The sequence below is a fragment of the Rhineura floridana genome, chromosome 11 (genome assembly GCF_030035675.1).
Source record: "Rhineura floridana isolate rRhiFlo1 chromosome 11, rRhiFlo1.hap2, whole genome shotgun sequence".
NCBI lineage: Eukaryota > Metazoa > Chordata > Lepidosauria > Squamata > Rhineuridae > Rhineura > Rhineura floridana.
This window is the reverse complement of record NC_084490.1, coordinates 30,730,581-30,802,669: the sequence shown is the minus strand read 5'-3', so window position 1 is coordinate 30,802,669 and position 72,089 is coordinate 30,730,581. Positions and strand designations below refer to the sequence as shown.

General features: G+C 41.2%; 5 protein-coding genes across 5 annotated transcripts; 2 read left to right on the top strand and 3 right to left on the bottom strand.

Annotated features, from left to right (window-relative positions):
* Positions 1-12,795: 12,795 nt before the first annotated feature.
* LOC133367729 (olfactory receptor 14A16-like) lies at positions 12,796-13,728 on the bottom strand. The gene has a single exon (XM_061591828.1). The coding sequence runs from the start codon at positions 13,726-13,728 to the stop codon at positions 12,796-12,798; it is 933 nt and encodes a 310-aa protein (XP_061447812.1).
* Positions 13,729-27,774: 14,046 nt separating this feature from the next.
* LOC133367728 (olfactory receptor 14A16-like) lies at positions 27,775-28,704 on the top strand. Its single transcript, XM_061591827.1, has one exon. The coding sequence runs from the start codon at positions 27,775-27,777 to the stop codon at positions 28,702-28,704; it is 930 nt and encodes a 309-aa protein (XP_061447811.1).
* An 11,077-nt stretch (positions 28,705-39,781) lies between these two features.
* LOC133367727 (olfactory receptor 14A16-like) lies at positions 39,782-45,601 on the top strand. The gene is made up of 3 exons (XM_061591825.1): positions 39,782-40,695; positions 41,070-41,167; positions 45,588-45,601. The coding sequence occupies exons 1-3, from the start codon at positions 39,782-39,784 to the stop codon at positions 45,599-45,601; spliced, it is 1,026 nt and encodes a 341-aa protein (XP_061447809.1).
* A 9,202-nt stretch (positions 45,602-54,803) lies between these two features.
* On the bottom strand, positions 54,804-55,751 carry LOC133367726 (olfactory receptor 14I1-like). Its single transcript, XM_061591824.1, has one exon. It carries the CDS (start codon positions 55,749-55,751, stop codon positions 54,804-54,806), a length of 948 nt encoding a protein of 315 aa, XP_061447808.1.
* A 14,504-nt stretch (positions 55,752-70,255) lies between these two features.
* Positions 70,256-71,203, bottom strand: LOC133367143 (olfactory receptor 14A16-like). The gene has a single exon (XM_061590974.1). It carries the CDS (start codon positions 71,201-71,203, stop codon positions 70,256-70,258), a length of 948 nt encoding a protein of 315 aa, XP_061446958.1.
* Positions 71,204-72,089: the final 886 nt, after the last annotated feature.

The following is a 72,089-nucleotide window of genomic DNA, read 5'->3' as shown; positions in this document are numbered from 1 at the left end:
CTAATATAGAACATGGTGGGAATATAAAAAAAACAGACTTCCCTACTCACGTACCAATTACTGAATGTCTGGATATGTACGGTGGTTTTAGACAAAAATGCTTTTAGGAGGGTGTTGGTGATCAATATCACGATCATCGGAACAAATCTAATAAACGTGGCTGCTGGAAATCGTCGGGTTAGTTATAGTCAGTCCTGAATAGTCACAGCTGGAGTGCTAATTAGGTGATTCGCTGCAGTCTTTCTTAAGGGATCGTATCTAAAGTACATACCATTACAGAAGGGGAAGAAAGTCCATGTCTTCATTTAACCCATTTGGAGAAAGAGTGTTTAATTTCAGGACCCATGCTATTTCTTTCTTTAAAAGTACACTTGGATTATGTCCATGTGTCTTTTCCAAAGCCCAAAATTCAAAATCCGTAAGGGTATGTCTGCAATCTACAAAATGATCTACTAAAGGTGCACCTCTCCTTTTACATCTGATGTTGCTCAAGTGTTCTCCAGTTCGTACTTTCAAGGATCTACTAGTTTGGCCGACGTATAACTTGGGACAGCTGCATTGTATAATATAAACTACATTGGATGTATTGCACGTGGAAAAATGTGCTAAGGAATACTGCTGCTGATCGTGGGGGTTGGTGAAGTGTACCCTTTTGGAGGTGTGTTTACAATAGACACAATGGCCACATGGATGATATCCAGTGGGTGCAGGTAAGCTCATACATAACCTAGGTTGGTGAGTGTTGTCTCTAAAAGTACTTCTTATTAGTACATCTTGGATGTTTTTAGTTCTTTTAAAGGAGACTGTGGGTTTTCCAAAGCAGCCAGGAATATGTTGTACCAAATACCTATATTTCTGAACACTATTCTGTAACTTGTTGGTGATGTTATTTAATGTCAAGTTACAGTGCATCCGTCCTGAAATTGATTGCTGTTTAGGGTGAAGAAGATGCGGGCGTCTTTGACATAAAGCTTTCCTATAGCTGTCCTCTACAATGTATTGTGGATTACCTCTCTCTATTAATTGGTGTTTAAGGGACCGAGAATGATATACAAAGTCTTCACGTGAACTACAATTTCGTTTGACTCGAAGAAATTGACTGTAGGGAAGATTTTGTCTAATTATTCTGGGGTGTGAGCTATCATATCTCAAATACGTATTCCTGTCTGTAGATTTTTTGTAAAGTGATGTATGCAGCTGGTTTCCACGATTAATAATTTGGAGATCCAGAAAATTGATACTGTTTCACAGAAGAACTGGTTGATGCTGTTGGTTGATATTGTTTCACAGAAGAACTGGTTGATGCTGTTGGAGCAGAAAGTGATGCCAAATGTGCAAGCAGTATTCAGTGTCGCATCAAAAAACCCAAAGATCCATGCACTGGTGGCCATTTTAATGCAGGCTCCCCTGTTCATTTCTCTCACATAGTTCAGTGGGTTGCAGATGGCAACATAACGGTCATAGGCCATCACTGTCAAGAGGAAGAATTCTGATGCCCCCATCCAAAAGAAGAAAAAGACTTGTGCCACACATCCATAATATGAAATTCTCCTAGTTTTTATCAGGGATTTTAGCCATGGCTTTGGGAACAGTGACTGAAGTGAAACCCAGATCAACAATGTTTAAATTGATCATGAAAAAATACATTGGGGTTTGCAGATGTTTGTTGAGGGCTACAAAAGTTATTACAAGAAGATTCCCAATCACAGCTGCTGAGTAGATGAGCAAAAAACCCAAAAAGTAAAAAATGTGCAGCTCCAAAACATTAGAGAATCCTAAGAGTTGGAACTCAGTCACAAAGCTTTGGTTGCTCATTTCCTTCTTGGAAAACTGTAGGCAACCTGCATTTAATGGAGGGGGAAAACTCTCATTGGTGCTCTTAATGAATGACATGATCAGAGCTTGGAAGTAACTCGTTATTTTTAACGAGTTACTTTTAATTCGTTACAATTTTAAATAACGAGTGGGTAATTCCATTACATTTGGCAAGTAACGTAACGAATAGTAATTTCCCTACTTTTCAGCTTCAACTTTAACGTTTCCACGTTAGGTTGGACATTACTTGGGGGCGGGAACAAGGGGAAGTCAGCTCCTGGCTGTAATTGGTTAACACAAGACATGTGCCTCACACTGATTGGACCTCTGCGCGGACTGTCTCTTCCCTCGTGATCTGTGTTAGGAGGCACGAGGGAAGAGGTTGAATAGGCAGGGGGAGCCTGCTAGCGTCTGACTCTGAGAGGAAAAAATGGACGCCGGAGGAAAAAGCCGGGGCAAGGACAACAACGGAGGAGAAGGCTGCAGCAGAATGGCGAAGAGCTGTGGAGGTGAGTGAAGATTATTTGTGTGTGTGTGTGTGTGTGTGTGTGCGCACCCCGGTGTGTGTGTTTTCGGCTGGAGTCTCTGGTTTTGGGGGGGGCTCCGGCTCTCTGGCTACCACCTCTTACTCTCTGGACTCTCCGCTTCAATTTTTTTAAAAAATTAAGTTTCTAGGTGGTCTAATTCCCGAGATATACACCAAAACGTAACCCCCCCTGCAAAACTTTTTTTTAAACAGACCATGCTCTAGCTACAACTCCCATCAGCCCAATCCAGTGGCCATGCTGGCTGGGGCTGATGGGAGTTGTAGTTTAAAGTAACTTTTCAAAGCTCTGGCTGCAACCCGGCCCTTTCATGATTGTGAGTAAAGTGCAGACTTGTGTTTGTGTTGTAAATCTCTCTTCCTCCAACCCTATTTTTAAAGAAATTAGGCAGCGTTTATCACAGTTTTTATTATGTAGGAAACTAATACTCATTTTTTAAAAAAATGAATGAAGTTTATTTATTTTTATTATTTTATTTATATCCCACCCTTCCTCCCAGTAGGAGCCCAGGGCAGCAAACAAAAGCACTAAAAACACTTTAAAAATCATAAAAACAGACTTTAAAATATATTAAAACAAAACATCTTTAAAAACATTTTTAAAAGCTTTAAAAACATTTTTTTAAAGAAAAAGTTTAAAAACATATTAAAAAGCAATTTCAACACAGATGCAGACTGGGATAAGCTCTCAACTTAAAGGACTTGTTAAAAGAACAAGTTCCTTATCACTTGAGGCTGCAGTTTTCCCTGGTTGAGTAAGCCCCATTGAATACATTGGGACTTGCTTCTGAGTAAACAAACATAGGATTGCACTATAAATATCTTTACAGGTTATATAAATAAACATATTTGATAGTCATGCTTATATAAATATTTTCATAGAATCATAGAATAGTAGAGTTGGAAGGGGCCTATAAGGCCATCAAGTCCAACCCCCTGCTCAATGCAGGAATCCAAATCAAAGCATTCCCGACAGATGGCTGTCCAGCTGCCTCTTGAATGCCTCCAGTGTCGGAGATCCCACTACCTCTCTAGTAATTAGTTCCATTGTTGTATGGCTCTAACAGTTAGGAAGCTTTTCCTGATGTCCAGTTGAAATCTGGCTTCGTGCAACTTGAGCCCATTATTCTGTGTCCTGCACTCTGGGATCATCGAGAAGAGATCCCGGCCCTCCTCTGTGTGGCAACCTTTCAAGTACTTGAAGAGTGCTATCATATCTCCCCTCAGTCTTCTCTCCTCCAGGTTAAATATGCCCAGTTCCTTCAGTCTCTCCTCATAGGGCGTTGTTTCCAGTCCCCTGATCATCCTTGTTGCCCTCTTTTGAACCTGTTCCAGTTTGTCTGCATCCTTCTTGAAGTGCAGAGACCAGAACTGGACACAGCACTCAAGATGAGGCCTAACCAGTGCTGAATAGAGGGGAACTAATACTTCACATGATTTGGAAACTATACTTCTTTTAATGCAGCCTGATATAGCATTTGCCTTTTTTGCAGCCACATCACACTGTTAGCTCATATTCAGCTTGTGATCAACAACAATTCCAAGATCCTTCTTGCATGTCGTACTGCTGAGCCAAGTATCCCCCATCTTATAACTGTGCATTTGGTTTCTTTTTCCTAAGTGTAGAACTTTTACTTCCACCCAGTTTTGTCATGCTGTGTCCCTATAAGTATCCAATTGCATACTATGGTTGTACAATACTTCCTTTACATTTTAAGTATGCCTTGGGGTAGTCATGGTTCTCCATTGTTTTCATCCTGAGGGGCAGATAGGCTGAGAAATGGTGAGTAGCCCATGGTCACCCACTACACTTTATAGCTTATTTTCATTTTGAAAAATTAATTAAAATAATTTACATGCAGGGAAAACTTATTAAGCGGATTCACACAATATGTGTAAAGCACATCCAACTCACATTTAAAGCGCATGACTTCCCCTAAAGAATTCTGGGAAGTGTCATTTCCCCCTCACAGTTATAGTTCTCACCACTCTTAACAAACTGCAGTTCCCATGATTCTGTGGTGGGATTCATGTGCTTCAAATGGGTGTTGAATGTGCTTTAAAGGAATGGTGTGGATCTGCCCTAGGTATGATGTTCATTCAAGAGTGAATTGAAAAGAACAATTTTAAAAGATACTTCTTACTCTTACTCATTTTTCAGACCTCTTTCTGAAGTAAAGGGTCAAATCTGTAAAAACAGCACATTAAAAGCAGCCATATTAAAAGATAAGGGCAGGGTATTCCAGGCAGGGGGTTGCCAACCCTGCTTGGATATGGATGTCTTTGCAGAAGAACCCTAGTCAAGGTTTACCAACAGCACAGTCCAGACTATATCTACTTAGAAGTCAGTCCTGTTGAGTTCTATGGGGCTTAATCCCTTAGTAAGTGTGTTTAGAATTGCAGCCTTCAGAAGCCTCCATCTTTACTCCCCAAAGCTCCCATCTAACATCTCCACAACACTAGGCTCTTTTGTCTCTGCTGTGGCCTTCTGGTGACTGCCCTAGCCTGAAGGTACTTAACCCTTCTTGCTGAAAGCAAGTAGGCTAGATTAAATGTTCCCTACCCAGGCTCATATATATAAAATATAAACAGCATTTTGTCAAAAGTATTTTTGTCTACATTTTATACCTCCTTGGTTTTCCAAGCTTGGCATGGAATGATTCTCATACAGAATTAATTTGAAATGCTGCATATTTATTATCATAATCATCATATTCAAAATAAAAAATATATGTACCGCCTTCAAGTTGATTCCAACTTATGGTGACCCTATGAATAGGGTTTTCATGAGGCTGAGAGGCAGTGACTGGCCCAAGGTCACTCAGTGAGCTTCATGGCTATGTGGGGATTTGAACCCCAGTCTCATTTTGTTCTCACAACAACCCTGTGAGATAGTAGGTTAGACTGGCCCAGGCAGGGTTATTTAGTGAGCAAAAATGATGCAAATAGGATCTCTTTTAATTGTGCTATCAACCTGCTTACTTCCACTCTGACTGGGGCATCTTGCAGCATGGGGAAGAGATGGGGGCACATCACAGCTGAAGTTCACCCACATAGGAGCATTATCTCTTGTTTATTACAGAGACGCCTGTTGCAGGTTTTGCTGCTGAGAGCAGCAGTCAGTTAGTGCGGCCACTTGCGTCACAGCTTGTTGATCCTGAGGAGGCAAAACTAGAAAGTGAGGTTCAGAAAGGAGGCCCTGTGCACGAGGAGGAGGAGGGCATGAAGCAGTGCCAGTTGCCCACAGCCACATCTGCAGAACAGCAAGTACCATGGTTTGGCTTTGAGAAAGCTTGTACATTTGTGAGCCAGAGTGGGAAAAATGTTGTTGTACGATACAATTACTGCCTTCCAAGGATCAAAAATCTGAGATCAGCTGTTTCCTCCTCATCCAATGTGAAGAAACATTTTGAGGTAAGCCTTTGTCATGCTGGTCCTCAAAGAGTGTCCATTGTCTATTTATGTTTAAATTGTGAAGTTCCTCTTCCATTTTTTCTTGGATTCATGCTTTGTTCTTCTTCCTCAGAGGGCACACCCTGAGAAGCTGAGAGCAATTGAAGAAGCAATAAAGGCAAGGAGACGTGGCGTTCCTGAACCAATGCATGACACCCCTCCTCCCAAAATGCTGAAGCAGCAGCAGACAACTCTTGAGAGGTGGGGATCTGGCAGGGATCTGCTTCTTCTGGCAGCCTGCATACACCCTCGCTTCAAACTAGATCGGCTGGAATCGTGTCAGGCCACCACCCATACCAACCAGTAAGAACATTAGGGAAGCCCTTTGGGTGGATTACTCCAAGGGAAATGTTGTCTCAAGGGAGGTATCAGAGGGCTTAAGGTGGTAGGCAGGGGCTGGGCCTTTTCTTCCTGGGGCTCCTCATCACAACCTTGGGTTGCTGCAGGTAATCCTTAAGGGTCTGCTGTGCTGCCCCATGAGTGTGGTGACTTGGTCACCTTCCTACCTTCCTTGTCATCATCCACAGGCTCAGGCTGGACCCTGAACCAGGGGACATGACAAGCATCAGGAAATGAAGAGCAGATGATGGTTTCCTAACATATATGTGTTAACATATGTGTTATCTCTTTCTTAGATACACAATGGAAGCCTTGCTGAAAGCCGAAATAAAGATGGGTGTACTTAATGAGGACAGTGATCAGTCTTCAGATAAAGACCAGGAAGGAGATGACTTAGAAGATGACTTCTTTAACTTTCTGCCCCAGGGCAAGAAGTCAGCAGTGGACACTGCTGAGGAGGAACTGGTGAGGTACCTGAGGTCTCCCAGCAGGGAAGTGTCATCACTCCATGGCTTTCCACGTGTGCTGCGGTGTTTTTTGCAGCACAACACAGGCATGCCTTCAAGCGCCGCAGTAGAACGCCTGTTCAGTACTGGTGGCAATGTAATGACTGTAAAAAGACATTCCTTGTCTGACATGCTCTTTGAGCATCTTGTTCTTTTGAGACATAACAGAAACATATTATAAAAACATTTCAAGTGTAAAATTTGATTTCAAGAGTTGGGGTATCTTCATTGCTGGGGGGATGTGAGATTCTGTTATGCCATTATGTTAATCTTATGGATAATTTTTTTTATTCTACTACCCCCTGTGTGTGTGTATTTATTTTTAATATTGTTTTAGGCTTCTTAGATGTGCAGCAGCCAAGGCCAGCACCTTGTAGGAGTTTTTTTAAAAAAGTAACTGAAATGTAATTGTAGTGATTACTTTTGAGAAAAAGCAAAGTAATCAGTTACTTTCAGAGCAATTGTAATTGTAACGGTAATTACTACTTTTTTGGGCCAAGTAATTGTAACTGTAATTTATTACTTTTTAAAAGTAATCTTCCAAGCTCTGGACATGATTCTGTAACAGGTTTGAACAACTTGGGTCTCAACATGCTTGTAACACAGCCCACCAATATGAACAGAAGAACATAAGAAGAGCCTGCAGGATCAGGCCAATGACCCATATAGTCCAGCATTCTGTTCTCACACTGGTCAACCAGTTGCCCATGGGAAACCCACCAGCAGGACCTGAGTGCAAAGAGCACTGTCCTCTCCTGCGGTTTCCAGCAACTGGTATTTGGAATTGTACCACCTCTACCTATGGAGGCAGACCATAACTATCATGGTTAGTAACCATTAATAGCCTTTTCTCTGTGAATTTGTCTAATCCTCTTTTAAATCCATCCAAGTTGGTGGCCATCACTGCCTTTTGTGGGAGCAAATTCCATAGTTTAACAATGCACTGTGTGAAGAAGTTCTTTCTTGTCTGTCCTGAATCTTCCAGCATTCAGCTTCATTGTATGTTCAGGGGTTCTAGTATTATGCGAGAGGAAGCTTTTTTCTGACCACTTTCTCCATGCCATACAAAATTTAATGCACTTCTATCACCTCTTACTCACCTTCTCTCAAAACTAAAAAGGCCCAAATGCTGCAACCTTTCCTCATAAGGGAGCTGCTTCATCCCCTTGATCATTTGGGTTGCCCTTTTCTGAACCTTTTCCAGCTTTACAATATCCTTTTTGAGGCAAGGTGATCAGAACCGTACACAGTATCTAAAAGTGGCCACAACATAGATTTATATAAAGGCATATCAGCAGTTTTATTTTCAGTACCTTTCCTAATGATCCCTAGCGTGAAATTTGCCTCTTTCACAGCTACCACACACTGGGTTGACATCTTTATTGAGCTGTCCACTACAAATCCAAGATCTCATTCCTGGTCCATCACTGCCAGTTTAGACTCCATGAGTGTATATGTGAAATTAAGATTTTTTGCTCTGATATACATAATTTTACACTTGTTTACATTGAATTGCATTTGCCATTTTACCGCCCCTTCACTCAGTTTGGATAAATCCTTTTGGAGCTCTTCACAATCCCTTATTGTTTTAACAACCCTGAACAATTTAGTTTCATCAGCAAACCAGGCCCCCTCACCGCTCACCCATGACTATAGATCAGTAATTCCCAACGTGGGCGGTAGCGCCCCCCTGGGGGGCATTGACATGACTACAAACTTTAGGGGGGCGTTGACATTTGGTGGTCTGATGCGACAGTTGAAGCATTTAATTTTAATTTTATTTAATACACAAATCATTAATTTTTAAACTGTTTTGTCCCCAGTTAGAATGTATTTAATAGTCTCAATTCATGAAAATAACACTATAAATAGTGTGTGCTCTTTAGTAAAGAAATTCTGAATAGCAGCCAGTGTCATATCAAGGAATGGGGATATTACCCACGCCCTGGCACTAGGTAATGTTCCAATGCTGTCTTGAGGGATGTTGGAACCAATCACGAGAGAGTGTTTGATAAGCTGGGTGTATTGGTGGAGGGCGCATTCTTCCAACGGATGAGTGCCGTGTGCAAACGGGTGCCGCAGACAGTCAGTTATTCGCTGGTTTACTTCAGGAATGTGACACACTCGCTACCCGTTGTTTCTATGATGTTTAAATGAACTTGTTTAACGAAACAATGCCAGTAAACTGGATGAGTTTGTTGTTAAGTAACACAGTGTATTCTATTGGTTCATACTGTGTGGACTTAATTAGTTTTTGCTTATGTTTTTAGGATTTGTGAAATAAGAAACAACTCCTATATCTGCAATCATTGAAAACACCTTTTATGCATTACTCATATTTTAAGGGAAGCATCGGAAGCATTGGCACATTGGGAGTTGCAGTCCAACAACATTTGTAAGGTCACAGGGTTCTCCATCCCTCACCTACATCACAAGCTGAAGAATTTACACTGAGCTAATGGCTCCTCAGATTAAAGGAATAAATTAATCCCATCTAGAATCTTCTGCATGTAAGGAGCTACTGTCCTTGTCCAAGTTAAATCCAACTTACCTTGATAGGTTGCCCATACAGTACATATTTGTTTTGCATGATTCATTAAGTCTTCATTTCCATCAAATTATACAACTGCTTGTTTTGTGATATTCGGAGAAGTATAACTGGCATTCTGTCTTGGACATGTGAAAGGAGATTTTTCAATAGATATTAGGCAAACAGAAAATGGGGTTGACAAATGGACTCAACAGAAAGAAACAAGAAGACTTTTTTAGGGGGGGGGTGATTTACTGCTTTACCGTATAGGCTTCTTCCAAGACCTGTAGAATTTTCTCATACTTTCAGTGCTCTTTCAGTATTTCTCCATTAATGTCTCTTTATTTCTATAACTTGCACAAATTTAACTTGAGATTGTACCCATCAATTTATTTTTGTATTGAAAGAAAATGTGATACTGAAATCTGCCACATTATGCTCAAGGTGTCTGCTTCTGATTTCAAACTATGGTGGAAGTAGCAGAATGTGTGTCTGGGAAGGATATTTATCTATGCTCTTTCCATAAGAGTATTTAGATATTTCTTCCCTGGAGCTCATAGTCCCAAGAGAATAATAATTATGTCTGCATTATTTGAGATACCAAGTTAGGAAATTCCAGGACATAATGTTATCTCCATAGAGCAGTGTTTGCAGAGGACAAAAGCAGATTATCAAAATCTGCTTTTGTACTTTCAAATGATCCTTCATGAGTGACACTCCCAATAGATCACTGTCATATGTATAGGTCAGATGACAAATTAGTTATACTGGACTTCTTCAAATATTAAAAAAAAAGCAGGGGAGATCCCAGAACATGGTCTGAAGTCATGGAATGAAGAACCCTTGTTGAAGATAAGAAAGTCTGGGTCAAACTAGCACCTAGATGGAAGACTGCATGGAAATCATATGTATCACATGATCTTGAATCATCATGGAAGAAAGGTGGGGGATACTTGTAATAATAAAATTAAGGAGATAATGAGAATAGCTTCAGATATCTTTATTCTTCCCTCAATTTTCTCCAGGCTGCTCCCTAGTCTGCTCCCTTCTTCCAGTTATCCTACTCCAGATATCCTTCCAGCTATTTATTGCCCCTAGTTTCTCTGCCTTTAATTCCTTCTACCCTTCCAATTCCTTATTCCCCCTACCTATGTTATACTTGGTCCCCACATCAGCTGAGGGACCTACATTGAGACCAATGCTGGGGGGGGGGGAGGTTGAAAGGAAGGTATGCTGCTTGTCTCCTCTAGATGTGTTCTCATCACACCACAGCAGTTTGGACCCCCTGGCAGTCAATTGGCTCTACTATATGAGCTTCAAGATAGGGTTTTGGAGCAAATCAGAAGGGAAAATCCATCCCTCTGGTCTGCTCTATGTGTATACATTCAGGTCACCCTTAAAAAATCTCTCATGATATGCTTTAGGATGGTACAAAATTGTTAATGAAGGTCAACCTCCCATTATGGCTCACCTTTACAATATATTTGTTCTTATAATATATACTCCAAGAGATATAATCATAATACTGCTGATCTTAAATTTCTGTAGCTTTCAACAAATGGATTCATTATGTGTGTTACACAAGATCCACATTAATATTCTTCATTTATAATCCCATTAAATAAACGCTTGTAGATATTAAATACATGTTTATTTAGTGTGTGTGTTGCATTTGATGTTCAGTTCTTCTATATAAACAAAGTTTATTCAGTGGAAAATATCAGTTACCTATCAGCCCCTGTAATATTTCTAGAATCCCAGCAGCAATAAGGCCACCCAGAGAGAGAAAGAGATTGAGAAAGAAAGACAACGAGAAGCAACAGACAGGGTCAAAGAAGAGAATAGCAACAGAGTGGATTTAAATACTCTATTTTTAAAAAGCCCTAGCCATCCAACTTATATCTTCATTCATAATTCCTATGAAATCAATTAGGTTTTTCATTCCATTGAGACTAATGTGTTCTTCACCATGGGTATTATATGTTTGTTTTTTGTTATCAAATTTAAATCCCACCCTTCCTCCCAAAAGTTGCTGGGCTATAACTTCTTTGATGCCCAGCCAGATTAGCCAATAGCCAAGAATAATGAGAATTGTTGCCCAGTAACATCTGGGGACCCAAGGTTGATCTAGAGCCATGTTCCGAGATCAACAAAGTAAAACTAGCCCATCTCCTATGCTAATAAGTTGATGCAGCACATATGCCCCTTCCTGTTAATGAAATGTTGTCACACAGAAATGTATCAGTGTCTACACCCTTCACTTAAAGCCCTCCATGTCCTTGCCCTTCCATATCCCTCTGCTCTTATATCCCAATACATCCCTGACTCTTACCTTAACTCATCCAGCTCCATTACCCTTAACCATCTAAAGGTCTCCTGTTCCCATAAATGATTGTGGCCTTTCCCTCTTGCTGGATTAGGAAAGAAGAGAAATAAAAGTGAACCTTGCACCAATTCTTAAAGTTAAATGTTGTTACACTATAAGAATGGCCAGCTGGAATGGAAACTATTCACAGAGATAGAAATCAAATGGAGCTTGCCTCTCAGCAGCAGATAGAGTAGCCCTGCTGCCTATCTCTGCCTCTGCTGCAGCCTGGTTGAAAGGCTACTGCTAGACAACAGATCAGTGAGAAGCTTGATAGATCTGTTATCTCAGCAGCAGCAATGGAATGGTCCTGCTTCCCATATCAATCTCTACCTCAGCCTGACAGAATGTCTGCTGCCAGGTACTTTAATAGCCTGCCTATATATTAGGTTAGATTCATTATTGATTGCTGAATCAGATTCTTTATCAAAAACCTGTTGAAAAGTCAACCATTTTGTTAGCCAGTCAAAGGAGATCCTTGTGTGTTAATAGGCCTCTGCATGCAGATTTGAGGTGAGTACTAATGGACATTGCAATGATCATTTGATTCCTGCTGTGTCGGCTGGATGCAACTTTTTAATGGAGATTCATATTTCCATCCAGAGCCACTAATCTTTCTGTGCAACTAGCCGGGCATGATTAATGCTGGATGAGACCCATGCCCTTAGATTTAGATTGTAGATCAATCAGAAACAGAATAGAGCTCATTATTTAGAAGAGATGTAGGTGAGACATTGATTCATTCCTTCTACTAGGGAAAAAAGATGTTTTTCAGAAGAATTTAGCCAAACATACACTTTCATTTACTTCATTAACAATACATCATGCAGTGTACAATCCTTTTCATTTTTTCCCTCAAAAGTCAGTCCCACAGTGTTCAATGGAACTTTACCTTAGATAGAAGTTTTAATAATTTCAGACTAAATGACATACTTCTTGTATGACTAAATCAAGTGACGAAAGCCAGTAGGACCAAAAACTTGAAAAAGATGAATTGTTTCTAAAATACATCCAAATTTAGTCATACTCCAAGTAGACCTATTGAAATAAATGTATTTCAATAACTTCAGTGCATTGATTTCAGTGGCTCTACTCAGTATGAATACATACATACATACATACATACATACATACATACATGTTGTTCCATGCTTTCATTGCTGCATTGCCTGCAAAAATGCATTATGTTTCTAATGTTAAACCTCACAAGGCTGGATATCAGACTGACAGGGGACACATTTGCTTAATTCCTGAAAGGAACAATGTACTCAAACATTTTGCAGAGTGCAGCTTTGATGTCCCTGTTCCTCATGGTATAGATAACTGGATTCATCAAAGGAGGTACCACAGAATAGAATACAGAAATCACCAGATCTAGATCTGAAGGGGCATCTGAGACCGGCTTCATGTAAGCAATGGCACCAGTGCTGATAAACAAGGAGGCAACAATGAGATGAGGCAGGCAAGTTGAGAAGGCCTTACTCCGTCCTTGAGTAGTAGGGATTCTGAGCACTGACTTGAAAATCTGCACATAAGAAACAACTATGAAACCGAAACAGCTGAAGACTATAAATGCACTAAAAGCAATGACTCCAACTTCAATGAGGTACAAATTATCACAAGAGATTTTCAGCAGTTGTGGGATTTCACAGAAGAACTGATTGATGACATTGGAACAGAAGGTTATAGCAAAAGTGCTACTGGTGTGTAAGGCTGAATAAAAAAAGCCAGCTATCCATGCACTGGCTGCCATGTGGATGCAGGCTTTCTTGTCCATCACTGTCTCATAGTGCAGTGGGTCACAGATGGCAACATACCTATCATATGCCATGCCTGTAAGGAGAAACAAATCTGAGATCAAGAAAAAGAACAAAGAATACACCTGTGCAACACACCCAGAAAATGAAATCTCTCGTGTGTTCAAGAGTGAATTGATCATGGCATTCGGGATGGTGACAGAAATGGAGCCAAGATCAACCACGGATAAATTCACCAGAAAAAAGTACATGGGGGTATGAAGTTGTTGGTCTAGGAAAACTGCTGAGATGATGAGAAAATTTGCCATCAAGGCTGCCAAGTAGATCACCAAAAGAAGAGTGAAGTAGAAAACATTCTGTTTCCAATTGTCAGAAAAACCTAAGAGAAGAAAAGTAGGAACAATAGTTGCATTGGGCATTTTCTTCTAAGGATGTCTATTCCATTGCTGTTGAGACAAAAAATACAGAAGTTTTTTAAGATGCTTTGAAATCAGTATTTTATAAATATTGTGATCTATAACAATATTAGTTTTTAAACAGAAATGAGGAATTACAGCTAATCTTCAAGCAAAACCTTAATGGTTATATCAAATGAAATAATGTCATGACTGATTTAGTCCATTGATTTCAGTGGGTCAGCTCTAAATCTGACTTAGCCTATGACTGTGGGATCTTTTTGAGCCAAGGGCCACATTTCCTCATCAGCAAGCTTCCGCATACCAGTAGTGGACAGGGCCAGAGGTGAAAAGTGGGGAGAGCAATGCATGTGAATCTTACCTTTGTACAGTAGGTTATATGCCAGCTATGGAATGCAGTCCCAGTAAGCTATATTCCAGGAAAACCAGCTATCAACACACATCTCTCTCTATCCTTCATTCAGGCATTCAAGAGGCATTATAACAGTTCAAGGGCATATTCCAGTCATGCAAAATCACCTGAGGAGGCATAAAGCAGTGTCATTGAAGGGTGTGTCCATGGGAGAGTCCTATGGCTCTGACAGAGAGGTCTGGAGGGTGGCATTCTGCTCCTGAGGTTCCCCACCTCTGACTTAGCTGGATATAACCCTAATGAAAAAGAGATGTATCTTCATCTTTAATGGTAAATGTCTATGTGGAAGAACAGAGACTTCTAACAATCATGGTTATAACTCTATAACACTTTCCTTGAACTCAGTGTAGCTTTCTATTGAACAGACATATCAAGATTGCACTGCTAATTATGTCCCTGTTGCTACTAGAGGTGCTATCAAAGCTTGCCAGGTTTAGGTCCACAAGCTTCACTTCCAAGAAGTGACAAGCATTACAGAAGCCTCCAAGTTCCTGTCTGGTTCAGGTTAAAATCTGAACTGGAGAAGAACTCCTGGTTGCGCCCCCTTACAGCCCCCAAAGACAATTTCCCACATGCCAGAAGGAAACATATGAACAAAGGAAGCTGCCTTATTCTGAGTCAAACCATTGCTCCATCTAGCTGACTACTGTTTACACTGGCTGGAAGCAGCTCTTCATGTTTTCTGACAGGGCTTTCTGCATACAAAGCATGTTTTCTATCACTGGCCCATTGCCCTTCCATATGTGGAGCTTTTCTTAACTGCAGAAAACATTTTCAGTCAGTCAGTGTGGTAGCTGGCAATCTGCCATACTCTGAAGCTGTTTTTTAACAGTGTCCTGTGACTACAAGTGATACTGAGATCTCTCCTGGCTGTACAAAGGAGTCAAGGGTATATGGGCAGTCATGTAGATTTTCAAATTCCCATGATCTCCATTTGATGTGACAGCTTAGTGCAGAACGGATGCTCACTTGGGCATCTGCTGGCACATAAGCATATGTAGGCTGCTGAGGCTTATAAACTCCCATGATCCCTAGCAAATGCTTCAGTTACTGCTGGTGGGGCCCTCTTGTCCCACGGGTGAATTCAGGACATGGTGAATTACAAAAAGACTATGGAGACATATTTTCTGCTCAACCCAGCCACCATTGAAGTTTACATCAAAAAGAAATGGTGTGTGTTCAGCAGTATTTCATGGAGATGGTATAGGGTGGGGTGGGATGTGGGTGTGGGGGAGAGAAGTGATAGAAGTGGAAAAGGAAGAAAAGGAAGGAAAAAAGAAAGGGGAAATATGCTTTCTGATGAACCAGGGCCATTATTTTAGTAATTGAAAAGGGTTTTGATTGATTAAAGTTTGTGTCCCTCCTTGCTGAAAAGGTCTATGCCACATTAATTATTTCAATCTGTAAATTGCCACAGGAATCCATCTTGGTTTTTCTGCAACAGATTAAACGCAATTAATCTCTCTGGAACTGAGGAAGAAACCTTTGGAAATATGTGATAAACTGGGCCAATTGATGACAGATAAGAAGTCCCCCCCCCATCAGTACTATCAAGGGATATGTTCCCTTTCCTTCAATGGGAATGTCCAAGGAAGGGTGGAAGCAAAGTTGGCCCAATTATAAAGAAATCTGAGAACCCCCTCTAGTGATGATTTTGAATATATAAAATAATAATAAAATAAAATTTTATTTATTAGTCGCCTATCTGTCCGAACTAACGGACACTCTAGGCGACGTACAATAGTATAAAATACAATATACAATCAAAAAAATCACAGTCATCAATTAATCTAAAACCATCCTTCAATTAATACAACATAAAACTAATACACCCCAGAAATCCTGTAGGCCTGCCTGAATAGCCAGGTCTTTAAGGCTCGGCGAAAACCCATCAGGGAGGAGGCATGTCGAAGGTCAAAAGGGAGTGAATTCCAGAGGGTGGGGGCCTAAACGATGTTAGGGTGGCAAAATTTGGAGACATCTTGTCTAAAATATGCTGTATTTCCTTTTGGGCTTTAAAGTGATCCGGCTCATCCTGCAGTGGTGCAGCATGAACAATGGGTGTGTTCCCCTGGGAGTGAGGAATGCACATTATGAAATCAGATGTTGGGTTCAACAAAGGCCACACCTTTATTGGTTACAGCAAGTATGTAAGGTTGAGGTGTCACAGGATCAGGATCAGTCCATCAGGCAGCCTGCCTGCTGTCTGATACATTACCCAGCCCATCTGGTAGAGGAGCAGCTGGGAATTGCCAACTTAGTGGTCCAACTGTGCAATAGGCAACGTTGGCCTCTGGTTTGGTTGATATGGTCGGACATACTCCTGCACAGGGTTTGGCTGTTTTGGGGACCCAAGGGGACCAATAGGGCACACAAGAATGTCCCCTGGCAACTTTGGCTGTCCCTTCTTGCACATGGGGTGCAGGCTTCGCATCACCCTGATACACAGCACACGTAGACTGAACTGTACAGGGTGGATGGGGTTCACCTGACTGATGCAGGGAACAACATCCTTCTAGAGGACATGCAGAGGTGTTTGTGAGATGTGGTTATTGCCAGTGGGGTAAAGAGGGACTAAATAGAAATTTGTCCCCCTTTTGGTAGTGGTTAGGTGTGGGAAGGGAAGTAGGTAAGGACAGCTAGGTGGCCCCCTTAGTCACCTTTGGAGGTGATTGGTGGTTCCAGAGGCCTGTCAGGAAGAGCTTTATGGCCTGAAGGCAGGATATGGACTGCTTCTGGGGCCTACTTACCTTATCCACCCAGAGTTGTAGGACCTTGAGGGCGGTGATGTGGGAAGGCCACCCTGCTCACCTACAGGCATTTCACATTTTTGCATTCCGCAATGTTAAATTGAAAATGCCCCCATGCCATTCTGATGCTTCCCATAAGCTCATTTCAAAACAAAACCTTACAAAACTTATACTCCTGAACTCAGAAATGCTTGCTTAACAACCCTTTCAGTTTTCATGGAGATACACAAAACAGTAAGAGAGAATCAAGAGTTCAAAGTGTAAAACAAGAGAGATAAAAATCCAGACTCCTGTTGGACCTCTTTCTGTCAGTAGTCTCATAATTTGTTGAAATTAATTAAAAATCAGCCATGTTCACAAAGTACCTGTAATCCTATTGCTGACCTTGCACCATACTCTGACCTCATATTCTGCAGTTTAAAAGTTAAAAAAATGTCTGGCTGATTTTTAATTAATTTGAGATATTTAACATTGGAGTCAATGATAAGTGTGGGCATGCTCAGTAAGAACCAACTATCAGTGTTCTAAAAGCCAGACTCACAGCTGTTTGGATTGACTAATCAGGAGGCCACACCCATGCCAGATATTTATTTCACTATAGATAGTCATGGCTTCCCCCAAAGAATCCTGGGAAATGTAGTTTGTGAAGGGTTCTCAAAGTTGTTAGGGGATTCCTATTCCCCTAACAGAGCTCCAGTGGCTAGAGTGGTTTAATGGTCAGACCCTCATTTGGGGATTGTATCTCTGTGAGGGGAATAGGGCTTCTATAAGCAACTCTCAACACCTTCACAAACTACACTTCCCATGATCAGTGATATGCTGATCTTGTTTTAACAGGGAGGAAGTAATATTATTAAGACAGTTGATATAGTTCAGATACTCACTTTAAATATTTTTATTTGATTTGCAATTTTAGTGAAGTTTCCTATAGTAAATAATTTTCTTTTGCTTCTGTTTCTGTGAATATGTGGAGTACAGCAACACTTTACAAAATATACAATAAAAAATCCAAAAATAATTCTGGAATAATGGCACTGACTATTGTGCAGAATAGTCTCCAATGGATATGAGGAGGCTGTCAATTTGCACAAGATAAAACAGTGGGAGGTTAAATATATTCTAGCAAAATTCCAGGTGTGCTCTATGTTTTTAATTGACCATGCCAATCTTTCCTTAAGTGGAATGGTTTAAGCATAGCAGGCTAAAAACATGCATCTTGGGCAGGCCAAGCTTCTTTTTTCAAACAGCTAGATTAATTGCTTAAGAAGCAACATATTGTAATCAGTCTGATTTTACATTAAACTGCAATCTCAGATTCAACTGTCAATGCACCCACCATAGAAATAGAATGTAACCTTCAGTTTGAAACACAAAAGGCTGTCTTCACCATCATATGACTTTGACCAATAAAAAGACTTTGACATTTTAAAAAAATTGTCACAGTTCTAGGATGAATACTGACAGAAATAAAATTTTCTAGGTTAGATTCTATGTAGAAACTGTAGTAACACAGGAAAGGATCAAAGTAAGAACACCAACAAGCATGCAAAAATGTAATTCTCCATCTTTGGAGATGTAGTCCTGATTGCAGGTGTTGCCACCCCACACCATATGCTCAGAGACACGTTACCAAATTCTTCCAAGCTACACAGGAAATAGAGTGGACTGTGTAAGACCAACCCAAATTGTGTATGCATTTTGACAAAGTTCTAGGGTAGTACAATATCTCAGAGAGGAGGTCAGGTCTTCTGCTCCCCTGGTGCATTCACTATAGCTGCCCTATTTCCCTGCTTTTTAAAGTTTGATAGAAATATCAGTTGGCTATAGGTATGTTCTTAAACCTCAAGGGGTTTTTTTTGCCTATTTTTAAATATTTATATCAATGCTTATATGGATTATAGTAGCTTGCCACATAACCAGGCATGTTTTGAACCAAAGTGATTTTGGTAAAAACAGATTTGAGAATGTGGTCATGTTCTTAAGCATGTGGTTAGAAATAAATATTCTTTACTTCTGAATGAAATACACTCATTAAATTGTTCTATTAACACCAATAACTATCCACACTACAACCCCTTTCCCCACCCTCTTCCTTCCAAGTCAAATCCCTATCTGCCATTCAGCTGCCAAACACTGAAACACAAAACACTCATCCCCCATTCACTCAACCAGTGACGAACCAGCAGACCCCAACATTCTATCTCACTCATTCCTCCCTCCCTACACTCACCACTTATCCTAATCATACAAGTATACTCAGTCTCTCTATATAACATAATATGAACATATCCAATAATTTAACCTGTGTGTGGAACATCACATTGTCCAACCTCACCTCAGACTTCAGGAGGAGACAATGGAAGCTAGCCTATCAACACCTTCCAAAGTCCCGTTTCACACCAGACATCATTTATGCTAATCCCCTCCTCACCACTTTCCCACCTCTTTTTTCTTATTTATTTTTAATGGCATTGAATCTCTGAATCTTGACATGGCTTAAGGTCTCATTATATCTTAATCCAGCCCTTCTTCTAGTCATAGGATTGCAGCCTTAATTTCTCTACCCTCATATCATCAGATTTTAGATTGGCACAATTTGAAGAAAAGTTGTTGCAAATATACCACTTTGCCTTTAAAGTTACCAGCTTCATCCTGCAGTTATGGCAGAGAGAAATAAGACAAAGCTTTCTTGAAAGAAACTCTTTGTCTGGATCCTTTCAAATCTGGCTTCTTGACCAGTTTGGGACAGAGCCAGCTTGGTGAACAGGGTGGATGATCCTACCTGATAATGTGGCATTATGCATTAATGACAAAGTTAACATATTATGTTAGACCAGAGGTCGAACTATGCCCTAGCCTGATGTGCCCTCCAGGCAAAGTTTTTGGGCACCCTAACCCCAAAATTTTGGTGGTGGTGGCAAAACGAAAATAATATATAGTGGACATGGTGCTGAATGTAAACCTCTCTGTTCAGTCTGACACCTAATGGGAATGCAAATCATCCCCTCCCAGTAATCACATTGCTCATTTGATGAGCAGAGAGAGGAACAGTGGTGGACTGGATGAGGGCCAAAAGCTGAGTTTGAATGTTGGGGAGATGGAGGCACTGTGAGAGAGTGGTTCTGGTGTCTGGGGTACTGGCCAGTTGTCTGTTCTTGACAGGGTTGCATTCCCTCTGAAGGAACAGGTTCTAGACTGGGGGGGGGCTGTTCCTGGATCCATTTTTGTTGTGAAAGGCTAAGGTAGCCTCAGTGACTATTAGAAACTTTCACCAGATATGGGTGATGTGCTAACTGCCGTTCTTAGACAGTGATAGCCTGCCCATTGCGACTCATGCATTGGTAACCTCAAGACTCATTTTTTGTCGATAACTGGGGCTTCGGGGGAGTCATTGCTAGTGGTTAGCCCATTGTTAGTGTTAGCCATGGCTCAGACGCATGGCTCATATCCACCAGGAGCTATGCATTCAGTATTGTGGGTCCAATTCTCTGGATCTCCCTTCTGGCTAAGATCAGACAGGTCCTCTCCCTGTTGAACTACCAGTGCTTGGTGAAGTTTTTTTTTAAAAAATTCAGCACACATCTAAAGTAATTCCCCCCTCCCTGATGTCATGGTTTATTTTAACTGATTTTGTATTATAGCCCTAGTGTATACCACTTAGAAACAGTGATATCACGTGGTATATAAATTGTTAAAATAAATACATATTTCTGAGCTGAGATTTGAAGGGGAAGAAATTCATTATTTTAGCCATTATTCCACCTGTTGAGCTCTTATGAATATTCTGTAATTCTAATGCTTCCACATCCCAGACAATCTCTGTTCATTATATTAGAATAAGTACAGACCAGGGAGTTAATTATCTTATGTATACTTCTGCTTAGTTGTGTTGGGCTCCTGAGAATAAATCACCTGCAACACAAATGGAGTATAAATTGTGCACTACCTACTACTACTGCAGACAATCTTTCTCAAAAAGATAAAGGTGAGATGATAAGTTAAGTCGCAAGGACAACAATAAGTACGTAATGCTCTAAAATGCTGGAAAACAGATTGTATCTTGATCTGAACAAATTAAGAAAACTAACAAACAAAACTAAAGATGAAAAAGAGTAAGTTATTTGTTGGGATAGCTTTAGTTTCTAATGTAATGACTTTCTTGGGACCTCTTCGTATGCTAAATGTGTTGCTGATAAAAAAGAAAACTTCCTTGTGGACATGAGGTATATCAGCTACACAATGCCTGGAGCAGCCTTACCATGAGAAATACTGCAAAGTCATCGCCACATCTTCCTTGTTACTGCTGCTGGGGTGGAGACTTCCATGTGTAAAGGATGAAGTATATCATACATGATTTATGCTATGGAATCCATTTATTTATTTATGTATTTACATTGATATTCCATCTTTCTCCTATCATGGAAGCCAAGGTGGCATATATGTTACTCCCAAGGAGTCTCCCATCGAGGTACTGACCAGACCTAAACTTGCTTAGCTTCACCAAGGTGGCTTCATATGCCTTCAGACAATTTGGAGTATTTCCATGTGAAAGTATGTGGTAGGGAAAACACCACCCAAGTACTATAATATAACCCTTATTTCCCTAAGTGAAGGTTCTGTATAAAATATCTTTCTCGTACAGCTGATTTAAATGAGTTGCTTTGTTTTACTGCTTAACTTTTCGAAAACTGGGAATCTCCTTAAGTTATGAAGTAAACAAAATAAATAAAAGTTCCATGGGGCTTTCTATCATATTTTAAAAGTTTCTTAACCCATGTATCACCAGCTCCAATGGATTCAACATTTACAGTACGTGCTATCACAGAGATTTCTGAGGCACACACAGGGACTAGCATATAGGTTAAGAGGATGTATGAGTCCTTTTTATTCTGCAAGTGTCTTCCTTAGATTAGTTTTCACTTTCTTAACCTTTCTAACTTTTCTAGTTTTGTTCATCCTTTTTTGTGCCAGTGAAGACAACCACAATTGAGTGAATCTTAGCTTCTTAACTGTCAAGAACTTGGGAGCTTTTAGGGATGTTTTGGATTTAAAAACAAAACAAAACTATACTGTGTCAATTTTTCAATTAAAGTTGGTGCCTTCACTAATTTATTTCTCAGCTTTGGGAAACAGGCATAATTCAGAGTTGGCAAAATACTTATCTAGTATATTTCAGGTTTTCAATATTTTTCCTGTACACTCAAAAGTGTTGCCGTTTTGGTTTATGAAAACTGACCAAATATTTTCTGCAACAGAAATATATTATAATCTTTTTGAGAAAATGGGACAGGGAGAATGGGGAATGAGCATTCACATTATCCCCTCATGGGGGAAAAAACTCACTAGGGCTGAACTAGACCTTACATATAGTAGATACAGTTTCCGATCTGTGTTAAAACATCTCTGGGAGGCTGTTTATGGAGTAGTGGACTGGTTTAATTTTATCTCATCCCTGCTTGTTTTCAGCTCAAACTTTTACTCCCATCTGTTTTACCACCCATGATGATAGAAAAATATGGTACAGCTCAGTGTTAGAGATAGCACATGCTTTGTATTCCAACCGTTATCAGGTAAGGCTAGGAAAGACCATTGTCAAACCCTGGAGATTCACTGTGACTCAGTGTAGAAATACTGAGCTAGATGGGCCAGCAGTTTGGTTTAGTGCAGTGGTTTTTTAAAAAATCTTCACTCCCTGGATACTGTCTGCTTTTCACTGCCACTGCAGATGACACCCCCCCTTGATCCATATGAGAGGGGAGGCCTTTTGCTGAAGCACCAGAGCGTTTTTCAGGCGCATCAAGGACAGGCATCTGCCTATAAAATACATGGCAGATGCCAAAGGAGGCTGAGGGTGTTGGATGTTGGATCGGGCACAAGCAGATGCCCAGGATGTAGAACAGAATAGTGACAGGCTAGATGCCAGTTGAAGCAATGAGCCGGACAAGCAATAAGTTTTAAGAGTCACTTTACTGACAATATATCACAAGCTCTCTCTGTACAAACTCCTCGACCCCCACACTCACAAGTGTCTGCTGGCCCTCTATATAAATAAGGCCAGCTGCCCGAGCCTAGGTTGCATAGCAACGTGTCCTTGAAGATGGCTCGAGCTGTGCCAACTTTCGCTTCTAAGTCACGTAGCTCACTTGTGGAAATTTAACCTCTGCTTTCTCGGTTTAATAGCCAACAATCCCCCACCTTAAATTTCCACATTCAGCCAGTTACATTTCTCTTCCATTTACATGTGTTACATTTTACATGTCATTACATTTCCTTTTATTTCAGTTTACATCACTTTCATTTGTAATACAGTTACTCCATTGCAATCTCAGCATCATTTTCATTATATTTCATTACTCTTCATGATTTCCATCATCCCACTTTTTCCAGTTACTGAAGTCTATATGTTTAATGGAATTTATTTTAAATCTAACAGGTGGAATACCTTTTCTTGTTCTCTCTGATCTGCGTGGTTGTATTTCTGCCTTAGTGTCTGTGTCTGTGTCAGGCGATTCCTCTGTTTCTCTCTCAGAGCTAGAACTTGATTCACTACTACTGCCTGTTTCTTCTTGTTTTATTGGTACTGTGTCTGCCTGTTCTTGTTCATTACTACCTTCAGTGTTTCCCAACTCCACATATGTTTTCTCTTCCCAATCCTGCTCTATTGCTTGCACGCTTCTGCTTAACACTACAGACCTTTGTTTTGGCAGCCATATTCTGTAATACGTGTTTTCAAATCCCAGCATGTACCCTTTGTCTGCTCTCCTTTGCAGCTTCCCTGTCCTTTTATTTTTGGGAACATGTACCCAGCATTCTGCTCCAAACCTAATCAAATGGTTTAATCTGGGTTTTCTGTCATACAATTTCTGATAAGGAGACATTCCAGTGGCCTTATGGAATATTCTGTTTTGAATGTAAGCTGAATACAGAACACACTCTCCCCAGAAACCTTGTGTTAAAGAGGAGTCACATAGCATTGATCTTATTGAGTCCTGAAGCAACCTGTTCCAGCGTTCAGCTAACCCGTTCTGATGAGGACTATAAGGGGCTGTTAACTCCTGTTTTATTCCTCTTTTATCCAAGTATTCAGTAAAAGAGTGTCCTAAGAACTCTCCTCCTTGATCTGATCTTATTCTCTGTATTTTGACACCAAACTGCACTTCAATTTTTGTAACAAATCTTTTCAGTTTCTCTGCAGCTTCACTTTTAGCTTTTAGTAAATAAACAGTGCAGAATTTTGAAAAATCATCAACTATTGTCAGGAAATATCTTACACCCCCCTGAGTAGGTTGAAATGGCCCCACTAAGTCCACGTGTATTAATTGATAAGGTGCATTTGTACTGGGCATGGCTTCTTTGTTCTTTGCAGCCACAACTGCCCTAGTTTGTTTACACACGTGGCAGTCTACATATTTTTCACAGTTTCTCAATGTCACATCATTACTGTTCTCTGTTGTTTTCACCACATTTTCATATCCTATATGGCCTAGTTTTCTGTGCCATAAATGAACACAATTATTATGGGGTTTCTTATTAGCACACATGAGTACATGATTTGTTTGTTTCACGTGTAAGAAGAACAATGAGTTCCTCACTATTCCTTTCATGAATATTTTTCTCCTCTCATTACATGCACTGAACCCCTTTTGAACATTACTGTGAACCCCATTTCATTGCGTTTCGACACAGCCATAATGTTACATTCGATATCAGGAACAAACAGCACATCTGTCATAATGGTATTGAAACCTGCTTATTTCACTGTACCCCTACTTTTGATAAGTTTCTTAGTACCATCAGCCATTATTACATGATCCTCTACATCACAAAATGTATGAAACATGGATTTATCTTTGATTATACTATTTGTTGCCCCACTGTCAATTGCCCATAAATCTTTACAGTTATTTCCCTGCTCATTGTTAATACATTGCTTATTCTTACTAGCATAGATCACCTGTACACATGGTTTTCTTCCTCTTTCTCTTCTTCTTGCTTAACAATTCCATTGAAGATATTGCTTGGAACCACAAAAATAACATGCCTTTTGTCCATACAGTCTCTCTTGTGCTGCTTTGTTGTTCTGCTTTTCCACGTTGTGTTTAGACTCAGTCTTTTCCTGCTTTGCCATTTCTTGCCTTCTTTGAAATTCTTGTAAAAGTTTGCCTTCTATATAATCCATATTGAGATTTGCATCGTCCATTGCTTCCAAAGAGCTCACCAGACTATCATAACTTGAATCTAGTGAAGCTAATGTGATATACACTTTTTGCGTTTGAGAATGTTCAATTTCACGTTCTGACAACTCAGTAAACAGTCTGTTTATTTCCAACAAATGCTCTGACATGGTTGTATCTCCAGATAAGCGCATCTGATACAATCTTCTGGCAAGATATATTTTAGAACTGGCAGTCTTTTTCACATGAATATTTCTTAAAGTTTCCCAGGTTTCCTTTGCCGTTGTTGCATCACGCACGTGCAGTAATTGAGAATCATCAATAGCAAGAACAATTAACGCCTTTGCCCTCTCATCCAGCCTTCTCCAATCTGCTGGAATAGGCACCCTGGCGGGTGGGTCTTCTGCGATAGCTTTCCACAGGTCTTCTTTCACTAGAAAAGCCTGCATTCTCTGTTTCCAAGTGCCATAATTTTTCCCTGTCAGCCTTTCCAAGGGAATCCCGGCCGATAACTTAACAGACATACTTTCACTTTTCACAGTTCACCACCTTTGTAATTAGAGCTTCTCACCTCCGTCCTTCAGTCAGTTATTCCCACGGCTCTCTCACAGCTTTCAGCTCAGCTTTCGGTTTCGCAGTCTATTGCTCTTCACTTCGGACATCCGTCTGCGCATCGGAACCATCCTCTGCTACCACTTGTTGGATGTTGGATCGGGCACAAGCAGATGCCCAGGATGTAGAACAGAATAGTGACAGGCTAGATGCCAGTTGAAGCAATGAGCCGGACAAGCAATAACTTTTAAGAGTCACTTTACTGACAATATATCACAAGCTCTCTCTGTACAAACTCCTTGACCCCCACACTCACAAGTGTCTGCTGGCCCTCTATATAGATAAGGCCAGCTGCCCGAGCCTAGGTTGCATAGCAACGTGTCCTTGAAGATGGCTCGAGCTCTGCCAACTTTCGCTTCTAAGTCACGTAGCTCACTTGTGGAAATTTAACCTCTGCTTTCTCGGTTTAATAGCCAACAATCCAGCTTTCGGTTTCTCCGTCTCTCTGCTGTTTTTCTCGCTGGTCTGCAATCCTCAGCTCCAAGTAATCCTCAGCACCAGGTAACCATCAGCACCAGGTAACCATCAGCACCAGGTAACCATTCTCTGCTACCAACAGAGGGTGGAACTACCAGGAAGAAGAGGGGAAACACTGTTATCTTTTCGGCGCCAGGTCAAGACTTTCCTCTTCTCCCAGGCATTTTAGCATGTGTTTTTAAATTGCTTTTTTAAAATGTGTTTTTAAATTTGTATATTTATTTTTAATGTTTTTAATGGTTGTACACCGCCCAAAGAGCTTCGGCTATGGGGCGGTATACAAATGAAATAAATAAATAGATAAAAATTGCTATCAGTGATTCCCATCTCCTTGCACTGCCACTACTGATGACGCCCTTACTCAGAATGAGAGGAGAGAGCTTTTTGTGAAGCAAAAAGAAGCAAGGCTGCAAGGAAAGGCTGCTTTCCCCCTTCCTTCCTGGCAGCCAGCCTGCCTCCCTGGAGAGAGGGGGTCACAAATTTGTTTGAGCTTATAAAGGGGGTCCCATACTCATAAAGATTGGGAACCACTGGTTTAGTGTAAGCCAGCTTTCTAATAATATTTTTCCTCTTATGGGTGGAAAAGCAGCATGATGAAATCTGATTCTGAGTGAAGAAAATGATTAAGCAGCCCCTTTCTGTGACTTTCCTCTGCTCAAATTGGCAGTCAGGCCCACAACTACGTCTTGTTTTTCCACAACTGCCGAGAGACTAGCTAATGTCTAGTTCAGCTTTAAGGGACAATCAATGTACCCTATTTAAACTAGTGAGTGAAACAGTTGGTAATTCAACCCCCATCCAACCTTCTGCTGTAGCCAAATGTAGGGCTGGAAACATGTCAGATAGCGATAGGGGAGAAATTCAATTCAGTTCTCATTGAAAGTCGAGTCTATCAAATCCACACTTTCCGAAACAATACGAGAACTGATACACATCAAAATTTGCACTTATCTGGATGTTGTGATGCAGTTCTTCAACCAATTAATGTTTACAAAAATGCATACATTAGGGGGAAATGTGCATAATGTATCATTGAAAACACATATTAGAAACAAATGCTTGCAAAATGTTTGCATTAGTTAAAGCTACATTGTGGTTACAATATGTGGTTATTAGGGGAAATTCACACTAAAATGCAAAAGAATTTTTGTGATTATTTTAAATTGCAAATTTTGCAGAAATGTGGAAAACTGAAGATTGAAAAAAAAATAAGAAGCTGAAATAACCCAAATTGACAGATCATTCCATGTCAGGGTCTTTTTACTAAAATAAGAGCAGGTACAGGTTTATTCCTTCACAAAGGGAGCTTTTTCTAATAGCAGTATGGCTGTGCATGTGCAATTTTCATTGTGGTCCTGATGAAAACCACCCCCACAAAAACCATTAGGTATTATTTCTAATGACATATGCATTGCCATCTTCCATTTGGTCCTGGAATAAACTATGTTTAGGAAATGAGAGCCCTCAGATAATACAAGAACCAAGTGAGCACATGCATAATACAATAATCAGCAACAAATGCTACAGCTTAATTTTAAAAATAAACTAAACCAGATTGTAGTTTTTCATTATTTCCTTCTTGTTTACTTCTACAGGCTCTGTGCCACGTACTGTTAACTACAAAATGGCTAATGCATCTTCAGTGTCTGAATTTCTACTCCTGGCGTTTTCTGAGGTCCGGGAATTGCAGATTCTACATTTTTCAGTGTTCCTGGTATTGTACTTGGCAACTGTATCAGGGAACCTTCTTATCATTTCTGCAGTAGCCTTTGACCATCATCTAAATTCTCCTATGTACTTCTTTCTGATGAACCTGGCCGTGCAAGATCTTGCTCAAGTTACAGTCATCATCCCCAAATCCATGGCCAATTCCCTCATAAATGACAGACACATTTCTTATTCTGGATGTGTTGCCCAAGTCCTCTTGTTGTTTTTCTTCCTATCTTCTGATTTTTTCCTTCTCACAGTCATGGCATATGACCGGTACATTGCCATTTGCAACCCCTTACATTATGAGATGGTGATGAACAGGAGAGCCTGCACTGAAATGGTTATTAGTGTATGGATCAGTGGTCTGCTCTTTGGGATGCTACACGCCAGTGGAACCTTTGCAACCTCTTTCTGTTCTAATGTTGTCAATCAGTTTTTCTGTGAAATCCCACAATTACTGAAACTCTCTTGTTCTGACATAAATATTATTGAAATTGGGGTTATTCTGCTGAGTGGTGTTATTGCATTTGGCTGCTTTATATTCATTGTTGTAACATATGTGCAAATTTTCACTGCTGTGTTAAGGATCCCCTCCGCTAAGGGGAGACAAAAGGCTTTCTCTACTTGCCTTCCCCATCTCATTGTCTTCTCTATTTTTATGTTCAGTGGTTGGTTTTCCTACTTGAGCACTATCTCTCACATCAAATCACATCTGGATTTGGTTTTTGCTGTGATATATACAATGGCTCCACCCTTGCTGAATCCAGTGATTTATAGCCTGAGGAACCAGGAGTTTAAAACTGCCCTCTCCAAATTACTGGGTTTGAGATCTTCTGAGAGTTAAAGGACATGCCCCCTGCATCTGAGAAAGTAGGCTCTGTTCCCTAACCTTATATCTCAATATCTGTTACTATTTAAGGTGCCATAATGATTCTTTGTTGTTTCTTCTAAACAAAAGCTTAAGTTTACTTTAAGAAGTGTAGATTATGTACATACTGTGTTAGAAGTATAGCAAGTGAGAAAAGTAATTAAAATGAGATATATGAATATTTTGTTGTGTTCTATAAGATTCCACCCCCCCTTTAACTACAATGCTCATCATATTTTTTAGAACATTTAGACTGCAGATTGGTGTTGCATTGATTTTGCCTATATTTTGCAGTAGTTTTGTAGTACTTAGATCTAGCAGTGTTCAGACTCTCACTTGCTCAATTCGAAAGAGTCAACAAACAGAATTAATGCAAAAAATGGGATTTGTTTAGGCTATTTTTTATCATTTCCCAAATACATAGAATATAGATATTCCCACACATACTTCCTTCCTTGTCATGGCACCAAGACTGCACAAGCTACTTCACAGTATGAGATATTACTGCATGTCCTCACCGACCTGTCACTGTATTTTGGTGATTATATTTATATAGAAGAAACTTGTGTTTGGATCTTGACTAGGGTTGGGGTAGAAATGCAATTCACTTCACATTTAAAGGCAAACTTACCTAATCTGCCCTTCCCAATAAAATATGCAAACCGAAACTTTTGTAGTGCAGTTCCCTAGCCAAGTTTTGTGGTAAGGGGTAAAATGTATATAAAAATGCATATACTGGGGATAATAACTAATAAAATGCATTACGTTTGATGAAATTGCTTTGAGCAATGTGTCTGTTAGGCAAAAATGTATGTATCAGGAAAATATCATACTAGAATGCTGCTAAATTTTAATGAGGACTCTTTTTTTAAGAGTAGTGATATCTTCTGGAATTTGCAGATCATTCACAAATGTCCCATTTAGACTGTCTAAATCACAGGTAGGGAACCTTCTTCAGCCCAAGGGCTGCACACCCTTGTGGGAGACCTTCACGGGATGCGTGCCAGGGTCAAAAGTGGGTAGAGCAATAGAGCAATGACCCTTACCTTTGTTACATTCTAGATTACATTTTATCCATTAAAAAACCCCAGAGGTTTATACAGTTCACACACATCTCTCCTCCATGCATGCAAAAGGCATCATCACAGTTGAAGGATGCATTCCAGTGATGCAAAAGCACTCACAGATGGCACCAATTAGGACTGGTAAAGGGTATGGCATGGAAAATGGAGGGGATATGGCCTAGGGAGATTCCCAAAACCAAATAGAGAGGCATGGAGGGCCATATCTCCCCCCCCAGGCCTGAGGTTTCCCACCCCTTCTCTACATCTTATATATTAAAAACTGGACACTGGAGATATTCTAAGAAGCAGATTGCCACACAGTCCGCTGGTAATATCACATCAAATTCCTCATCCTAGGAAGGATTTACAAGGATGATGGCTTACTACTTCACAAGTGTACATGTAACTTGGTGTTATCTCAGATTCTGGGGCTGAAGTCAAGACCCTCCTGTAACAGCACAGGGAAGCTGATTACTTCTCTGTTACCTTCACTGGAGGGACCTGTGATAGCTTTTCAAAGTTGGGCTTCTGGCTGTGATATTCTGACCTTAAGGCAGGGGTGGGTAACCTTGCTGACTGGGGTTGATAGGAGCTGAAGCTCAACAACACCTGGAGGGCCACAGATTTGAAGTCGCACTCCTGATATTTCTTAGGAATTTCAGCTTCATAGTTGTTGTTGTGGGGGTTGATGTACCAGGTGTCACCTTTTTCTAGATACCCCTTTCACCACACCAGAATAGGCTACCCCAATAAAAGGGGGACTCCATTGGTTCAGGGGAAGTAACTGGTGCTGGCCAGAAGGTTCTGTCTTCCTATGTTCTATATGATACAAAAAATAGATCCAGAAACTCCCTGGAGTCCACGTTGCTTCATCACTGATCTTCCCTCATACGCAGATGGACAATCTGTCTCATTTCTCACCTGAGCAAGGCAGTGGTCCCTGTATACCTCTCCAGTGAACTCACTCACCTTGGCCTCACTTCTCTCTGTAGTGCCACACTGACATGTTCAAGACACTTTTTAAAAAAAATATCTGGCTCCTCTGGGAGCCAGTCTTGCATCCACATTGCCTCTACCATTCCCACATCCTCTCCTTGCACCTGTTGTAGTTGTGGTGGCTCCTGGCATTCAGGTAATCTGGTGGACAGGCTTAACATCCCAGAGATGTCATCTTTGGGCACCACCACCCACCTTTACCCCTGTGCAGATGATGCAGTGATGGAAGAGAAGGCACTGTCACTGGTGATTATTCTCACTGTGTGAACCCCAGTTGGTCCTTACATAGATTGATTTGAAATATAGACTGAGAAGGATTTAGCTCTCATCTGTAGTCTGTCATTCTCACCAACTTTCACAAAGTTGGTTGGTAGCAAATAATCTCAAGATTATGGACAAGAGTCTGTATCTCTGTACTGCAGAGTTGCTTTGGGCTCCAGAGATTAAGTCTCCAAGAAAACAAAAGGCATATTAATCAGCCTTTGCCCTATGGTGACAGTTTCCAACTACCTGCATAGACAGGCCTTTGGAATGTCTCAAAGCTAAAAAGCAGAAGGACTTCTATAAAATTTCATAGATGGTTGGACAGCTACAGAGTGCTCTACAGGAGGAAGATTCAACATTTATAAAGAAAGAAACCCTATTTTACTCTGGTGGGTCTCAAGAAGCCTACTTTTTTGAGGTAAGTTGGACACATGCAATGACAACACAGCCAAAGACAAAACTTTATTTTACATTGTGAGATATTTAAAGTGCTTGCGAACACTGGGGTCTCCCATTCAATTCAATTTCATTTAAACCCATTTAATTTTAGCTGAATTGAACCCTATATTATGTATAAGGAGCACCTACTGATAGAAATCATATGCTATGTTCTGAAGTATGCATAGTCTAAAATGCTTGCATTTATCCTTGCTGAAATTGCTGGCATTTTATCTCTGGTACTCTATACTGTGGTAATGTTTTAGCATGTTTTACATGATTTCTTTAAACATATACTCTTGTTATTGATGCACTCATTTTGTAAGCCACCCTCAGCACAGAGACAGGAAAGGACAGGTTAAAAGTAATCCTATTGTAATCCCAGTGAATCCTATTCATGTCTACTCAGGAATAAATCCTACTGAGTATATACGATTGCAGCCTAAGTAAGAAAGTAACTTTGCACCAAACCTTGCACATCTCTTCTCTCTGTTGAGCTGAAGGAACAGAGGCCTAGCCTACCTAATCCTGTGATTTCCTGATCCTCAGACTGTGGGCTTAATTTGAGTTTGAGTCCAAAATTCCTGGGCAACGTTCACATAAGATTGCCTTCAGCCAGAACCCATCCCCCCCTTTTGTAGAATTAATTTGGATTTTCCCAATTCTAGGGATATCAAAAAAGAAAAGTCCAGACCCAATCTGCTGTTGCTGTTGTCTGGCATGCTGCCGGATGGGCTGCTGCTGTTTTCATTCTCTTCAATGAAGGTGGCACCAGGAAGATCAATGTGATCTGAGGGAAGGGAGGAGGGAATCTGTGTTTGTGTTTTTTGTTTGCTTTTTTGTAGAGTGGCAGGAAAAGGAAGACCTTCATTCTGCATCCCCACTTCCACCCACTCATTGAAGACTTGAGAAGGGACCTAAATAAGAATGATGTGGGGGAGGAGCATAGCTTTGTTTTTGATAAGATATTTTTTTGGGGGGGCATCTTAAACTTTGCCAGGGTGTTGGACCTTGAAATGCCCACATGAAGCTGGGATTTGGGACTTAAGGACTTAAAGGAGCAACTTTGAATTCACTGTTTGGATCCAACTCAGTTTGAGAAACTATGGGTTAACTCAGATTGAGTTTGGGATAATGACCTTATGTGTGAGTTTGCTTTATTTCTTCTAGAACGTTATGTTATGTTACTTTTTATTTCTAGGCCGCTTTTCGGCCAAATCAGCCCCCAAGGCGGCTTACACACAAATAAAAATACAAATACAAAATACAAATAAAAACAGTACAATTTACACACACACAAAAATCAAACTAACAAAATCCTAACATTTCTAAAAAAACAAGAACAGCAAACCAAAAACATTCATCTTCCTGATAAAGGGCAGTCCCCAGAAAAATGCCACTAAGAGCAGGGGTGGGGGGCAAAGCAGGTGGGAAAGCTTGCCCCTTGATGGTCCGAGCACAGTCTCACCCCTGCAGCAGCACCTCTCAGTCTGCAGCTCCTCCTGATAAGGTCCAGGCAGAGGGGTGGGGCAAGGCAGGTGGGAAAGCTTGCCCACTGATGGTCCCAGTACAGTCTCACCCCTGCAGGAGAATGGAGCTACTTTATTATTTCTATAAAGTATTAGCCACATTACTTGCAGAACTAGTATCAAGTGTGACAAAGGTAATGAATGATAAATATGATGCCATGATAAGAACATTTGTAAAACATTATTAAACATCATAGGTAACATTAATCACTAGCTAGAGCAACATTCAGACATTTGAGATGTTTGATACTGACCAATTCAGTCAAGATACTAGTAGAATTTGGACAAAATCCATCTCTGTTTCAGGTAGTAATACAATATCAGCTTAACATCTTTCAGTAAGGGATAGTGGTTGTCTTTCCCAATAATGCAAATAATCAATAATTCAAAGGAGTGGATGAGGTAAAGAGTTCTCTAATGAGAGCACATGTTTTCGCCTTTCTGCTTCTGACATTGCAATGGCAGTATTTTGATCCATGCTGGTCTTAGGCAAATGTTCAGGCAGGATTATGTGTGTGATTCCTGTGGTAGAAAAAACATAAAACTATTCCTACTATTGTTGATGTTTTGCACAGTCTGGTAATGTATTCAGATTCATAATCTTCTTTGATGTTGTATCTGCCATTAGCTGCAATGAGGCAACCTCCTCAGGTAAGAAGCACTGAGGGTCAGCAGGGTCAGCTCCCTGACTGTTCCTCCAGAGCCCCCTGGCAGTATCCTTCCGTTGGAGCTGCATGTGTCACATGAGTTGACCTGTGATTCCATAACTTCCCTGCTACACTCAGGTGCAGTGGATGCAGTGTTGCCAGTGCTGAAATACAATTCAACTGCCAGTAGAGACAGATTCTGCCTAAGGCCTTGCAACTTATAATAAAATGAAATGAAAAAATGCCTGTAGAACCAAGGGGACGGGGCACGATCCTTGCCTCATGCAACAAAGGGTCTTGGGTCAGCCATGATTCAATCCTTTAGAATCAAATGTGAGGGAGGGTTTTTTGGGGGGAGAGGGTATAATTCTGCACACAGTTGCTACTTAAATCCCAATGAAACCAGGCCTGGATCCATTGTAATCTGAGGAGAAGAAAAAGAAATGTCTCTGGAAAGGACAAAACCTGGCATGGCTTTGGTCACCTAGCATGCTTAGCATGCATGCTACATTGCCTGGAGGGCGGGGACAGGTTGCAGGCCTTTTAAAGCCCGATTTGCCCCCTTTCTGGCCTCTTTTGCCTCTTGATGCCAGAGAGACAGCAGGTCTTTGGCCTACCTTGTGGGCCCGATTGAGTGGTGGCAAGAGGCAAGGCAGTGATGCGAGGCAGTGGGACTGGAGGTGGCGGCGGCTGCTGCAGTGGCATGGGTTCTGCGGTGATTATTTTGGCCTGTCTGCAGCAACACCTGTTGGAGCCTCTGTTAGGCCCAAGGTTTGGTGGTGGCCTCAGCAGGGTGGGGCGGGATCCAGGATTACCCCCTCCCCCATTCCAATCCATTTGGCCTATCAGGCCTGGTGAATGACCAGGCAGGAGCAGCGGCGATTTGGTGCTTTAGGCCTTGTGAATGGCCAGGCAGAATCAGTGGTGACTTTGGGGGCATATTAGGCCCAAGGTTTTGGAGGAGGCTTCAGCAGGACGGGGGTGGGATTTAGGATTACCCCCATCTGAGCTTGCAAGATATCGGGTAGTGTTGGGGTGGGGCCTATTTTCCTGCCCTTTTTGCTTTGGTAGTCGAGCTGGTTTGGGGTGGAGCCTAGATTCCTGCTCCCTTTTCTTGTGCATTTTGATTGACATTGGGGTGGGGCCTATTTTCCCACCTCAAATTGCCAGCGGATCTTGTTGCTTTCCTGTGTTTGTTTTTGTGTGTGTGTATGTTTAATGATGACTCCCAAAATGGGCATAAAGGCAAGGGTAAGGCCACTGCACAGCCTTCTAAGTGCCTGCCTATCCAGCATTCTGATTCTGATTCATTGGATGGTGAGGGGACTGATATGGCAATGATATTGGCATGGATTGAGTCTCTGGGGCAGAAAAAACAGAGGGAAGTGCGGCCTAAGAAAAGAGAAAAGGGGGTTACAGAGAAAGGTGAACACAAGGGATCACAGGCTAACAGTTTGCATGATATTTTGGATCACCTTGCAGCTCTGGAGGGATCTTCCAATTCTACAGTGGTGGATGCGACTGTTGTCGAGACCCTTTGCCTGTGCCTTCTGAGAAGCCTGCAAATTTGCCAGACTGGGGTTCTGGTGAGTATGCACACCCAGCACATAATTTGAGTTGGACATGGTGGCCTGCCACTACATGGGGTATGCCTTGGGGTTTAGGGCAGGGCTGACCATAAGGATCTCCATTTTGCACATTTCCAGGTCCTTATAGGGCTGAGCATGGGGATTCCTCTAATCAGCAACTCATAGGTGAGGCCTGTAGGTAGGTTTGGCAGCCTGCTGCACAGCCTACTGGTGTCAATCAACAGGTGTCAGATCCCCTGGCTTTAGTGAAGTAGAGGGCTATGCCTTTTGGTGAGACTTCTTTTCCCCAGGGTGTGCACCTGCTCCCTGGTACCAAGGACCGTATCTGGAAAGGGGAGTATGTTGACATCTTTCTCCTTTTGTACCAGGAGCTAGGGCAGAAGGAAAGTGCTAAGGCGGAGGACAAGGATAACAATAAGATTAAGAAAAAGAGAGTGGAAAGAACCTGGGCCAACTGGCTGGCTGATTTTCTCATCTCTGTGGGGGTGGTCCTGCAAAAGGAACCACTGAAGGCTAGCATTCTTGTCAAGTACCTTGATATTACATTTAGGGCATATACTGAATACATGTCTCCTGCCTGGCTCTGGTATGATGAATCCTTTCTTATGAGGGCACCAGTGGATTCAGGTTTGAAATGGGACAGGAAAGAGGCTGAATTCTGGTTGCAGTTCATGACCGCAGCTCAACCTATTAATGGAAATAGGGCCGACAGCGGGCACTTGGTTTTGAAGCCTTCAGCTGGTGTACCTTCCCATGGGGTCACAGGGCAGGGGGTTCAACCCCACCTGCTCTGCTGGGAATTCAGTTTCAAATGCTTTTGTGGGAGGAACCCTTGCAAGTTTCAGCATGAGTGCTGCATTTGTGGAGGACTACATTCTTTTTCAGGTTGTTCCTGGGTTCAAGGCTTCAGAGCCCTGCAGCAGGGTAAAAAGCCTGGAGCAGGTGCCCAGGGATTGGGTAAAGGGACCCAGCCCAATTAAATTGTCGGAGTGTGATGTTCCTATATATTAGTGTATATATGGTAAGTGCTGGTTGTTTAGAGTATACATGGTAAGTAGTGAAAGAGGAGGGGGAGTGAATGGGCAATAGAATGCTTGATGATTGGCTGAATGTTTAAAATGGCTGACAGTATAAATGAAAGGATGACAGGTAAATCTGGGTGAATGTGAGGTGGTGAATTGTGGAATCTGGGGGGAGAAGAGAAAGAGTGGATTGCTTGGTGGGGTTTAGAGAGTTGTTTACCAGGAGGGAGGTGGAGTTCGGATTAGTATTGAGTAAAACCATATGCTTATGTGCCTTAAGAAGAAATCTTGTTAATCTTGTTAGCTTTGTTATCTGTAATAAATACTTAATTTGGTTTACCAAAGGCCTGATGCTTGACTGGGGTTTCACAGACCAGAAGGGAGGGTAAGGTAATGACCAAGGCTGAAGGGGAACTGTAACAAATGGTGGCAGCGGTGAAGAGAATAACAATACCAGTATTCAGAGTCTCTGGGAATACTAGTATTGGGACGTTACTGGTGGTTGCCTAGCAGGGGGATCTCTTGAGATCTGTGCTAGAGCGGGGAGAGAAACCATAAGAGAGAGCGGTCCGGACTGGTGGAGTCCCTGGTGGTGCCTAGAGACAGGCAGTAACCACGAGCAGGTAGGAACCTGACAGGGAGAGCCAGGGAAGGACGCCTCACACGGAGCTCGGCCAGTTACTGGACTTTTACCCTAATTGTAAGGATGCTAGTTATATTAAGGAAGGTTTTGTTTCGGGTTTTAGAATTCCTGTTGTTGGGGACTGTTACTCTGTTTTCTCTCAGAACAAAGTCAGTATTGGGCTTGGAGGAGGTGGTACAAGAGAAGGAAGGTGGGGTACTAGGTCCTTTCCTCACCCCACTGGTACCCATCTTGTGGATTTCCCCTTTGGGTTATCCCCTTTCCCCTAAGAAGGCAGTAGGGCAGTACCAAATCATTCACCACCTGTCCTATCCTAAGGTGCAGTCAGTCAATTATGCTTTCTTGGACCATCTTTATTCAGTATGGCAAACCCACTTTTGACAGTGTGGTGGCCATGGTTTGATGTTACGGACTTGGCTTTCTTATGGGGAAGAGTGATATTAAGTCAGCCTTCCATTTTTTCCCAGTTCACCCTTCAGATTTTGATTTGTTGGCTTTCTGTTTTCAGAGTAAGTGCTATGTTGATCATGCCTTACAAATGGGCTGTTCTGTTCTTGTGCTGCATTTGAGTGCTTTAGCACATTTTTAGAGTGGGCTTTTCGGTGGCAGTCTGAGTCATCCTCAGTGGTCCATTATTTGGATGATTTTTTGTTTGCTGGTCCGGAAAATGCAGCTCAATGCCAGGAGCTTATGAGGGAGTTCGCCCAATTTTCTGAACATCTGGCTGTCCCTTTGGTGAAGGAAAAGACTGCAGGGCCTTCTATTCTAACATTTCTTGGCTTTGAACTGGATACCAAGGCTCAGTTGAGCAGGTTGCCGGGGGAGAAGGTTGCTATGCTTAGAAATAGGATCAAGGAAGTTTTGGGGTTCAGGAAGGTCACCCTTAGACAGCTGCAATAAATTTTAGGGCACCTGAACTTTGCCTGTAAGGTCATCACACCTGGGAGAGCATTTCTGCACAGAACTTGTGACCTTACAAAGGGTCTTTGCCAACCCCATCACAGGATGAGGGTTACCAGGGAGATGCTCAAGAACCTCATGGTGTGATTAGGATTTCTTGCTAAGTTTAATGGTGTTTTATTTTGGAGGAGTGACTGCCTCGTTGAGGCAGAACTCCAGCTTAGCTCTGATGCCTCTGGTTCTGTTGGTTTCGGAGTTATTTTTAGGGGCGGATAGTGTGTTGACACTTGGCCTACATCATGGATGGAGGACAGGATGACCGGGAATCTGACCTTCCTGGAGTTCTTCCTAACAGTGGTGGTGGACAATTTTGCCAACTCCGTGGTTCATTTTTGGTGTGACAACCAAGCCACGGTGTAGTTTATAAACGTTTTGACCTTAAGGAACCCTCGGGTTATGGTGCTGGTGCATGTGTTGGTCATTCACTGCCTCTGATTTAGTGTTCTTTTCCATTCTCGCCATATCCCTGGGTTGGATAATGGCATTGCTGATGCTCTTTCATGCTAGCAGAGGGCATGTTTTCAGGAGTTGCCCCCCTTGGCCATGGCTCACCAGGAGCCTATGCCACTGGCACTTTGGGAGCTTGACAGTCAGGGACAAAGAAAGCCATTATTCAGTCCCTCACTTCCAGCACCAGGTCCTCATATATGATAGCAGGTAGGGATTTCCATGAATTTCGGTGGAGCCATGGGTACCTCAGTCCTTGGCCCATTCCGGTTGCACAGTTGATGGAGTTTTACATTTATTCCCACCTGCTGGGGCTATTGGTACATACCATAAGGGGTAAGTTGGACGGTTTAAGTTTTGCAGCAAAGGTTCTGGGTATTTATGATAGTAGGGGGGAGTTTAGGCTTCGGAAAATGATGGAAGGGCCCAAATTTCCCCTGATGTGTTAGTTAACCTGTATAGTGTTTGGGTATCTGTATGTGCCTCTGAATTTGAGGCTGCCCTGTTTCTTCCTGTGGTCTTGACAGCATTTTGGGGTGCATTTCAAATAGGGGAGTTTCTAACTGCCTCCTGCCATGATATGTCTTGCCATGCCCTCAATGTGCATGATGTTTAATTAGGGTCAGAAGGAGTACAAATTCACTTGGAGTTCATTTATCTAACTTGGGCAATGTTATTTTTTGACAGATCTGCAGTGTGTCCTGCGTGAAGTAATTCAGTGCAGGTGGGGCACGAAGGATTAAGCAGAAGCTTGTCTTCTTCTCTGGTGGATATGTGCAGGAACTGGCACAGGTGAGGGTATTGGTGAGCTCCCTTAGGCACCTTTAAGATGAAAGGTGACACCCAAGACTGTCCCTCAAGTTTGTGGGGACTTGGGGAATACATAGCGTTCGCCTTTGGTCCTTACCTGAACTACCCACTCAGAATTGTGGGGCACTGCAAAGGGGTGAGTCAGGAAGGCCTCCCTAACTACCCATTTTGGGTGGTACTGGGAAAAGGGGTAGAGTTAAGGCCACTACCACCCTTTTTATGCAGCAGGGTGGGTCTCACACAAGGGTTTAGATGCAATGTTCCCACATGGTCACACTGCAGATGGTTGGTTAGTTTGAATAAACTTTATTAAAGTTTATTAAGTTTAATAAACATGACTGAAGTTTTCACCCAACTGTGTAATGCATCTTTATTTCTTGGTTAAGGGAGCAATGATTTTACAACCAGGAATACTCTAGACTTGGGAAAGGGGAAGATGGGTATAATTATGTTTTGTTGTTAGCAGGTTCATCCTGGGTTTTATGCTTTCTTAAATATTATTATACAAGATGTGCAATGTGAGAAACTGAGGAAAATTGAAAAAGACAAGATTCTTCTACCCCTTCCACTAGATCAGATTGCATTTTTTTTAAAAAAAATTCCTTCTGTTTTCTCCCACAGCCACAATTTCTGCTGAGTGCAAAATGCTGAACTCCTCCTCAATGTCTGAGTTCCTGCTCTTGGCGTTTTCAGAGATTCATGAACTTCAGATCCTACTCTCTGTTGTGCTCCTGGTATTGTACTTAGCAACTGTAACTGGCAATCTCCTCATCATCACTGCAGTAGCTCTTGACCATCACCTGCATACCCCCATGCACTTCTTTCTGATGAACTTGGCTATGCAAGACCTTGGTCAAATTTCAGTCATCATACCCAAATCCATAGCCAATTCCCTCATGAATACCAGACACATTTCTTATTCTGGATGTGTCATGCAAGTTTTCTTATTTCTCTCTTTTTTAGCATCTGATATCTCCCTTCTCACAGTCATGGCATATGATCGATATGTTGCCATTTGCAAACCATTACATTATGATGTCGTGATGAACAGGAGAGCCTGTGTCAAAATGGTTGCTAGTGCATGGATCAGTGGACTTCTCTATGGAATGTTACACGCTAGTGGCACCTTTGCAGCTCCCTTCTGCTCTAATGTTGTCAATCAGTTCTTTTGTGAAATCCCACAGTTACTTAAGCTTGTCTGCTCTGACTTATACCAAATTGAAATTGGAGCTGTTGTGATAAGTATTGGCATTGTATTTGGATGCTTTATCTTTATTATTGCAACTTATGTGCGCATCTTTCTTGTGGTTCTGAGAATCCCTTCTGTGGAGGGAAGGCAAAAAGCCTTCTCTACTTGCCTTCCCCACCTCATTGTCTTCTCCACATTAGTTCTTACTGGGAGCTTTGCTTATCTGAGGCCCACTTCTAACACCACATCATATCTGGATTTAGTATTTACTGTGATCTATTCCGTCTTCCCACCTATGTTGAATCCAGTAATCTACAGCATGAGAAACAAGGAGATCAAGCTTGCCTTAACAAAATTATTAGGCTTGAGGTATCTTTCTGACAGTACATGATCTAGTGTGCATTTGCAAATGGGGATTCTGCTCAATTGTATGTGCTCCTTTGCAAGCATAGAGACACTGATGTCAGCAATATTCCGATGTATTTATTTTATTTACAATATTTACTGGCCACCTTTATGAGTAATACTCAAAGCAGCTCACATAATAATAGGTAAAAAATTTCCAACAATACTAAAGTAAAATGCAATGCAAAACCTCCCATAAAATGCACAACATTTATAAAACCAGAAATTATTAAAACCATCAACCCGAATGCTTTCAATAGTAGCCTAAATAATTGCTCATGAATAGGCCAGAGAAAATAACTGGTTCTGCAAGATGTTTCTGAAAACCTAAAATGCAGTAGCTTTATGCAGGTGATCTGGCAGGGAATGCAAAGAAATGGGGTCACCATGAAGAAAACCCTCTTCCTCGTGCCCACTATTTTGACTAAATGTAGTGGTGAGGAAATGAGAAATGCCTCTACTGTTGATCTTAGCATATGCATAGGTTGGATTGAGTGCAGGCAGTCCTTCAGCACTAACTTGGACTATGTGGGAGATCAGAAAAGCATTGTCAATTTCATCCTCTGGAAGTTCAGTTGGTTGCCACCAGAAGGAGTTTTTTCTCTGAGATGGAACTTTCTTTAAGCTTAGGTGAACACCAACATTAACGCCATTCCAGCACCTGATAATTAATTTATTATTATGTTAGTTATTATTGATTAAATTTATATCCTGCCCTTCATCCCAAAAGTAGCCCAGGGTGGCAATCATTCCCAGTTCTTTCCTGCTACTTAATTCCAAGGTGAAATAAAACAATTCATCTCATTTTGACTCTTTCTGGGTTATCTGGTGTATTTTTATTCTGTGTGGTGATTTTAATATTGATGTTGTTTAAACTATTGAATAGTGCCTCCAGACTGAGGTTAGAATTGGTATAAAATATTTTAATAAATAAAATGAATGAATCAATGCAGCTGCTGCAACACTGGTGTCACACACTCCCAACACCTAGGCCCATCTGGACAAGGGCAGCAACATTGTGAACCAGCTGAAATTTCTGAACATGTCACAGATAGGCAGCCATGCCATTTTTGCTATGTCACAAACACAGTATATAGTTCCTTCCAATCTGTTTTATTGTATTTGTCCCTATTTGAGCAAGGAGGACCTTACATCAGTTGTACATGCTCTGGTAACCTCACGTTTTGAATACTGCAATGCGCTCTACGTAGGGCTGCCTTTGAAGACAGTTCGGAAGCTACAGCTAGTGCAAAATTCGGCGGCCAGATTGTTAACAAGGACCAAGCGGTCCGAGCACATAACATGTGTTCTGGCGCGCCTGCACTGGCTACCAATATGCTTCCGGGCCAGATTCAAAGTGTTGGTATTAACCTATAAAGCCCTATACGGCGCGGGACCATGATACCTGTCGGAACGCCTCTCCCGATATGAACCGGCCCGTACACTACATTCTACTATGAACGCCCTCCTCCGGGTTCCGACTCACAGAGAGGCCCGGAGGGTGATGACAAGATCTAGGGCCTTCTCAGTGGTGGCCGCTGAACTCTGGAACAGTCTCCCTGAGGAGGTGCGCTTGGCGCCGACATTGTTATCCTTTCGGCGCCAAGTTAAAACCTTCCTCTTTTCCGAGGCATTCTCATTTTAATTTTAATTTAATTTTAATTTAAGCTAACTTAATTTTAAATTTGTTGTAATTGATTTTAGATTGTTTTATTTTTATATGTCCTTGTTGTATCATACTGTGTATTTTATTGTATTTCTTGTGTTCACCCCCCTGAGAGCTATTGCTAGTCAGGCGGTGTAAAAGTCAAATAAATAATAATAATAATAATAATAATATTTATTCACTAATATGCAAAAAACCCTTGCAGTTTGAGAATGTGCCTATAGCCAACATATATTTCTAACAAACTTTAAAATGCAGGGAAATTGGGCAGTTATAGTGGATGCACTGGGGAGCAGGAGACCTGACCTCATTTCTGAGATATTGTACTGACCTGCAAATTTGTCAAATCACAAACACAATTTGGCTTGGTCTTTCACAGTCCAATCTACTTCCTGTGTAGCTTGGAAGAATTTGGTGTCATGTGCCTCTGTCATTCAGAGATGCAACACCTGTCATGATGCAATGCCTGCCATCTCCAAAGAAGCTGCTGTCTTGTGATCTATGGCTGCTGCTGCGGATCGCAGAAGGGGAGTGGAGGGGCCTGGGGAAGGCTGGTGCCCAAGGACCATGGCATACCTGGGGCCAGCCCTAGGGTTGCCAGATCTCCATTTTTCAGCCTGAGACTCTGGTTTCTGGGGGTCCCCTCTGGCTCTCCGGCTGACTCACATTAATCTCCGAACATTCAGTTTACATTAAAAAAAAAGTTTCTAGGTGGTCTGGTTCCAGAGATACACACCAAAACATCAGCGCCCCCCCCCCCACAACTTCTTGGTTGCTCTAAGTTCTGCTCTAATCCCTGCCCTTTCAGGTTTTTAGCCAATAAGAAATCAGGGTTGTGATTGACAAGGAATGATAAAGACAAAAATATAGAGTCAAATTGAATTGTCTGCCTTCAAGTAGATTCTGACTTATGGCAACCCTATGAACAGCGTTTTCATGGTGAGAGGTATTCAGAGGGGGTTTACCATGCTTTTTCCTGTTTTTCTGAACATGTCACAGATTGAATAAGTAAGCTTTCAGTCTTTTTCTCTCCTGTGTGAAGGAGTCAGTGAGATTTAAATTTTGAAGAGGGCAGTGTTTTGCAAACTTCCCAAATTGAAACTTTAACCCTCTTTTCTCCCAGGCATTTTAACAGCATGTGTTTTTAACTTGCTTATCTGTTTTTATGGGTTTTAATGATTTAAATTTGTATATTTATTTTTAATGTTTTTAATTGTTGTAAACTGCCCAGAGAGCTTTGACTATGGGGCAGTATATAAACGCAATCATCATCATCATCATCATCATCATCATCATCATCAAAGTACTTGATTTTCCAGAGTAATCATACCCAGAGTAAACCCCATTGAATTCAATAGCACTTCCTTTTGAGTAGACATGGTTAGGATTGTGCTGCAAATTGATGGGATTTTTGAGTGAACATAGGTAAGAATTGTGTTTGTGTTGTATATCTTTCTCTGCCCCTCCAACCCTATTTTTAAAGCAATCAGGCAGGGCTTACTTAGGTATCACTGTTTTTATTATGTTGGAAACTAATACTGATTTTATTTTTTTTAATGTTCTGCAATGATAAACTGGTTTTGACAATAAACTATTATATAGGGTGTATGCATTTTTACATCTCCAATGTGTGTGTGTGTGTGGGAATCTTTCCAACAACCCTGTGAGGTAGGGTTGCAGTCTGGAAGCCAAGGCAGCTCACAATAAGAAATAAATCCCTTTAAAATCCAATAACCATAAAAACAAGTATAAACAGTTGCAAAACAGTGTAAAGTGGCATGATTCTGAATTTTGGGTTGTGTGAATGAAGTTGCTTATCACTTGAGGTTGCAGTTCTGTCCCTGTTTGAGTAAGCCCCACTGAATACACTGGGACTTGCTTCTGAATAAATAAATGTAGGATTGCACTATAAATATATTTATAGGTTGTGTAAATAATAAATATATTGTTGTGCAGCGATGAAATGCTGAAGCAATATACCCAAAGAATAAGATGCCAAACAATCCAGAATGCCCTCGAACGTAGAATAATGACGGACAACAGCAGTTATGTATAGATGGATCTTTACTGATCCCTAACACAAAGGTTACTTGATAATACAATTCTCTGACTCCAACTAACATCCCCCACACCTTGAGATTTGTCTCCCAAGGCTTTATACACTTTCGGTTCAGTGCCAGCTGCAGTTTGTCCTTGGACAGCTGCACAGTTTTAACCCATTACTTGTCTTTCTGGAAACACTTCACTATCCAGAAGCCCACAGCTCCCACCTTTCCATAAAGACAAGATACAGTTTAATACACAGTTTTCAAACATAATTCTCATTTGTTACATTCATGTTACATTTGTTCATTTTGGTTAGGTTTATTACAAGTGAAATATGCAGTTCCTTCTTCCACCTTTATTTCGTTTTGGGCTTGTATTGAACTAACGTGAAATCTTTCAGGTGGTTTGCCTAAGTTTTCCCTTGTTGATCATCTTAGTGTCATGTGAGTTTCAGTCTCTGGTGTGCTATTTGCGGTAGGACTAGCAAGAGTTTGTTCCATCTCCTCTTGTTTTATTCCTGTCTCTATTTCTGTCTCCATTTCTGTGTTTTGAGTGTTTTCTAGTTCAACATACACAGTTTTATCCCATTCTTGTTCTTGGGATTTGACACTCCTACTTAGCACAACCCTGCTTTGTTTTGGTAACCAGACTCGATAATATGCATTCTGGAACACTACCATATATCCTTTGTCTGCTCTGTGAGCCAATTTCCCATTGTGTTTCGCCTTTGGAATATGCACCCAGCATTTTGCTCCAAACCTCACAATGTGTTTTAATTTGGGTTTCTTCCCATGTAGACATTCATATGGTGACATGTTGAGTACTCTATGAAACAACCTATTTTGTATATAGTTTGCGTATAACACACATTCTCTCCAAAATGCTTTCTGTAGCTCTGAGTCTTTTAACATGGCTCTCATGGTATCCTGCAGAGTCCTATTTTTTCTCTCTGCTATGCCGTTCTGAAACGGGAAAAATGGGGCTGTTAATGCATGTTCTATTCCTTTCTGTACTAGATACTGTTCAAATGATTTCCCAGTGAATTCCCCACCTTGGTCTGAGCATATTTGCCGTATGTGTTTTTCATGCTGCACTTCAATTTTCTTTATGAACTGTTTCAATTTCCTTTCTGCTTCATCCTTAGATTTCAACAAATAGTACAGACTCTGGTATAATCATCAACTATTACAAGATAATATTTTGCTCCACCCTGTGATCTCTGAAAGGGTCCTGCCAGATCAATGTGTATTGTTTGATATGGTCCGTTTGTTTCACTTTTAGCTTCTTTTGGTATGGGAGCTACTGTGGCCTTAGTTTGGTTGCATATCTCACAATCTATATGCTTGTTGCACTCCTTGAACATTATGTCTTCGCTATGTTCTGGCATCTTACTAATAGTGCCAAAACAAGCATGTCCTAGTTTCCTATGCCACAGGTGAATGTACCTATCATGAGGCTTTTCATTCACAATCATTGATATGTGTTCTGTTGATTTCTGTGTTATATAAAACAGTGAATTCTTTAGCTTTCCTTGTGCACATATCCCATGACCTTTGCTTATTTTACACATTCTGTGACTAAACAGTACCTCATAACCCATGCTATTTAATTTCGTGACAGATAAGATGTTGTTTTCTAATCCTGGTACATATAAAACATCAGTCATGACAGTGTTAAGTATACATAACTTTACAGTTCTCCTCCACAGTACCTTTCTGTGCATACCATCAGCAAGTACCACATCCTCAGTCATGGGAACCATAGTTTTAAACAATGTTCTGTCTGTGATCATACTGTGAGTAGCCCCTGAGTCTACTATCCACTCAATATTGTCTTTGTTTCTGCAGCTTTCAGTTTTGCACTTGTCAGCACTCACCAGCTGCATGTACAACGGCTTCCTCCCTCGTCCTTTTCTTTTCATCTCACAGTCCTTTTGTAGATGTGTATGTGAACCACATATATAACAGGCTTTCAGTCCAAAAGTTCTCGTACTTATGTCAGTTCTTTCAGTTCTTCTTTCTTTTGTTTCCGATCCTCTCTCTCTTTCCTCCGCTTCCTTTCACCTTTCCCATTCCTGGATCAGCTTTCCAGAAACATACAGGACAGTCAGCCCTTCGTCCGGCATTGCTTCCAGTGAACATACTACAGAGTCCCAGGAACTATTCAATGAAGAGAGAATGATATATACCTGTTGCAATTGCATATGAACTACATTCCTTTCTTGCAATTCAGCAAACAGCTTCTTAATCTCCAGAAGATGTGTTGATATTTTTACGTCATCATTCAGTCTCATTTGGTATAGCTTTCTTGCCAAATGTATTTTGCTGCTGGCTGTCTTTCTCACGTGCACCTCATTAAGAGCAGTCCAAATAAGCCTGGCTGTCGGCCTATCTTGAATATGCAGCAACTGTGAATCATCAACTGCCAATATGAGAAACGACCTTGCCTTTTCATCCATATGAATCCACTGCTCTGGTGTCGGCACGGTTGGGGGTTCATTTATAACCACTTGCCATAGATCCTCCTTTGTCAGAAATGCTTGCATCCTCAAACGCCAACTTAAGTAATTTGTTTTTGTCAGCCGTTCCAGAGGCATGCCAGCCGAAAGCGAAACTGCCATTCTGTCTGCAGCTGCTTTCCACAACTCCACACACACTGTACTTTGATTGTTGTTCTCTCCAAGCTCTCTGGGTTATTTCCTCGGACAATCTGGGCTATATCCTTGGGTAGTCTGGGCCCATAACCCTTGTTGTGCAGCAATTAAATGCTGAAGTGATATACCCAAAGAATAAGATGCCAAACAATCCAGAATGCCCTCGAACGTAGAATAATGATGGACAACAGCAGTTATGTATAGATGGATCTTTACTGATCCCTAACACAAAGGTTACTTGATAATACAATTCTCTGACTCTGACTAACATCCCCCACATCTTGAAAGTTGTCTCCCAAGGCTTTATACACTTTCGGTTCAGTGCCAGCTGCAGTTTGTCCTTGGACAGCTGCACAGTTTTAACCCATTACTTGTCTTTCTGGAAACACTTCACTATCCAGAAGCCTACATATATTTTATAGTCATGCTTATACAAATATTTCTTCATTTTTCATATTTTTGGTTTTTGGTTAGGAATCCTGACTGGTTGTGAGATGCTTCGTTTTCTGCCTTACTCATAGGAATCTTGTTGTGGTTGGTATGGTATTGCATTTAAGAAATAAATCATCACTGTCTTTTGTTCTTCTTTTTCTATTTGCATTTCATTTACCTTCATCCTCACTCCCTTTCATCCATAGAAGCAGCAACAGTGGTTCCATCTGCTCCGCTCAACCTTCTTGAACCTACTGATGATTCACCTTGTAATTTGTTTCCTCTCCAGTAGTGGTAAAAGAGAATTCACATACTGGGCAGCGTGGCTGCAATTGTTGTTGCTCCTAAACTACTGCCTGTGAATAATAATAATAATAAAATTTTATTTATGAGTCGCCTATCTGGCCGAATTAACGGTCACTCTAGGTGACGTACCTGTGAAGGTAGACCAAATCATGTGTGCTTTCTCTCTGTCAATTATATTCACTAGAATTGGGTTAGCTGATGAAGCGAGTTTATAGCAGCCCACAGGGGAGACAGAAAAGGGTAGATAATCTTCTTACTCATTACTCAGACTTCTTTCTGAAGTGAAGATTCAAATCTGTAAAGAAATTTGGATGTTAAAAGGGGCAGGGCATTCCAGGCAGGGGGTTGCCAACCCTACTTGGATATGGATATCTTTGCAGAGGATCCCTTGTCAAGCTTTACCAGCAACACAATCTAAACCACATCTACTGAGAAGTAAGTCTTATTGAGTTCTATGGGGCTTAGTCCCTTAGTAAGTGTGTTTAGAATTGCAGCTCTTCGGGGGCATCCATCTTTACTCCCAAGTGCTCCCATCTAAAATCTCTACAACACTAGGTTCGTTTCTTCCTACAATGGCCTTCTGGTGACTGGCTTGGCCTGGCCTGAGGGCACTTGAACCCTTTTTGCCAGAAGCAAATTGGCTAGATTAAATGTTCCCCACCCAGGCTCCATCTTTTAGCTAAGATTTCTGTCTTAATTTCCAATCAGATAAATGTTTTTGTAGGAACTGTATGTGCCAAGCAACTGTGGTTGATGCTTAATGTATCATGCTTGACATTACTTGGACCTGCCCCATGATGTCACTTGGACCTGCCCCATGGTATCACTTGGACCCACCCCATGATGTCACTCAGGCCCGCCCCCAAAATCTCAGGGTTTGGGATGCTTCTGACCTGGTAACTCTAGTCGGCCTTGATCATAGAGTATACATGGATTTATGAAAAAGGTCAAAATCCAAGGGAAAAAACTCTTTATGTGTTCTGTGTATATCAGAGAACAAGCACTGCTTCATGAGCTCAAAAAATTTAAGAGCAAAGGCTTAACACAGATGTGGAGAGAGAAAAGAATCATTTTTTTTTGTTGTTTTGAAGAATTAGTCATTCCCAGAATTTGTAGAACTCTTACACTTTTCAAGCTCCTGAAAATGTCATTGTATTTTAAAATGTGCACAAAAAGTGTTCTTGCATCAGGAAGTACCAGTCTTCCTTACTCATTTTTGTTTGTTTCTTTGTTCATTTGATGTTGTCTTTCCCCCATTTTCCTTGTGTCACATTGAAGGCACAACTACTGAGGGTGGTGGAACTACAAAAAGGGCCCCTTTACTGAACTCAACACCCAAGACTGTCTGTAGAAAAGGAGGTAGTCTTCCAGATATTTGGGACCTAAGTCCTTTAGGGCTTTAAACCCTAAGGAAAGCACCTTGAATTTGGCCTGGAAACAAACTGGAAACCACTGTGGCTATTTAAAATAGGGGTTATATGAATTCTATAGAAAACTCCAGCCAGTAATCTGACTGCTGCATTTTGGACCAGTTGAAGTTTTAGAGTCACCTTCAAGGGCAGTCCCATGTAGAGTATGTTGCAATACTCCTATCTGGAAGTTAACAGAGCAAGGATTTCAATGGCTAAGTCATCTCTGTCCAAAAGGGGCTGAAGCTGGTGAACTAGCTGGAGCTGGGAAAAGGCCATCTGAGCCTCCAGTGACAATGTTGGATCCAGGAGTACCTACCCCTTCCAGGGGAGACTAACCCCACATCCAACCCATCACTGCCTCCATGCACCAGTTCAACATCTCAACCACCTCTCCTGATTCAGATGTAATAGAGAGGTAGAGCTAGGTGTCATCCGCATATTAATGGCACTTCCTCCTGAATCTCCCAATGACAGCTCCCTGTAGCTTCAGAGAAATGTCAAATAGCATAAGGAACAAGATGAAACCCTGTGGAACACAACAGGACACTTCCGATGGTGCTGAACAGTAGCCTCCCATAAATAATTTTTGGAAGTGTTTCTGGAGGTATTGGTAGAACCACTGAAACATAGTGTCCCTATCCCAGCAGCCCTGAGATGCTCCAGAAGAATACCATGGTCAACAGTATTGAGCGCCCCTGAAAGATCAAGGAGGTCCACCAGGTTCACATTCCCCCTATCTCTCTCCCAACAGATGTCATCAACCAGGGTGACCAAGGCAGTTTCAGTGCCATGGCTAGCCCTGAAGCTGGACTGGAACCATGCCAAGTAATCAGATTCCTCCAAACATGTTGGAAGCTGGACTGCCATCACCTTCTCAAGCACCTTGGCCAAAAAGGGGATATATTGTCACTGGGTGATCTTTATTTAACACTTCTAATTCTAGGGAGGTCCTCTTAAGAAGGGGAAGCAACACCCCTTCTTCAAGGTAGATGGTACTGATGGAGAACCTCTTGAGGGGTTCTGGCCCCAAGCATTATGGGGCCCTGAAAAATATATTAAGGAAAAATGGATTTCTTTCCCCTTATTCACACACAGCAGGCATTAACAGCAAACTCTGTGAGTAGGGAAAAAGCAGAGAGGTCAACTCTGCAAAATTCCTGAGCAATCACTCTGTGCCAAGAAATGACTAGAAGCGTGACAGAAATTCATTAATTTAGTATTGTTAAGCCATCTCTTAGTTAATATGTTTTAGTATTGTTAAGCCATCTCTTAGTTAATATGTTTTTACTGTTGGATCTGGAAACTGGGGATTCTGATCTCTCCTATTTAAAAGCACAAAAAATATTTATATAGGAAAATCTAAGTAGATAGAAATTTTAGCTTGATACTGATTTATAATGGCATGATGTATTTCATAAAAACATTAAGTGTGTTCTTGAGGTAAGAGATATTTTGAGATGGGTTGCCTTTCTGCATTTCACTGTGTTTTATGGAGAAGTGGCTGGCTCAGATTTGCCCTTTTCCCTTCCTGTGTTCCCTAATCATTCTTTATATTATATTATGAGGCTTTTGGTTATAATATGGTGATTTAAAATAATTTTTTTTCTTTATAGCAAGGTAGTAGGAGGAATTTTCACATGGAACTCCCAGTCTCTCTAGGGAGAGCCAGATTTGGCTTGTAGTCATGGCTTCACCCAAGGAACATGCTGTTTTGTCCTAAGAGATGTTCCTTGACCAGCTTGAATGATCAGGAGCCATGATAGAAAGGAATGTAATGGTACACATAGGTTTCAGAACAGTACAGAATCATCAGTAATATATGACAGTAGAATAGTGGGATATCAGCAAAAAGGACAGGTTGACATCAATGAACACAATGGATGATGGGAGATATGAATATGCATTTGTGGGTGAAATCTATATATAACATTATCTCACATATCCAAGCATAATTCCCAAATGATTTAGTGTTGAGGTGCCAGGATTGTCTGGGTGGGGAAACCTCCTATTTGAAAGAGTGGGATAGAGCACAATATCTGAAATTTGACCCAGAAGGGTCCCATTGCCTGTCCTGAGTGCATTTGGAGAAAATGCTAGGTTTCTAAATGGTGATGGAAGAATATGGATGTAATAGCACCCTCCATTTTAAATTTATGCATGAAAACCAGACTTGCATTTTGGATGCCAGCAGAATACCCACATAGTAATCAAGATGCAATGTCTTGGTACTGTCCTTCATTATTGTATCAGCTAGGTACCAGTACTGAGACGCCTGCACTCTGTAATACTAATTCACACTCGTATTGACCTGGTGCGATTGTCCTCCCTACCTCAAGAGAGTTAGGGAGGAGCCAAGTCAATCAACATAGGGTGTTAGGAAGACTGATTCTAGGTTTAAAATATCTCTTCAAAGTATCATCCAGTGGTACTCCCTACCCTGATGTGGGCTTACACCAACCCAGTTGGCTACAGTCTGTGACCGTTTTGATTTTCTCAGAATAATCTAATAGTATTTTTTAGAGGTTTCACCTCAGTCAGTTTATTGTCTTGCTTTTGCTCTGAATCTATTAACCATTAGGGGCAATAGATATAGTTAGTCAGTTGAAAGGGCCCCTTCTTGAATTCTCTCCTTACTTTCATCAACTTTAAGCATGCCTCTGATTGGTTAGCCATTGGGCCTTTGAAACAGCTTCAACTCATTTCATTGTTATTTAGGCCAGTTGACACATGAAGGTTTCCTTTAAAATGTGAGAGGCTTTGTTGTTCTCTTGCTGCAGTTTTGGTCCATTGAGCCATTTCTTGTATATATGTATGTATGCCTTAAATTGATATCCCTCCATTCCTTCCGAAGGAGGGCAAGCACACAAGCAATAAAACAATTAACCTAAAAACTCTCATACTTGGGAATAAGCCCACAGAACTCAACAGATACATAGCACCTTGAAAGTTATAAACAGCCCAACCAGAGGTGGCTCTAAAGTTACGGAGACCCTAAGCAAAAGTAATATGCCCAAGTGCATAGGATCATGCTGTATGCATAGGATTGCAGTCTAGCTGTGATTTCACGTTTCCTTGGAAACAATTATCAAGCCTGGGGGGGGAAGGAAAAAAAGGGGTGGGCCAGGTACTAATTTTGTTCAAATTTAGAAAAGGCAGGCTGATGAATTTACAAATAATTATTTTATTTTATGGGAAATAATTTTTAAACAGTAAATTGTATCTTTGGTATCAACCAATAATATCACCATTAATTGCAACCAACAATAAAGCCTATAAATGGAAATGTTTCACTTTCTCTGGGCTTTCAAGCTCATGGTATGTCTATTTAGAAGTAAGCCCTAATAACTTCAATGGGACTTACACCTAGGAAAGTGTCTTTCAGATAGCAGCCTAACTCCACCATGGTCTAAGTACTTTTCACTAATGCTGTAAAATGGATCAGGCATTACACAAGCCCCTTTAATACTCTGGAGTAGTTACTGACAAACAGATACACACTGGATCATGTTGCACAGAACATTGCCTTGCATAAGGATCCATCCTTGCAGTGCCACTTTATGCATATTTACTCAGAAGTAAGTCCCATTAGGCTAGGCCCTAGTAGGTGCAATCTTGCAGCACAATTCTTGATAAGTTTACATGGACATAACTCTCACTGTGGTCACTCAAGCCTGTTTCCAAGTACGTGTGTGCATACGATTCTCATCCTAAAGATGTTTGCACCTCTGTCCTTAAATCTGAAGTAAACCTGCCTGAACCTCATTGATTTCAGTAAGGTTTACTTTCAAGGTAAGGAAAGTGTACCACCGGACCAAGAAATATGTCCCACTTATCTGTTTTTCAATGGCTGTTCAAAATGCAGTGCTTCTTTCTCCAGGAGAAAGGACCACTGAAGTTATCAGAGGTCCAAGAACTGCAGATTCTACATTTTGGCTGCCTGGCTGCCAGTCAGATTGCTAACCAACACTAAAAAACTCACGGCAGCCAGTCAGCCAAGGTCACAGAAATCTTCATGCAGCACAACCTGACCCAGGGGATACAGTTAGTGCAGAATTCTGTTGCACAATTGCTGACATGAGTAAGACCCTATGAGCACATAATACCTCTGCTCTGAAATCTGCACTGGTTGCTGATTTGATCCCAGGCCAAGTTCAAGGTGCGATTTCCACATTATGGGTTCCAAAAAGTACTTGTTCTACTGTTGTACAAAATCCATCACTTCGTGTGGCAGTATCTATGCTTTGGAACCCACTGCCTATTTACAAAAAAACTGCCCTCTTGAACACTCCAGTAAAAATTAAACTTTTTTGACTCCTTATTTAGAAAAGTATAACACTGCAGCATGTACATATTTTAAAAAAAATCTGTTCAAAAATTATTAGAAAGATAGAATGTATCTTTCAAATATTGGAAGGACAGGATATAAATCAAATTATTATTAATATAATAATTATTATAATTATTAATTAATAATAATTATTGATAATAATGACCCATGATATTATTATTATTATTATTATTATTATTATTATTATTATTATTATTATTATTATTATTATTATTATTATTGCCCAGCCTTCACCAAAAGGTCCCAGGGCAGGTCACAACATTTTTTAAAATACATCATTAATAACAGTTAAAAACAACCTGAAGTCACATCACAAAAAATGGGGTGGGTCCTAAAAATATACATCTCAGGTGTCAAAAGCCAGTGTAAATATGTGCATCTTCAGCATTCTCCTAAAACTGTATAGTAAAGTTACCAGACATATCTCTGTGGGGAGATAGTCCCACAACTTAGGGGCTGCCTCAAAGAATGTCCTCTAATGGGGCTACCACCATGATCCCAAGATTCTGAGGGTGGTGGAACTACCAAAAGAGCCCCCTCTGCTGAACTGAACACCCAAGAGTGTCTATAGGGAAGGAAGCAGTCTTCCAGATATTTGGGACCTAAGTCCTTTAGGGTTTTGGACACTAAAGAAAGTGTTTTGAATGGACCTTAAACTTCCTCATTAGCATAGCTCCCTAGAAATGCAAGTTCCCCTATTGCGAGTGCAGCAGGACCTTTTCTTGGAGTTATCTGCATGTCGCTCCTAAAGCATGTATAAATCTACCATTAACCCAATGACACACACAGAGAAAGTAAAATAAATAGTGGTTTTATTAAGAGAAGAAGCAAGGAATAATATTGCAGTGTGCAATTACAGTTAATATTTGAACAGTGTCTAACTATTACTCTTTCATTCATTTCGTAGTGCTAGACAGACTAAGAAACCATATATGCAATTGTACTTGATTTGTATCCATTATAAAAGAAAGAAAATTAAAAAGAGGGTGAAGATGAACAAATAAAGATGAATGACATGGAGAAAAATCTGAATGGGTGAGTGAGAAGTCTGTGTGACATAATTCCAAATATTGAAATAGTTCTAGTGCAAGGTTGCCACTCTGGGCTCCTTCTGGGAAGAAGGGTGGGATATAAATTTAATAAAAAAATAAATACAAATAAGGTTAAATATTGCAGGACCAACCATGCAAATGCAGTAGAATCCAATTTTCAAAGAAGTCTAAATACTGTTTTAGAGACATCTCCAACATCTAATAAATTCCACAAAGCAGTCTTGATCTCTTTGTTTCTCATGCAGTAGATAAATGGATTCAGCATGGGAGGAATTATGGTATATATCATAGCAAAAGGTATATCGAGATCTGAAGGAGCATCTGTGGGAGGCCTTACATAGGCAAAGAGTTCAGTGAACATAAGCACCGAGACAACAGTGAGGTGGGGCAGGCAAGTGGAGAAAGCTTTTTTCTTGCCATGAGCAGAAGGAATTCTGAACACTGTAGAAAAGATGTGCATGTATGTTATGATGATGAAACTGAAGCATCCTAGTCCAATAAAACATGATAGAACAATAAGTCCAATTTCAACTAAGTAAAAGTCAGAGCAGGAGAGCTTCAGTAACTTTGGAATTTCACAGAAGAACTGGCTGACAACATTAGAACAGAAGGTGTTTGCAAAGGTGCCACAAGTATGTACTATGGCATAAAGAAGCCCAGTAATCCATGCAATGACTGCCATCTGAAGGCAGGCTCCTCTGTGCATAATTGTCTCATATTGTAACGGGTTGCAGATGGCAACATACCGGTCATGTGCCATTACAGTTAGAAGGGAAAGATCTGATGCTACAAAGAAGAAATAAAAGAAAACTTGAGCTACACATTCAGAATAAGAAATTGACCAAGTGTTCATAATGGAATTGGTCATAGATTTAGGTACGATGACAGAAACAGAGCCAATGTCCATCATGGCCAAGTTTGTTAGGAAAAAGTACATTGGTGTATGAAGGTGATGATCAAGGGCTACTGTGGCAATGATGAGAAGATTCCCAGTGATGGTTGTCAGGTACAATGCTAGAAACAGAAAGAAGTATAAGATCTGTAGTTCTCGTACTTCCGAGAATTCCCGTAGCAGAAATGTAGACACAGAAGTAAAATTGTTCATTTTGTATTCAGTATTTGTTTGCTATCTGTAGAAAAGGAGAAGTTATGTTGATTGAAACATGATTCATCAATTATAACAATAAAATATATTTATTTATTATTTGATTTATTATTTGATGTTGTTGGACTACAACTCCCATCAGCTGCAGTCAGGATGATCAGAGATGGTGGCAACTGTAATCCAATAACATCTGGAGAACACGACATTGCCTACCCCTTTCCTGCATTGTTTCAGTGGGGAGGGATTCTTAGTAAACATGCTAATAAACATATGAGGTGGTCAAGTCGCTTTCTAACCATTTTCTTTACCTTGGGAAGAAAGCTCTCATTGATGTCACTTGGAAACGCATTTCAAATAGAAACTGCAGCTGCATAGCTGTGGTTTCAGGCAGAACTGCCAACTGAAAAATATGTTGTGTCTGCTCCCTAATGCAGTACCTGATTGGGCCAAATTATTAATTAAACACCTGTCACAAGTGAATCATTCTATACCATTCCTGACAGGCTAAGATTCCTGATGTCATGGGAGTAGAGGTGCCTTCAATTAGTCAGTTGTAATGATGATCAATAAACTGCTACAGCAAAGAATGCCAGAGCAAATATGTTACAAGGTCACAGATATCTTCTCAGGATGGGCACTACCCCCATGGATGGGTCCCAGAGAAACAATCCCACAGAATCCTAGAGAAATATTTCTTCATTTGACATGTATCTAAGCTAACTTCCACAAAAATGCCTTTCATGTTTTAGGCTAGTTAATGCCAAAGGGGACTGGCTTGTGCTATGGCATGCACATGTAATTTGTTTTTGTGTTAGCTGTGCCAGCCAAATGGGGACACATAGGGACTTTTTTTTACCAGGGCTGTACACAGCTTCTCAATCTGCCATGTGGTTCTGATGTGTAGGCCCCAGTCTTTCATGTCCTGACCCAAGGAACAGACGTCCCAACCTTGGTACAGCTCCAAAGAAATTCAGGAGGTGGGTCTAAGTATTTTTTAAACCCTATTTGAAGTATATGGTCAGGAGGGGTCAGGGGAGGGAGGATATGTTTTGTATCTTTCCTCCCCCTCCCCCAATTGAAAGCAGGAAGATACCATAATGTGGGATGCTACTCATTTGTGATTTGGATGACAAGAAAATGATGATGTGTGATAGACATTAACTATCTGTATCAGGTTTATTTGCGTGTTCATCTCCTGATGATTGCAACAAAAGGTGACTATTTGCATGTCAGAATTCATTGATCTCCCAATAGCTTACATATCACCTCACACACAATACTAGTCTATCTGAAGGCAGTTCAAAGAAACATAGGAACCTGCCTTATACAACTTCAGACCATTGGTACGACTACCTTAATGGTTTCTACTCTGGCTAGCCATTTTTTTCAGGATTTCAGGCAGGAGTCTTTCCCAGTCCTACCTGGAGACACTAAGAACTGATCGTGGGATATGCCACCAAGTTATGACCCTTCTCCATGACTATCTTTCCTAGTATTGTTTTCTCTGTCAGGGGAATAGGAGTCTCCTCTCAGCATCCTTCACAAACTACACTTCAGAGGATTCTTTGGGGGAAGCCATGACTGTCTCAAGTGAAATCAAAGTCTGGTGTGGGTGTGGCCCCATGATTAGGCAAGCCAAGCAGATGTGAGTCTGGCTTTTAGAACACTGACAGTTGGTTCTTACTGAGCATGCCCGACATTATCATTGAGTTCAAGCCAAAATCTCTTAAATTAATCAAAAATCAGTCAGATGTTATGTTAACTTTTAAACTGCAGAAGATGAAGGTCAGACTATGGGGCAAGGTCAGTAATAGAATTACAGGTACTCTGTGAACATGGCTGATTTTAATGAATTTCAACAAATTATGAGCTCTGACAGAAAAAGTCCAAAGGGGGTCTGTTTTTTCCTGTTTTTACACTTAGAACTGTCCATTCTCTCTGACTTTTTTGTGTATCACCATGAAAATTTAGAGGGTTGTTAAGCAAGTGTTTCTGAGTTCAGGACTATGTGTTTTGTAAGATTTTGTTTTGAAATGTGCTTATGGGAAGTATCAGAATGGCATGTGGGGGTATTTTCAATTTAACATTGCGGAATGAGAAAACTCCACACTGGCTATATTCTCATATTATGGAAGAGGAGCAGCATAGTTGATCACTATGCTCTGCAGGTGAGAGCCTCCTGCAGTCATTGTCTTATCAGGAGGTCCATTATGCGCAACGTAGTAGATGGACCATTAGTGTAGTGGCACTTACCCTTTGGAATTCCCTCCCTTTAAATTTTAGAGAGGCACCATCTTTTTGGCGCCTACTGAAGACCTTCTTCTTTCAACAAGCCATTTAGTTAGAAACATTATCCCAGTCTGTGTTGGTATTGGAAATACTTTTTAAGATGCTTTTAAAGCTTTTCTTAAAAGATGCTATTATATATCTTTGTTTTAATGTGTTTTTAAAGATGTTTTTTGTTTAAATCTATTTAAAAGCCTTTTAATGATATTTTAAAGTATTTGATGTTTTTGTTTTCCACTCTGGAACCCTAGTGAGAGGAAGGGTGGGATATAAATTTAATAAACAAACAAATAAATAAATAATATTTGGCATAGGTTCATTCTTCCATCATCACACACATGCAGCACCATTGAATAAACAGTAATTTGCAGAGCGTTAGTGGGATACAATAATTCTTGCATTGGTTTGTACTATAGTATTATACTGTTCATGTTAATATATGAGACCATTTGAAAATAGATATGTGACAGGAAAAGAAATAGCTGACAAACACATCTCCTCTTAAATAGCTTTGTTTTGTTTGTTTTTAAAGTTGTTTTGTTTTTAGTTTATTTTACGGTCTGTTTTTATGATGTTTTAAAGTTTTTAGCATTTTTGTTTGCCACCCTGGGCTCCTGCTGGGAGGAAAGGCGGGATATAAATCAAATCATCACCATCACCATCACCATCATCATCATCATGTAGATTGAACCAAAATAATAAGAAGCAACCGAATCCCCTTAAAAGTTTTGGACTACCTTTAATTGTAAGATCCAATTTCTCCTCCAGCTGCTTTAAGGGTTCAGTGTATTGATGAGGTGCAAGTTCATGCATCCTTGTAACCAGGCACTTTCTATTATTCTCTGGCACTTAACACAGTAGATGCAGATGTAGATTTTGCCTTTTAAGATTGCATATGTAAAGATGATAGTTGCCAAATATTGCATCAGGAAATAGCGACAGCATGAATGGGAAGGAGAGTTATTAAAGTATGTTTGGGCTTTGGGGATCTTACTCCTAAGAGTCTGGTACACCTGATCAGAAAATGCAGTTGGAAACCTCCTGAGCTCTGTGTTGCTTCTTCTCATTTCTAGCAAACTTAAATAATTAGTGCCTACAGTATGCATCCTCTCAATGCATGAAAAACAGTCACATTTGTGGGTGAAATCTGTGTATAACATTTTCTCAAATATCCAAGTACAGTTGCCAAATCATTTAGTGTTGAGGTACCAGGATAGTCTGGGTGGGGGAACCCCCTATATGAAAGAATGGGATAGAGCACGATATCTGAACTTTGAACCTTTGACTGTACCGCGTGCATTTGAAGAGAATCCTTGGCTTCTAAATGGTGATGGAAGATTGTGGATGGAATAGCACCCTCCATTTTAAATTTATGCATGAAAACCAGTATTGCTTTGTATGCCAGCAGAACACTCACATAGTAATCAAGATGTGATGTCTTTTTAGTATCCTTCATTGTAGTATCATCCAGATACCAATACTGAGAGGCCTGCACCCTGTATTACTACTTCACACACATATTCACCTGGCCCCATTGCCCTCGCTACATCAAGAGAGTTAGGCAGGAGCCAGTTCAATCAACACAAGGAGTTATGAAACTGATTGTATTGCATCTCTTGTCAAAATATCATCCAGTGGTACTCCCTACCCTGCTGTGGGCTTACACCAACCCAGCTAAGTTACTGTCTGTCACCATTTTGATTTTCTCACAATAATCTAGTAGGAGTATTCTGTTGGAAATTTCACCTCAATCAGTGTGTTGTGTTGCTCTTGCTCTGAATCTAAAACCATTGGGGGCAATAAATATAGTCAGTCAGTTGAAAGGGCCCCTGCTGGAATTATCTCCTTGTTACTTTCCTGACGTTTAAGCTTACCTTTGATTTGTTAGCCATCGAGCCTGTCTTAAACAGTTTCAACTCATTTCACTGTTATTTTAGGCCAGTCACATCATGAAAGTTTCCTTTACAATGTGGGAGGCCATGTTGTTCTCCTGCTCCAGTTTGGTCCATTGAGCTATTTCTTGCATCTATGTATGTATGTATGTATGTATGTATGTATGTATGCATGCATTAAATTTATATCCCTCCCTTCCTTCAAAAGGAGCCAAGGATGGCAAGAACTAGCAATAAAAAGCTAGCAATAAAAAAATTAAACAAACTGAAAACTATCTAGAAAGAGTTCCAATGCAAATGCAGACTGGGAAAGACCTGTTTTCATTTCTGCAGCACTGTACATTGTGCACATATGCGTACTAGGTAGCCGACAGCTTGGCCTCCTGTCATGAAAACAAGTTTCTACAGGCTGTTTGTGGGAAACAGAAGGAGAGGAAATGGAAGAGGCAATTCTAAGAAGAGGACTCAGAGTGGCTTCTTTCATACGCTACCAAGCCTGCTTCTTTTCTCTGAGTGATACTAGTTGTCTGACAGTGCTGGGACAGCAAAGTGGCCCATCACAATGACTATGATGGCAGTCTGGCCTCCATCTGGTTTTCCCACCAGCAGAAGCCAACACAGCTGTTCTAAACATGGTAGTCTAGCAGCAGCTTGACTCAAGTATGATTGTCCAAAATCTGGCAATACCTTCCTGCTTGGCTCATGCTAATAATTACTCTGTTTCAGTGCTGCTTATCTCAGAAAAGAAAAGAGAGTGATCAGTTGCAGCTTTTAAACAAAGTGTTTATGAGGGAGACTATGGTTTGTTCTCATGAGAATGAATGAGAGAAGTTGGGTGACTGGGTGTATGAATGAACAGGAAAGGTGGTGGAATGTGTGGGAATTTGAAATTAAGAAAGGAACATTAAAAGATAAAAATAATTGGCTGGATCAGGCCAGTGGCCCATCTAGTCCAGCATCCTGTTCTCACAGTGGCCAACCAGGTAATCAATAAGCAGGACCTGAGTCCTCTCAGCACTCTCCCTTCCTGCATTTCCCAGCAATTGGTATTCAGAAGCATACTGCCTGCAACAGTGGAGGTAGACCATAGCCATCAGGATTAGTAGTCACTGATAGCTTTATCCCCCTGCATTGCTCTAATTCACTTTTAAAGCCATGCAAGTTAGTGCCCATCACTGCCTCTTGTGGAATCAAATTCCATTGTTTAACTATGTGTTGTATATAGAAGTACTTTAGTTTCTCTGAATCTTCGAACATTAGCTTCATTGCATGTCCTCAAGTTCTAGCATTATGAGAGAGATAGAATTTGTTTCTCTATCCCGTTTCTTGGGGGAAATGGCCTGAAAGCAGTGACTGTGATGGCAGTCTGGCCTCCCTCTGCTACTCCTGACCGGGAGAACCCAACAGGACTCTTCTAATATGGTGGCCAACAACAGCTGGCTCAAACATAGGTATCCCAAATTTGGTAATACTTGTCTGCTAGGCTTATGCTAGCTCTTGCTCTATTATCAGTGCTGCATAGCCCAGAAAAGAGAGAGTGAACAGTGATAGCTACCAAGTAAAAAGTATTTATGAGGGAGACTAGGATTTGTGTGCATGAAAGAGACAGTGGGTGAATAAACACGTGGGCATGTCAGGTCCTAAGCTATGCCTCATATCAATCAGTTTCAGGCATATGGTTTAAATTATTTTTATTAAAGACTTTACATAAGAAAATCAAGAAAATAATAGGTTGCACTGAATGCAAAAGATAGCAATAACTGTCAGCTGATCCTAGAAATGTGGGAGAAATTATTATTTATTTTATTTATTATTTTGTTTTATTAAATTTATATACCGCCCCATAACCGAAGCTCTCTGGGCGGTTCACAACAATCAAACATCAATACAAAAACCACAAATTTAAACAATTTAAAAACAATTTTAAAATTTGTAAATTCTTAGCAAAATTAAAAACAATTTTAACACATACTAAAATGCCTGGGAGAAGAGGAAAGTTTTAACCTGGTGCCGAAAAGATAGTAACGTTGGCACCAGGCGTACCTCCTCAGGAAGATTGTTCCATAATTCGGGGGCCACCACTGAAAAGCCCCTTTTTCTTGTTACTACCCTCCGAGCTTCCCAATGAGTAGGCACCCGGAGGAGGGTCTTCGATGTTGAGCGTAGTGTACGGGTAGGTTCATATCGGGGAAGGCGTTCCATCAGGTATTGTGGTCCCGAGCCGTATAAGGCTTTATAGGTTAACATCAGCACTTTGAATCGGGCCCAGAAACATATAGGCAGCCAATGCAAGCGGGCCAGAATCGGTGTTATATGTTTGGACCGCCGGGTTCCTGTTATTAATCTGGCCGCTGCATTTTTCATGAGCTGCAGCTTCTGAACCATCTTCAAAGGCAGCCCCACGTAGAGCGCATTGCAGTAATCTAATTTAGAGGTTACCAGAGCATAAACAACTGAAGCAAGGTTCTCTCTGTCCAGATAGGGACGTAGCTGGGCCACCAGCCGAATTTGGTAAAAAGCACTCCGTGCCACCAAGGCTACCTGTGCCTCGAGTGACAGGGATGGTTCTAAAAGAACTCCCAAGCTACGAACCTACTCCTTCAGGGGGAGTGCAACCCCATCCAGAACGGGTCGAACATCCGCCATCCGGTCAGGAGACCCCCCCCACTAACAGCATCTCAGTCTTGTCTGGATTGAGCCTCAGTTTGTTAGTTCTCATCCAGTCCATTGTCGCAGCCAGGCACTGGTTGAGCACATTGACAGCCTCACCTGAAAAAGATGAAAAAGAGAAGTAGAGCTGCGTGTCATCAGCATACTGATGGCAACACACCCCAAAACTTCTGATGACCGCACCCAGCGGCTTCATGTAGATATTAAAAAGCATGGGGGACAGAACTGACCCCTGCGGAACTCCATACTGGAGAGTCCAGGGTGTCGAGCAATGCTCCCCAAGCACTACCTTCTGGAGACGTCCCGCCAAGTAGGAGCGGAACCACTACCAAGCAGTGCCACCAACTCCCAAATCAGCGAGTCTCCCCAGAAGGATACCATGGTCGATGGTATCGAAAGCCACTGAGAGATCAAGGAGAATCAACAGAGTCACACTCCCCCTGTCTTTCTCCCGACAAAGGTCATCATACAGGGCGACCAAGACTGTCTCCGTACCAAAACCAGGCCTGAAGCCCGACTGAAATGGATCCAGATAATCGGTCTCATCCAAGAGTGTCTGGAGCTGGCCGGCAACCACTCGTTCCAGGACCTAGCCCAGGAATGGAACATTTGCTACCGGCCTGTAATTATTAAGATTTTCTGGGTCTAGGGACGGTTTCATCAGAAGTGGTCTTACTACTGCCTCTTTCAGGCAGCCAGGGTCCACTCCCTCTCGCAATGAGGCATTAATCACTTCCCTGGCCCAGCCGGCTGTTCCAGTCCTGCTAGCTTTTATTAGCCAAGAGGGGCAAGGATCCAACCTAGAAGTGGTTGCACGCACCAGTCCAAGCAGCTTGTCAATGTCCTCAAGCTGTACCAACTGAAACTCATCCAAGAAATCAGGACAAGGACAAGCTCTGGATACCTCATTCGATTCAACTGCTATAACATTGGAGTCTAAGTCCTGGCGCATGCAAAAGATTTTATCCTGGAAGTGCCTAGCAAATTCATTGCAGCGGGCCACAGATGGTTCCACCATGTCCCTAGGGCCAGAATGCAGTAGTTCTCGGACAATTTTGAAAAGCTCCGCCGGGTGGGAAATGGATGATGTAATAGTGGCAGCAAAATATTGCTTTTTTGCTGCCCTCACTGCCCCTAAGTACAACTTAGTGTAGGCACTTACCAGTGCATGATTGCATCCATCAGGAGTTCTCGTCCATCTGCACTCAAGCCATCTCCTAGACTGTTTCATCACTCTCAGCTCCAGAGTATACCATGGAGCTGTATGAGCTCTACACAGGAGAGGGCGCGCAGGGGCGATCATGTCAACTGCCCGGGTCATTTCTGTATTCCACAGTTCAACCAGGGTTTCGACAGGAGCGCCAGCCCTATCAGCCGGAAAACTCCCCAGAGCCCTTTGAAAATCATCAGGAATCATCAGTCTCTGGGGGCGGACCATCTTAATAGGTTCCCCACCCTTGCAGAGGGGAAAAGCCGCTGTAAGTCTAAACCTCAACAAGAGGTGATCTGTCAATGACAGAGGGACTGATGTAAAACTCCCAACATTCAGATCACCATCCCCATGTCCAGTTGCGAAAACCAAATCAAGAGTATGTCCTGCTACATGCATTGGGCCAATAGCATATTGTGACAGCCCCATGGTTGTCATGGAAACCATGAAGTCCTGAGCCGCCCCAGATAAGATGGCCTCGGCATGGATGTTGACATCCCCCAGCACTAACAGTCTGGGGGATCTCAACAATACATCCGAGACCACCCCCGCCCCTTGAGGGCACCCTCCGCATCGCACCTCCAGAACCAAAGCCAAAAAGACGAAGCGGGCGGGGCACACAAGACAAGCGACCGCAAGCAACCGCAAGCAGCAGGACAAGTAGCCGCAAGAGGCACAGGGAAGTGGCAAGGCCACCCTCTCCCCTGCAGCCTGCAATATTGCAATAGATGGCAAGCGGATGACAAGCGGCCGTGATGGCAGATTGGTTGGTCGTCGTGATCCTAAAAAAAAAAGTGGTGGCGGTGGCGGCGATGCGGGAAGCAAGGGAGAGCAGCACAGTCTGGTAGTCTGGCAGCAAAGTCCTACCTGCCCTTTCTTAATCACAGACTGATCCAAGAAATTCATGCCACTTTTGCCCACAACCGGGATGTCCTCAGTGCTGTAGTAGTAACCAAAGCAAGTGAAAAACCCCAACCACACACATGCACTCTCAGCCAGCAAGCATCGTACCTCTCATTCAACCATCTCCTGGACCTCGCCCTACCACCAACTAAGGCACACCTGTCCAAGCAAGCATTTTCTCCTGGGTTTCAAAAATAATTAAAACACTGCAAATGCAGCAAAGTAGCCAAGAAGGGCAGCAGAGGCCACTTCACGTGCCAAGTGCAAACACAGTATTCATACACATACAGACACACACACACACACACATCTTCTCTCATCCCCACAGTACTTCATCTCCATTCTGCTGCTGCCTCCTTCTCTTCCTTCATCCTAGAGTTGCCAGGTCAGAAGCATCTCAAACCCTCCAATTTTGGGGGCAGGCCCTAATGATGTCATGGATGGGTCCTAATGATGTCATGGGATGGGCCCTAGTGTGGTTTCCTCCTCCCTCCCCCGATGGGATGCAGGCAGTCCCAAAGCCAGGACTGCAACAACAGCCCCAAATCTCCTTTCCCAGAGTCTTCCTTGACTCCAGGGATTGCTGGTTGGGTGACAGTGGCTGTGAAGTATCAGGCAGCCTGCGTGAAGACAGTTTGTCAGCTGCAAAGGGCCTAAAAAAACCTGGAGACAAGAGGAGGGAGCAGAGGCGATAGATAAGTGATGAATTGTGTTGCATTCTCAGAGTTCCCTGAGATGAGAGACTGATTATTAAACCACTTTGGGAATGGTTGCTGTGTGAGGGGAATAGGGGTCTCCTAAAAACTTTCAGCAGATTAAGAAACCACACTTTCCAGGATTCTTTGGAGGAAGCCATGGCTATTGATAGTGGAATAAATGCATGGTGTGAAAGTGGCCTATGAGTTCTAATGTTCCGGAGGGGGAGAAAAACTATTCACTGTCCACTTTCTCCATGCAATGCATAATTTGATACACACTTTATGTATATGTACAGTACATACATATTTTATGCATAATGTCACCTCTTACCCACGTCTTCTATAAACGAAAAAGCCCCAAATGCTGTAACTTTTCCTCATAGGGGAGATGCCCCTGAAAAGGTTGAAACACATTTATGTTATAGTTCCACAAAGGATAAAGACTGTAACAATGAGAACACAATTAATCAACAGTCTTTTAGTCCTGATAATTTATGCCACATTAAATGCTAGTTTCAAGGGGAAAGACTGTAGCTCAGTGACAGAGCATGGAGAAGGTCCTGGGTTCAAATCTCGTCATCTCTAGGTAGGGCTGAAAATGTCCCCTATCTAGAGAGCAGTTGCCATTTAGTACTGAGCTAGATAGACCAATGGACTGACAAGGCAACTTCCTGTGTTCAGCTACCATCTGCTATCCTTTCATTATTTTTTTATTATAAAAATCTTAACAAATTGCTGATACTGAGACTCCCCCTGGCCTCTCTGAAGAAAATGGCAATGTTTAATAGAACACACCTTATTATCCGTATGTAACCATTATATTAAGCCAAGATAAAACATACAGAGATGTGTATCCAAGGCTGTGATCCTAAACAGACATACTTGGGAATACGCCCACAGAACTCAACAGATATATAGCATCTTGAAAGTTATAAACAGCCCAACCAGAGGTGGCTCTAAAGTTACGGAGACCCTAAGCAAAAGTAATATGCCCAAGTGCATAGGATCATGCTGTATGCATAGGATTGCAGTCTAGCTGTGATTTCACATGTTTCCTCGGAAACAATTATCAAGCCTGGGGGGGGGAAGGAAAAAAATGGGTGGGCCAGGTACTAATTTTGTTCAAATTTAGAAAAGGCAGGCTGATGAATTTACAAATCATTATTTTATTTTATGGGAAATAATTTTTAAACAGTAAATTGTATCTTTGGTATCAACCAATAATATCACCATTAATTGCAACCAACAATAAAGCCTATAAATGGAAATGTTTCACTTTCTCTGGGCTTTCAAGCTCGTGGTATGTCTATTTAGAAGTAAGCCCTATTAACTTCAATGGGACTTATACCTAGGAAAGTGTCTTTCAGATAGCAGCCTAACTCCACCATGCTCTAAGTATTTTTCACTAATGCTGTAAAATGGATCAGGCATTACACAAGCCCCTTTAATACTCTGGAGTAGTTACTGACGAACAGGTACACACTGGATCATGTTGCACAGAACATTGCCTTGCATAAGGATCCATCCTTGCAGTGCCACTTTATGCATATTTACTCAGAAGTAAGTCCCACTTGTATTAGGCTAGGCCCTAGTAGGTGCAATCTTGCAGCACAATCCTTGATAAGTTTACATGGACATAACTCTCACTGTGGTCACTCAAGCCTGTTTCCAAGTACGTGTGTGCATACGATTCTCATCCTAAAGATGTTTGCACCTCTATCCTTAAATCTGAAGTAAACCTGCCTGAACCTCATTGATTTCAGTAAGGTTTACTTTCAAGGTAAGGAAAGTGTACCACCGGACCAAGAAATATATCCCACTTATCTGTTTTTCAATGGCTGTTCAAAATGCAGTGCTTCTTTCTCCAGGAGAAAGGACCACTGAAGTTATCAGAGGTCCAAGAACTGCAGATTCTACATTTTGGCTGCCTGGCTGCCAGTCAGATTGCTAACCAACACTAAAAAACTCATGGCAGCCAGTCAGCCAAGGTCACAGAAATCTTCATGCAGCACAACCTGACCCAGGGGCTACAGTTAGTGTAGAATTCTGTTGCACAATTGCTGACATGAGTAAGACCCTATGAGCACATAATACCTCTGCTCTGAAATCTGCACTGGTTGCTGATTTGATCCCAGGCCGAGTTCAAGGTGTGATTTCCACATTATGGGTTCCACATAGTACTTGTTCTACTGTTGTACAAAATCCATCACTTTGTGTGGCAGTATCTATGCTTTGGAACCCACTGCCTATTTACAAAAAAACTGCCCTCTTGAACACTCCACTAAAAATTAAACTTTTTTGACTCCTTATTTAGAAAAGTATAACACTACAGCATGTACATTTTTTAAAAAAAATCTGTTCAAAAATTATTTGAAAGATAGAATGTATCTTTCAAATATTGGAAGGACAGGGTATAAATCAAATTATTATTAATATAATAATTATTATAATTATTAATTAATAATAGTTATTGATAATAATGGCCCATGTTATTATTATTATTGTTGTTGTTGTTGTTGTTGTTGTTGTTGTTATTGTTATTGTTATTGTTGTTGTTGTTGTTATTATTATTATTATTATTAATATTCCCCAGCCTTCACTAACAGGTCCCAGGGCAGGTCACAACATTTTTTAAAATACATCATTAATAACAGTTAAAAACAACCTGAAGTCACATCACAAAAAATGGGGTGGGTCCTAAAAATATACATCTCAGGTGTCAAAAGCCAGTGTAAATGTGTGCATCTTCAGCATTCTCCTAAAACAGTATAGTAAAGTTACCAGACACACCTCTGTGGGGCTGCCACAAAGAATGTCTTCTAATGGGGCTACCACCGTCATCCCAAGATTCTGAGGGTGGTGGAACTACCAAAAGAGCTCCCTCTGCTGAACTGAACACCCAAGAGTGTCTATAGGGAAGGAAGCAGTCTTCCAGATATTTGGGACCTAAGTCCTTTAGGGTTTTGGACACTAAAGAAAGTGTTTTGAATTGACCTTAAACTTCCTCATTAGCATAGCTCCCTAGAAATGCAAGTTCCCCTATTGCGAGTGCAGCAGGACCTTTTCTTGGAGATATCTGCATGTCGCTCCTAAAGCATGTATAAATCTACCATTAACCCAATGACACATACAGAGAAAGTAAAATAAATAGTGGTTTTATTAAGAGAAGAAACAAGGAATAATATTGCAGTGTGCAATTACAGTTAATATTTGAACAGTGTCTAACTATTACTCTTTCATTCATTTTGTAGTGCTAGACAGACTAAACTAAAGAGACTAAACCCTATACACACTTTCACATCAAACTCAGGAAAGAAAAAGGAAAGAGAAGGAAAGGAAAGGAAAGAGACCCAGAAGTTGTGTATACCTTTCCTGGAGAGTTGCTGTGAGTCTAAGCCTGAAAGAGAAACTTTTGTATCTAGCCCAATGAGCCAAGGTTTCACCCTCGTGTAACCAGTGTTAGCTTTGAAAGATCTCACCCAAATCCTTAGCTCTGAAGCTCTGCAATCATCCCAAAGATTCTGGGGAGCGTTGGTAAGAAAGGCAGCTGTTGGAGCCCTCCAGAAGAGAAACTGCTGACCCCTTCAACCCTCATGTTTTATAACTTTTCTAACTGAACTGACCTCTGTGAGAACCTGACCAGGATGATGTGAACATGACAAATAAGAACAATGAAAGAGTTTAAGTGTACTGGTCAAGGAATCTGTTTTTTTTCCGGAAACCATTACCTAATAAGTTCCCAGACAATCCTTCCAGGGGAGACCAATCCTACCCATAACAGGCCGACTCCCCACCTCTAGGACATGAGCATTCTGGACACAAAACACCTGTATCTTTTTAGGATTCAGCTTCAATTTACTGGCCCACATCTAGCCCATCCCTGCTTCTAAGCACCAGTTCAACATCTCAGCCACCTTTCCTGATTCAGATGGAATAGAGACGTAGAGCTGGGTTTCATCTGCATATTGATGACACCTCATTCCAAATCTCCTGATGACAACTCCTTGTAGCTTCAGATAAATGTTAAATAGCATGGGGAACAAGGTGAAACCCTGTAGAACACCACAGGACAGTTCCCATAGTACTGAACAAGAGCTTCCCATGAATATTTTTGGAAGAGGTTCCGGAGATATGAATAGAACCACTGAAGCAGAGTGTCTCTAACCCAATAGCCCTGAGATGCTTCAGAAGAATACCATGGCCAACAGTATCAAGAGCCACTGAGAGATCAAAAAGGGCAAGCAGGGTTGCATTCCCCCTATCTCTCTCTGACCAGATGTTATCAACAAGGGTGACCAAGGCAGTTTCAGTGCCATGGCTAGGCCTGAAGCCGGACTGGAACCATACCAAGTAATCAGATTCTTCCAAGCATGTTGGAAGCTGGACTGCCACCACCTTCCCAAGCACCTTGACCAAAAAGGGGATATATTGCCATTGGCTGATTGTTATTGAACGCTTCTGGGTCTAGGGAGGTCCTCTGAAAGAGGGGGAACACCACAGCCAGAGAAGGAAGTAATCACTCCCAAGACTCACCCATTCAATCCCCTATAGCTACCTATAAGAAACCATATATGCAATTGTACTTTATTTGTATCCATTATAAAAGAAAGAAAATTAAAAAGAGGGTGAAGATGAACAAATAAAGATGAATGACATGGAGAAAAATCTGAATGGGTGAGTGAGAAATCTGTGTGACATAATTCCAAATATTGAAATAGTTCTAGTGCAAGGTTGCCACTCTGGGCTCCTGGGAAGAAGGGTGGGATATAAATTTAATAAATAAATAAATACAAATAAGGTTAAATATTGCAGGACCAACCATTCAAATGCAGTAGAATCCAATTTTCAAAGAAGTCTAAATACTGTTTTAGAGGCATCTCCAACATCTAATAAATTCCACAAAGCAGTCTTGATCTCTTTGTTTCTCATGCAGTAGATAAATGGGTTCAGCATGGGAGGAATTATGGTATATATTATGGTAAAAGGTATATCTAGATCTGAAGGAGCATCAGTGGGAGGCCTTACATAGGCAAAGAGTCCAGTGAACATAAGCACCGAGACAACAGTGAGGTGGGGCAGGCAAGTGGAGAAAGCTTTTTTCTTGCCATGAGCAGAAGGAATTCTGAACACTGTAGAAAAGATGTGCATGTATGTTATGATGATGAAACTGAAGCATCCTAGTCCAATAAAACATGATAGAACAATAAGCCCAATTTCAACTAAGTAAAAGTCAGAGCAGGAGAGCTTCAGTAACTTTGGAATTTCACAGAAGAACTGGCTGACAACATTAGAACAGAATGTATTTGCAAAAGTGCCACAAGTGTGTAACAGGGCATAAAGAAGACTAGTAAACCACACAATGGCTGCCATCTGAAGGCAGGCTCCTCTGTGCATAATTGTCTCATATTGTAATGGGTTGCAGATGGCAACATAGCGATCATGTGCCATTACAGTTAGAAGGAAAAAATCTGATGCCACAAAGAAGAAATAAAAGAAAACTTGAGCTACACATTCAGAATAAGAAATTGACCAAGTGTTCATAATGGAATTGGTCATAGATTTAGGTACGATGACAGAAACAATGCCTAAGTCCATCAGGGCCAAGTTTGTTAGGAAAAAGTACATTGGAGTATGAAGGTGATGATCAAAGGCTACTGCGGCAATGATGAGAAGATTCCCAGTGATGGTTGTCAGGTACAATGCTAGAAACAGAAAGAGGTATAAGATCTGTAGTTCTCGTACTTCCGAGAATTGCCGTAGCAGAAATGTAGACACAGAAGTAAAATTGTTCATTTTGTATTCAGTATTTGTTTGCTATCTGTAGAAAAGGAGAAGTTATGTTGATTGAAACATGATTCATCAATTATAACAATAAAATATATTTATTTATTATTTGATTTATTATTTGATTTATATCCCACGCTTCCTCCAAGCAGGAGCCCAGCTATTCCTTCACTAAACCAATAGACGGCAAACAATTATGATTAGCACAGATGCTGAAATAATAAATTTGTCAGCTGAAATTTTTATTGTCGTTATGTGCCTTCAAGTCAACTGATGTCAAACTAACAAATATACATATATTTTATAATACAAGGTAAGATTGATTATGAGGTAACTTACATTTTCTATTCCTGCATAGTCTTCCTCATGGATAGCAAACTCCAGATGTTGTTGGACTACAACTCCCATCAGCTGCAGTCAGGATGATCAGAGATGGTGGCAACTGTAATCCAATAACATCTGGAGAACACGACATTGCCTACCCCTTTCCTGCATTGTTTCAGTGGGGAGGGATTCTTAGTAAACATGCTAATAAACATATGAGGTGGTCAAGTCGCTTTCTAACCATTTTCTTTACCTTGGGAAGAAAGCTCTCATTGATGTCACTTGGAAATGCATTTCAAATAGAAACTGCAGCTGCATAGCTGTGGTTTTTTTTTTTTTTCAATAATTTTTATTCAGATTTTCATAAAACATACAAAACAAAATCATAAAACATTCAAAGACAAAAAACAAAATCAAAAATAGTTAAACAAAAAGAAAAAAAGAAAAAAAAAACAAAAATAAAAAATAAAGAATAAAATATTGACTTCCCATTTGTCAAAGATCAAATCAGTTATAAGTCTATAATATATAACAATCCTGTCTCTTAAGTCATATTATAAAATCACTTTCC

What these genes read in the sequence shown, in the direction of transcription:
- LOC133367729 (XM_061591828.1), bottom strand. Translation starts at nt 13,728, where the DNA reads ATGCCCAATGCAACTATTGTTCCTACTTTTCTTCTCTTAGGTTTTTCT.
- LOC133367728 (XM_061591827.1), top strand. Translation starts at nt 27,775, where the DNA reads ATGGCTAATGCATCTTCAGTGTCTGAATTTCTACTCCTGGCGTTTTCT.
- LOC133367727 (XM_061591825.1), top strand. Translation starts at nt 39,782, where the DNA reads ATGCTGAACTCCTCCTCAATGTCTGAGTTCCTGCTCTTGGCGTTTTCA. An exon ending in ACAAAATTATTAGGCTTGAG is followed by an intron (nt 40,696 to 41,069) that starts GTATCTTTCTGA and finishes CCTAAAATGCAG; the next exon opens with TAGCTTTATGCAGGTGATCT.
- LOC133367726 (XM_061591824.1), bottom strand. Translation starts at nt 55,751, where the DNA reads ATGAACAATTTTACTTCTGTGTCTACATTTCTGCTACGGGAATTCTCG.
- LOC133367143 (XM_061590974.1), bottom strand. Translation starts at nt 71,203, where the DNA reads ATGAACAATTTTACTTCTGTGTCTACATTTCTGCTACGGCAATTCTCG.